Genomic DNA, 51,936 nt, shown 5'->3' with positions numbered 1-51,936 from the left:
TTAATGCTTTCTGATGAAAAAGACTGCTTACCTTACTTAACACTCTTAGGTAGAGTAAATTGCTTCTCCTATTCAAAATTAATTACATCTAGCTCATCACTAATTATGACTGGCTCATTCATATCTCAAGTTCTATCTCTTGATCATTTTCACTATCTGTGGCTCTTTTCGATGAAACTCCTGTTAGTGTTGAATTATCATACTTAATAATAACCTGTGTAGTCTTCTCATTTTTCTCAAAATTTGTTATGATTTTTTTCATAAAAAGATCATATATTTGTTTGTTAATTGGATCCCATATCCTGTAGCAAAATTTTTCATCACCATATCTTATAAATACAAATTGTGCGACTTTACTGTCAAGTTTTGACCTTTATTTTTTAGCACATGTATGAATATTTTACGCCCGAAAAATTTTCAAGTAAGAGTATGAAACGTCTTTCTTTATCTACACTCTTTCTGAAATATCAAAACTCAAAGAAACTAATGGTGATCTGTTAAGCAAATAACAAGCTGTGTTAACTGCTTCACCCAAGAATAGCTTTGGTAATTTATCATCCTCAATATACATATAACTTTTTTCACAATAGTGTGGTTCATCATTTCAGCTATACCATTATGCTGTGGTATTTCAAGTTCTATCATCTTATACCTGATCATATGCTTTGAATAGTATTCTTTAAAAGTTTTTGGATGTGTATTCTCCACCATTATCAGTCCGAATACACTTCAAAGGTAACATTGTTATTCTTTCGTCATGGCATAAAATTTTTAAAAATATTATAGTACCTGACTTTTATTTTTCAATATATACACACAAATCTTATGTGAAGTATCATTAATAAAAGTAATAAAAGTAATAAAAGTAATAAAAGTAATAAAAGTAATAAAATACATACTATCACCCAATTATTTAACCTCAATAGGACCATATACATCAGAATGAATCAATTTCAATTTATTTATTTTTTTTAGAACTCTTACAAAAAAAAACTCTACAATGCTTGTCAAATAAACAATGATCACATGAATCGAAAGACATACATTTACTCAAGGTAGTGAGAAACTACCTTGCTAAAACTGTAACCCTTTTTTGCTCATGTGTGCTAGCTTCTTATGCCACATATTTGCTACAGCATCATCCTCAATTACATTTATCTAGTTTTCATTTAATTACATTCATGTCTTATATATTATGCAGCACTGTTTTTCTCTTACAACTACTAAAAATCCTTTGAGAAGTTGTCACTGCCCATTCTTTTGTTGACTTTTATATCTTTCTTTATTAATGACATTAATAGCAAGTAAATTCATTCTCATATCTAGAATATGTCTAACATCCCTCAAAGTCAACATGTAGCATGTATTTATTTATACAATAATATTATCAATCCCAATAATCAGCGACACACTCTTGTTTCTCATCATGTTGTAACCAAAGTCTTTTACTTTATAAGTTGTAAACAACTCCCTCTTAGGAACACAATGATATGCTGCTTCTATGTCAACTATCCACTCAATGCTAAGATCACCAATATAATTACAATTATCATGTGTACAAATCAAAGTAACTAAATTACTATTTTAATTCACTGCTGCAACATTACCATCTTCTAAACTTTTGCCTTTCTCATTTTTTGGCTCTCGCTTCAAGATTTTGTAGTATCATTTTATATGACCTGTTTTACCACAATGGAAGCACTTCACTTTATCTCTAAACTTGGATCTATGTTTAGAATTACTACGACATTTTGAGTTTTGATCTTTATTGATATTTCTACCCCTGTTTTCTGTGATAAAAGCTTGATTCCCAATGCTTAAATTTTTATGCCTTGCTTTTTCATTAAGCATATTGTCCTTTATTATCTTCAAGTCACATTGTGATCAGGAGCTAAATTAAAAACATTCATAACTAAAGTATTATAACTGTTTGGTAATAAACCTAAAAAGAAATAACGCCTTCATTTTATCATCCATCTTAAGCTCTATAGTACTCATTCAATTAAATATATATTGAAAATCATTCAAGTACTTTGTAATCGATCGTCCAAACCTGCAATATAAAATTATAAGCTTTTTAACGAGCATAATTGTATTCACGCTTATTTTTCTCTCATACAATGCTATCAATTTTTCTCAAATAGTATGGACATTCGTCTCCTGCGCTGTATGATGAAATATGCTAATATCAACCTATTTTTTTATTGTAGTCAGTATCTTTCTAACTAATTTTTTTTAACTTTCATTTTTCATATCTGTTGATTTAGTTAAATCACCCAATACTGGCTCATACAAATATTTACAGTATAAATGATCTTCTATCATAAACTTTCAAATTGAATAATTTGATACTGTTAATTTTATCATGAAACTTGTATCATTCTCCATGATCTCAAACAGAATTTGCTTTTCTCTTGTGTTACTTCTATATCGATGTCTCAAAATAACCATCGCTCTGATATCACTTGTTAAGCTTGAAGCAACAAACACAATAACATAGAAATAATATATCATAATAAACCTACATCAATAGACAATAATCAACAATTAACAATATAGAAAAAATAAAGCACATCAATATTTAAGTAAAAAACTCTCTAGTATAGAGAAAAAAAATTACGGATCACCAGAAAATTTTCAACTATCAAATAATAGATATACAAAATTTTTCTTTAGCTAAACTAATGCTAATTAATAATTAGAAAGATAATTAGATAAATTTTACTAAATAGATGACTCAACAAATATATTATAGATTTGTTCTTAGAGAACTTCAAACCTATTCTTAACCTTTAAGAATGAAAATTTTCGAATCATAAACTTACTGATAAATTTTTGCTCAATCAAACTGTAAATTGACTTGTGTTTAACCAATTCTCATTTCTCTCTATTTTTTTAACTTCTTTTCTTTCTATTGGGTGCCACGTTGCTTTACCAAAAATGCAACCCTCACTTTTTATTATTTTATTTCATGATCAAAAGCAAAAGGCTTTAGGCCTTTTAATTGGTGGATATAATGGGGTTGGACCCCACACTCCTAACACATATAACAATTATCAAATTGCTTAATGTTTAATTATTGCTTGATTTAGCAATTCGGAGAACGTTTTTTAGTATTGTAATGCAATTTTAGATGATAACAAGAATGACAAGCAACACATGCATATGATGCTTAACTTAGTTAGACCAAATTACTTAAAATAGAAAATAGAATTCTTGCACTCTAATTTCTGCATAAGACAGGAAAAGAACAAAAAATAAAACATAATAAAACCTACTTTCCAATTTATTCCATTTTTATTAAAAAAAAAAAAGATGACTTATATGATTGAATTTACTAGTACAAAGACAGAGGATAAAATGGGTACTACAATTTAGCCATTTGCAATTTGTTTTGGTAAATAATTTCATGCATGGGGAATCCAACCAATTGTCAAATGTATATGATCCACTTTGTTTTTGTCATTTTCTTGAATTAAAAGTAAGATGTTAAATAGTAGAGCACATGGGGGCCATATTATTACGAGTTACGCAAAAGCTGGCTATTGAAATATAGAATATAGATTCTAGTGCATGATTTGACCCTAAACCACAAAATTAACTACCCCGAGTTAGTTGTTAATTAAGTATTTATAATAATTTTAGGTCAACAAAATTTAAATTTTATGATATTAAAAGAAGTTGGAGGTGACAAATTGAAATCTAGTCAATCCTATTCATTTCAACATTTGGATATGAATTGTGGACCATATGGTCATACTAAACTTTATTAGAACAGCTGGCTTGTAAAGAAAAGTTCGTAACCGTTAGGTTTAACGACTCTAAACCTTACCGAACGTCAACGGTAAAAAACAAAAAGAATGAGGGAAAGACCTATAAAACTTTTTATTTTTTATTTTTTTATAAATTATAATAAAGGAGCTTTTTTTATGTTCGACATTTAAAAAAAAAAAAAGAAAAAGGAAAGGATTTAAAGGGTCATTTGAAACGGCATGGCCCAAAACTGATTGGAATCGAGTGTAACGATAAGTCAAGCATGGATGTTGATTGTTTAAGGCCAAGCCCCCCAACCGCAGTCTCCGATAGAGGACCCAGCCCATTAATGAGACAGGTCCATATCTACCCTCGACAACCGAGCAAATCCAGATGCCATGTGACGTGATCCAAACTTTACTAGTAATCTTTAATTCAACAAAATAATTTATTCCTAATTGATCGAGCAACTGTGCAAAGCATAGAGTTCTGGAATTAAAGTAGTTTTTGCTTCTTTTAGACAAGATGTCATTAGTTTGAGCACATGAAACAATTAATTGAACATCCTCGATCAAATTAAATCATGTGAAATTGGTCTCTTTCAGTTCACTCTGTTTTCCAGGTGGACATGAATAAATGTTTCAAGTTTAATAAAAGAGGAGACATGTACGCCACTTCTGGAAAGTGAGTGTCGGTGGCGGGCTAGCATTATCCTTGTTTCCTTATTTGTTACTACTTTAAACGCCGTCGTTTCTGTATTTGTTTTTAGTTGAATATCATTAATGGAGAGTGAACGATGCCGTTTCTAAGATTTGAAAAGCGAAAACGCCGTGAGGTGAAAAATTTACGTTAGGATATACGGCTGCCTCCACTTTCTCTCTGTTTCCGGCCGGGAAGACTATCGGTTCGAGGAAAACAATGTTTGGAAGCGGAAAGTAAACGTTTAAACTTGGTCGTTGTCGGGATATTAATTATATATAATAGAAATGAACAAGAAAGCCTTGGCCATTTTGATGCGAGCCAGAATGAGACCTAACGATCTAAGCAAGCTCGCCCTTTCTCCTCTATCTGTAAGTTTTTTTTTTTTCAAATTATAACAACGTGAGTCCAAAATATGACTTTTCTTGTTTGATATGTTCTTGTTTGGTTGAATTGTTTGATTAATCATTTAATAAATTTGTGATTAGCGAAACTTGTTATGAATACTGAACGAGAATTTGCTGATTTTGTTTGTCTTAATTTCAAAACAGAATGAGGTTAATCAAATGGTATCAAATTCTCAAGGAAACCAATCCGGTACAAACGTGGCACGCCTTGCTACTGAGGACGGAAACGAAAATCTCTATAAACAAAGGTCTTTTATTTATTATGAAGGCATGATTCGACACAATCTTAAATGCAATTCTTTAAGTTTAAATTTGGATTTCTTTTTGCTTTTTAACTAGGTCGTTCCAGGCTGTACGAGAATCAATGCACTCAGCTATATCGATGAACAAAACTGAAGTTCTAGACTCTGTACTTAATGACTTTTCGGAGGTAAAGTATGGGTAGCTAGCAATTAGTTATTATCTTGAGTTCTCATGTTTATGTTGATGCTTGATAATGTTGTGAATTTTGATATAATACAGGGTTATTTTAGCCTTTCTTTTGAGAACCGCAGCAAATTACTGCTGACACTTGCCAAAGAGTATGATCTCAACCGGACTCAAGTTCGTGAACTCATAAAGCAATATCTTGGCCTTCAATTATCCAGTGGTGAGTTTATTGTTGGTAGTTCACCTAAATATTTTTTGAATTCTTGTTTTTGTGTTTAGCTGGGTTGAATGCTGTGGAGGTTTCTTGTTTCAGGAAATGATGCTCAATCAGGAGGAGTTGAAGATGAAGGCTTTCTTTCAACATTCTATCGCATAGAGAGAAATTTGAGACACTCCCTTAAGCCAGTGTATGAAATTCTCTTTGAGCGGCTCAACACGCACCCTGGAGGGCTGAAGTTTTTGACCATTCTTCGGGCTGATATTTTTTCTATTCTTGCGTAAGGCTATAGTCATTTTTACAAGATTCAACCTTATTTATCATGATTTGATTGTCATATTATTACTTTTATTTTATCCCAGAGGTGTAGACCTTTTACTAATAGTTGAGAACATGTTAGTTGAAAAGTATGTTAGAGAATATCCTAAACTCATGAGGTTTTTCACTTTTAATTTCTTATACAAAGTCATCAAAAAAGATCACATACTACAGTTTTATGCAACTTCCTAAGGGCATGGGTATCTTTTATCATAGTCTATCGTTTGGGATTGATCTTGTTGTAGAGTTTAGGTATTAGCTCTTATGGGATGGAGTCTCACTGTGCTTGCAGTAAAAGAAAGAATAAATATAGTATATTTTTCTTTCTTTTACTTTTTTGTTATATCTTTGGCTTTGATGGGAGGTTTAGGTGATGCTATAACTACATCATTACCCTTATTGAATTGCAGCAGTTGCTATCTTGAATAATTTACATCTTTCTATTTACAGAATCCTTTATGATGAACAGGAAATGGTTTTATAGCATTGGAATCCTTAAGGGTTGAAAAAGTACAAGAGCTAAATTGTTAAAAAAATGTTCTTTAGATGGTTTATGCTTATTATTGTTAGCTTGTTGCAGATTTAAAACTTAGTTACATATTTATTTATTGAAGAATTGAAATGTGATTACTACAAATGTATAAATGGAATTGAAATTTTATAAATTTCAGAGAAGAAAATATTGCCTCATTGCGAGCATTAGATTCCTATCTGAAAGAGAAACTTAGTACTTGGCTTAGTCCTGCTGCTTTAGAGCTCCATCAGATTACATGGAATGATCCTGCTTCTTTGCTGGAGAAAATTGTGGCTTATGAGGTTTGTTTCTCTTCTTCCTCTTGGTTGCTAATATTATAGATTTATCATCGTGCGGCCTATGTATTATCTAGCAATCATATTTTCTCCAGGCAGTGCATCCAATAAGTAATCTTATTGATCTTAAGAGAAGGCTGGGAGTTGGTCGTCGTTGTTTTGGATATTTTCATTCAGCCATACCTAGTAAGCAGTTCCTTTTACCGTTTAGGGTGGAAGGAGGGTGGGGGGTGTTATATATTGACTTGCTTGCAATCCTACCTTGCACCTTCTGTTTCTTTCTCTCTTCTGTATTTCAGGTGAACCGCTTATTTTTATTGAAGTTGCACTTTTGAAGAATATAGCACAAACAATACAGGTAAATTTTCATAACTGTACCATGCTCCTTTCTTTGTCTTCTTGTTCTTAATATTCTTGTGAATGTTAGGAAGTTTTGTGGGATAATCCTCCAATTCCTGAAAATGAGGCAACATGTGCATTATTTTACTCCATATCGTCAACTCAGGTATGAAAGTCTTTCCCCCTCTCATTTTATTTGGAAAAGATATTAACTATATGAAAAATAAAGAAAAATATCATGGCTGCTTGGTATGTGGTTTATGCAAATATTAGTGTCGTTACTTGTGCTAATGGACTATTTCTAGCAAATTTCCTTATTCTGTTTCCATGAACCTGACTGCCTACTTCTGACTTTTCCCAGCCTGGCTTGGCAGGAATCAACCTGGGAAAGTTTCTTATTAAACGTGTCATTACATTGGTTAAAAGAGATATGCCAGATATTTCTGTAAGTACTCCTTTTCCTTGATCAGATTACTTAATCAAATGAGCAGCAAGATTATTTTTTGCATGTTCAGTGGGAATTTCCTTACTGATTTCCAATAAGTTTCATTTTTGCTGCTTTATGATTGATGGTAATTGCTCTGTCTATCGGGGTAGTGGTGGCATTAATCATTTTTAATTTTTGAAAATTGAGGTTATGCTGAACTCTCTGCATTATGAGTTAGTATTTTGCCCTTGTTCATTCTTGTGCAGTGGGACCAACACAATAGGTATTTCAATAATATACTTGACATTGTACATGACATTCCCACGACCACTCTTCTTACATATTCCATGAGATCAGTGCACCATATTTGTGGCTGCAACTCAAAATTCATGTATTTTATATTTTCTTACAGTCACATATGACTCTATATCTAGCTGAAGTTTTGCTTGAGACAATGCATACTGACACTTTTTTCCTCTTACTGTAAAGGTGTTTGCTACACTTAGCCCTATCCCAGGATTCATGCAGTGGCTTCTATCCAAGTTGGCATCTCAATCAAAACTTGCCGAAGCAGAAGACATATCATGTTCATCAGCTGATAGATCTGGGTTAACTTTCTATGAGAATGTACTTGAACCAGAAGAAGAAAGAGCACTTATGGATTCATCCGGGTAAGCTTCATATAATTTTTTTGTGTCCTAAATTGGACTTTTGGATTTTCTGAAGATGAATGGTTTCCAGATCATTTTTCATGCCATCTGGAATATGGTTTTTGTTGGAAATTGAGTTATCTGCTGTTGCCAAAACATGGCCTTGTCTTGCATATAATTTTTCCTATTTGTGACTTCTGGTTCTCAAAGCTAATATAGTGACAATGATGCATTTCGAGTTATGAAAATGATATGAGCTGTTGATTGATTGCTTTCCAGAAAAGTCATGATAGTTCAACACTCAGATTATTTGTTCAAGCTGTTCTACTTAAATAGAGGGAAGATAAACTTTTAGAACTGATATGGAGGATTTTGCTCACATGTTTGTTTGATGTATCATTATTACATATTCCCTAACCCTTATCGATTCAAAGCATGTCATTGCCAAAACACTTCTGGCCAACATTTTTGTTTCTTTTCCAAGGTTGGTTCAATGTTGCATACTTATTGCTTGTCCAAGAAGTTTTCAACTGACCTATATGGATTGATACTTTCTTGATCATATTTTATTTTATTTAGGCATTCTCATTTTTCAATCTCATGCTCCTGATATCTGATTTATGGAGTCTGCTTGTTGTCATTACCTGTTACAGGGATCTTGCTGCTGGAAAAAGCGGCATGGAGATAATGTTGAACTTGCTGAAACCAACAAGCCATGAGTGGACTAATTCAGCTAAATTGCTTTCGGCATTAAAACCACCTCTAATGCGACTATGTGCTAGGTAGATTTCTCTATTGAAATTTCTGTCTATTATTATTAACCAAGTAGCAACATCTTTACTTTTTTCAATTTTTTTGCTACAAGGAACAGAAGCACAGAAACTTATTGAATTGTAAGAGTCAGATTATTGGTTCTTTAGTTAATGTATGGAGATTGTGTTTCTTTGGGTAAAATTAATTGATGCCAAATTTTCAAATTTAGGTACCTTCTGCAAGAGAAAAAGAGAGGGAAAGCTCTAGATTCTGTTGCAAACTTCCATTTGCAGAATGGAGCGGTATGTAATGCAATTGCGATCATAGATCATTTAAGCCCTTTGGGCATAACATGTCGATTAGTTTCTGGATCTTTCTCTATATTTGTTAAATAAATCTAGGAGGTTTCTTTCATGAAGGTTATCTCTTTAGGTGCAAAGATTGATTAAAGGAGTAGTATGTTATTTTTATAATTTAACAAACTGCAGAAACAATCTTGACTGCAAAATATTATCTGCACTAATGGATCAGAAAAAAAAGGAACCAAGAAGCATATTCTTGAAGATGCAAATTCCTTTCTCTCTTTCTCTCTTGTGCTTAAGTACTGATTTCCACTCTCATCTAATCACTTTTTAAGTATGGAACAGATGGTTCAAAGAATAAACTGGATGGCTGACCGATCAGAAATAGGTCTACGTCAAAGTGCAGGTATCATGGTGAACTACATCTACAGGTACTGTCACAACTAACAACTAGCCTTTATATATTAGTCTTTTTTTAAAAAGGAAATTTCACTTCATGGGTGAAGGAACTTAAAAATTCTCTCATGGAACTGAATTAATTAGGCTCAATTTGATTGCTCCCTGCTTGGAAGTCTGGAAACGTAAATTATTATTTAGACCATCTGTAAATCCGTTGCTATATTCTCCAACTTTACCAGAAGTATTTCCAAATTGGATTGATAACGAACTTTCATAGAGTCATAGCAAAATCTAGTTTCTAACTTTATTAGAAATTCTCTCCCTAATTAGCATAATTACATTAAATGATGATCTGCAGGCCAGAGAATATTGAAGAATATGCTCAGTCGTATTTCAGCACAGGACATATCCATTCTTCCTATGATGTGCAACGATACATTCAGGTATTTAAGTAGTGCATTCAAGAATATGAACTTTTGCTATTTATGAATAATCATTGATTTGTTAAAGATTTCTTATCTACATGCTCCCACATTATACCCCTGCATCTTCCGTTGACCGTTTCTTGTTTGGCTTGGGCCTAAAAGCCCAAATATGCATAGTCGTTTGGATTCAGTTTGATGTGTTTGCCTGCATCTCCCTTATTTAACATTCTTGAATTTGCTGTTGATATGGTTTCAGCCATTGACGGAAATTGAATCAAGCACAGATTAGGATGAGTGAAGGCAGAGAATGAAACTATGTTTTTAGTGCTTATTAACTTGCTTTATTCTTGCTGTTGCTACCTGTGTTTTAGTCTTAGGATTGCAATTTCCTCTTCCCTAGAAAATGTAGATATAAACGCACGCACCTTTATTGGCTGTAAATGCTCCAATGTTCATATATGGCAAATAGCTTCCATTAATAATTTGAAACCGTTGGGAATAAGATTTCGTTTGAAAGAAAGCCAGTGACCGCCGGTCACTAAATCTGCTTGTGAAATCTGTTGTTTGTGAAGTAATTAACGTTCCAAATATTTAGAGTAGTGTCAGTTTTGGATTCCTCCCTCCTCCATAACAATGCTATTGACTGAAACATGTCGTCACAAAGTTGATAAATTTGGCCTTAAAAAATATCACTGGGTATAAAGGTTCTAAACCTTTCAATAATGCTTCTATATTTTACTTTTTTTAATGTTTTCTATCTCTTCTATATATTCCAGTACAACAAGGATACACCAGTACTGGGTGCACCACAATAATTTCGTTCTGTATATGATCTATCTGATTATTACTAATCGGAACCATCCAAAAAGGCATCGGTGAGCTGGGGTTGAGAGTGGGATCACTTGCCGGTTTCTTTTTCGGTTGCACGACTAGTTTCTAAAACATATTCCCTCATGAGTTTTGTGTTGGATTCCTCCACCATCTGCACACCAGAAATAAAGACCATGAGAAAACGATGGACCATATAACCACCGGGAAAATCCATATAAACTTGTGAGGATTAACCAAGAAAAAATGGTTTCCGACCTTGAATGCTAAGCGCTTCAAATTATCCCACTCGAAATCATGTTTGCAGTATGCAGCTCGAACCTGTAATATATAACAAGATTAAGCCTATAAGCTTCTAGCAGAAAAAGTAGAACAAAAAGAAAATTTGCAGAAAACATCTCATGTACTAACCTCTAAGATGCGTAGGGCTGTCAAGGAGATGTGGTGCCATTTGCCAAAAGGAAATTCCAATGAAAGTCATCACAAATTGAATCCATTAATAAAAAATCATAGGCAGGTACCAAACTTCGGACTCATTAGCTAACAGTCAAAATTCTAAAAATATATGAAATATGGAAGATTTCTGACATGTAAGACGGCAGCATGCAGTCTCCTTGGCAAGTGATTTTTCATTTTTTTTCCAGGTTGAAAAAGGGATTGACCATCAATTAACAATTTAACGTACATACCCAGACTTTTATGCCTTGAAGATTCCCTCATCAGGCTGGCACAGAACTTGTCCCCATCATTCAATGAGTGGGTATTTAGAAATTCCATCAACTCCTTATAAGCTTCAGGGTTATAGCTCTGCTATGGGAAATTAACGGGTTACAAGGTGAAATCTTATAAATGAATATGCATGATTAACGTTAAATAACCCATATTAATCCTATACTAACTATACCGATCAATTGGATGAACCATGATTAATATGGAGAAATATGATACCGAAGAGTTTAACAGTATAGGGAGAAAGAACCTGAAGCTGTGCACTGACTATCTTAACTGCTATGTAATTGAAGAAATTGTGGAGGTTTTTGGATGATTTGGCCTCTGGTGATGCCTCTCCAAATCCTGCGAGAAAGCTCTCATCATCATTGAGTTAATGTGACGCAAAGGAAAAACTCAACGTTAGGCAAAGAGGACGGATTAAGGAAGGAATACGCACCTGGGACATACATTTTTTGGCAGTTTAAGCGGGTGGCATGGGAGCTTCTTTGCTTACATGGCCAAGAAGGAAAACCTGTGTTCCTATTAATTGGTTTTGAAGGGAAAAATGAGGGCTGAGTGAGTGGAACGACAGCAAGACTCTCCATTGATGATGGATGGATTGAACTCCGAAGAATGATTTTGGATAAGCACCTTTTTTTTAGCGGTAGAACTTAAATGAAACTTCAAAGCCTAAAGGCTCCGTTCTGAACTGAAATATCTTCTGTTCACTGCAAAAATATCTGCCCATGTATACGTGGAAAGTACAGTTCAATGTCGACCAATGTGGACCCCATCTAGACGTGGAAAGACGAATTTTTTTTTAAACAAGGCAAAATCTTAGATTTCGAAAAAAGAAAAAATACGTGATTATGGAATTTTATTGATTTAAGAAATATAACATCTATATGTAATAATATTACGTAAATATATTTTAAATTTTATATGTAATAATATTAAATAAAAAATTTTTATATTTATTTTTTTATATTTTCAATAAAAATTATGTTTTTTATTTTAAAAATTTTTTTAACAAAAATTATATTTTATCTTTAAAATATTGTTTTTATTAAATTATGAAATATATATAGTTTACATTTTCAATAAATACTGTATTTTTTTTCATAAAAACATTGTTTTCTCAATAAAAATTAGATTTTTATCTTAAAAATATCGTATTTATTAAATTTTAAAAATTATATTTTTTTCATGTTATGTACAAAAACTATTTTCTGTCTTAAAAACGTTATTTTAATTGAATTTTAAAAAATATTTATTTTTTGTATTTTTAACAAAAAATACATTTTTATCTTTAAAATATAATTTTTTCACTAAAGATTACATTTTCTATCTTAGAAATATCGTTTTTATTAAATTTTGAAAAATATTTTTTTCATGTTTACAATAAAAACTGTGTTTTGTTCTTATTTTTTCAATAAAGACAAAGGTTTTTTATCTTAAAAATATTATTTTTGTTAAATTTTAAAAATAAATTTTTATATTTTTAACAAAACCCACGTTTCTTATTTTAAAAATGTCATTTTTATTAAATTATGAAAAATAATATTTTTTATTTTTTTAATAAAAATCGTATTCTTAATCATAATTTTTATGAAGATTTCATAGCACTGTATTAAAAATATGATTTTTGTTTAAAATATATTAAAAATTATGAAAATGCTTTTTGTTTTTATTTTTTATTTTTATTTTTAAAAGTTAATTTTTATTTTTTATTTTTTGTTTTCTAAAAAATATATTTGGTAAACAAAACAAAAATTAGTTTCTAAAACTATAAAAGTAAGTAAATAAATAAAATATTTAATGATATTATTATTAATGGCATCTAATTATAAATATAATATATATTTATTAATTAATGATATTAAAAAACGTTTTAATATGGTAACTTGTAAAATATAATAAAAAAGTAATGTACATTTCTTATTTTTTAATTAAAAACATTTTTTTTATTTTCACATTTCAATTTATTTTCATTTTTATTTTTAATTATCAAACATATTTTCACTAATATTTTTTATTTTCTAAAAAAATAAAAACAAAAAATAAATATGTTTTCTAAAACTAAACAATTCCTAAAATTCTAAAAGGGAAAATTTCCCTAACCAATGTTCTCTTAGTAGGTATTTGGTTTGTAAAATCTTGGATTCTAAAGGAGAATGTGATATTGAGAAAATGTGATAATTGAGATTTTTTTTTAATTTTTAGGGTATCTCGTATTCAAATTTACTCGCTTAGTTAAGGAGAATTTATATATTTTAAATTTTGAATAATTATCATAATCTCTTTAACGTATATATCAATTTTAAAACTTGGTCTGATCCCAATCACAGTTAAGGATGTACATGAGACATTTACTTGTAAGCTATTTAGGGCTCAATTCGAAAAAAATTCAAATTCGATTTGATTGTTATTAAGCTTAGCTCGAGCTCAAGTAGTTTGAATTATTGAACGAGTCAAATTTAAATATTTTAATATTTAAATCAAGTGACTCATGAACCTAATTGAGCTTTCTATCTTTAATATATATTGTTAATATTTTATTACTAATTTACTTTTTTATCTTTAAAGATATATAAATACTTAAAGACCCTAAATTCCTAATCTTTTAACCTAACACTTATAAAACATTTGCTTTCTCCTTTTCCTCGTCCTAGTAGTGCCCCTTACATCACTCTCTCGATCCTATCCCAACACCAACAGTAAAAGATAATGAGTGGTCTGTGGAAGGATCTACTCGAAAAGATCTCTCACAAGATTTTTTGAAAATTGGATTAGTGCAACTATACTCCTCGCCCCTCTTGTCAGAATCTACATGTAATCCTTTTTTTTTTTTTAATACCTATCCTTATAAACTAGCATAATTATTTCCCCCAATTTCTTTTTTTTTTTTTAACTTAGGTTTTCCTTTATTTCTCTCAATTTCACTTAGGGTTTCATTTCACCACATCGCTATTTTTATTCAATTCTTATTATATCTAATCTCTTTGTCATAATTGCTTTTATCACTTTTATATTTTTGGATAATGGTTTATTTGGATATAATTTGAATGGAAGTTGATTGCATTATAGGTTATGCTTTCTGTTGCTTTAAACTTTGTCATTTTATCTTTCATTTGCAAATTCAATTTGGATTGTTTGTTGTATTAGATTATTTATTTATTTTTACGGTATTATTTTGAAATATATCAAATTTAATTGATACAAAACATTTGTATTGAAAAATCTCAATTTGAGCTTGAACTTGAGTGCCAATAATTGAGCTTAAAATCGAGTATGGAATCAAACTTATATTTTATTGGTAAACGACTTTAATCGAGCTAGCTCGAGTAGCTTGGTTTCGATCATAAATCGAGTTTGAATTAAGAAAATGAAACTTTATCGAGTTTGAGCCAAATATCAAGTTGCAAGTTAAAAGTTGAGCTCGAGTTTGAGTTTTTCATTGTATCGTTTCGACTCGGCTCGATTACACTTTTGTTTGTCCAAAATTTTTTGGTGTGAAACATTTGGAACTTAGAAGGGAATACTTTTTTAAGGCATTTTTCAACAAAAATACCTTAAAAAAACAACAAAAACGTCTTAAAAAAACTTTTTTTTTTTTTGCATTTATTTGGTTTTTGGTTGAAAAACTCTTTTAAGGTGTTTTTGTTGAAAAAGCTTTTTTTTCATTCATTTAGAACTTGTAAGGGAATTTTTTTAAGGTTTTTTTCAACAAAAATGTCTTAAATAATCTTGTTTTATTTTTTTAAGAAGATTATTTAAGATATTTCTTGTTAAAAAATACTTTAAATAATCTTGTTATATTTTTTAAAAGGAAATTATTTAATCTTAGTTAATATTTAAGGTGTTTTTGACAAAAAATGACTTAAATAATCTTATCTATTTTTTTAGGATCATATAAGGCGTTTCTTCAATCCAAACGCCTTAAATGATCATTATTTAAGGTATTTCTTTTCTAAAAATGCCTTAAATGCTCATCATTTAAAGGTGTTTTTTCAATTCACTATTTATTTGTATAATAGTTTATTTAAGGTATTTTTCATGTCAAATACTATTAATTATAATATAAAAAAAAATTTAGCAGCAGAAACTTATAACTGACTTGCAATTACTTTTAGATATATTTTTTAAAATGATAACGGTTATTTTATACATTATTTATTTAGGTCAATTTTGAAAATAACACAACTTTTCTTTTAGAATCCTAAAATATCACAAGAAGATGAGAATTTTTGATTCTTGAACTTTGAGTACTGTTAAAAATTTATCACTTTCTCTTAGAATCGAATTATCCTAAATTAAACATTAAAATCAAATACTAACTAATAAAATTTTGAAAAAAAATTTATAAATTTTCTCGAACCAAACGCCATTAATGTTTTTTCTGTAAATGGAAATTTGAGCTTGTATCAAGATTCAAGGGACAGTAATGGGCCTTGACTGAACAATTAAAAAGCTTATCTGTTAGGGCCGAGGTCAACCTATTAACTAAAGGCAGGCAGCCCTATTCCCTTATTGGGTTTGACTCCTGAGTCCTGACCCAAATCGTAGAAGGGGGAATGAAAAAGGAATGAGAAATGGAAAAAAGGGTAACATAACTTGGTTTGATAGTAAAAGCATTTGATTTGATTTAAGAATTCAAGTGAAACGAATCATATAGGTGAAGCACCAAGACAAAGCTGAAAATACTTAATTCCTTGTCCACATTCAAGAGCAAACAAAAAAACCAAGCTGTCATATATGTCTACATTACATTTTTGTTGATACCAGACACCAGAACACCAACGAATCACTTTAGCCTCTTGGCTTTTGCCATCTCCGATGATCTCCAAAACCCCAAGCTAATGATCTTCTCTCTCACAAAATGATCATATACTCAAAAAGGAAAGCACCAACAGAACTCTTGTTTGTGTTTCATATTCTTCTCTACTTACTCATCCATGTTCAAGCCAAGTGTAGAACTGGCTGCAGCCTTGCCTTTGCTTCTTATTATGTATGGGAAGGATCAAACCTCACGTACATTAGCACAGTCTTTAACCAGAAAATCTCTGAAATTCTTCTATATAATCCCCAAGTTTCAAGTCAAGATCAAATTGATGCCGGGACCAGAATCAACGTACCCTTTTCTTGTGACTGCTTAAATGGAGATTTTTTGGGTCACACCTTTTCTTACTTTACCCAGTTTGGTGATACTTATGACACGATTGCTAGCATCTCTTACGCTAACCTGACCACGGAGGATTGGGTGCGTAGGGTGAACGTTTATAATGCAACCAGAATACCAGATCATGAGACAATCAATGTTACAGTGAATTGTTCATGTGGTGATAGACGAGTGTCAAGAGATTACGGGTTGTTCTCGACGTACCCTCTCCGTCCGGGTGAAAATTTATCCCTCATTTCAACGGAGTCCAACGTATCAGCAGAGCTGCTAAGAAGGTACAATCCAGGGTCCAATTTCAGTGCAGGTACTGGACTAGTGTTTGTGCCGGCAACAGGTCAGTGATCACTTTTGAATGTCACGTAACGTTATATTAAATGTTGAATTGTCGATATCATTAAGGACTATTTTTGTTCCTACCATGTGAAGACCACAAAGAATAAGTCATGTGTGTTCAGAGCTGTTCATATATATATATATATATATATATATGTATCTTAAAAACAAATACAGGCTAAAATTTTACTGTCATATGGAGGATTCTGATCACATTCGCTGACTGAGGGATGCATATAGCCAGATATCAGACAAAAACATGCGACGATAATTGCAGTAGGACAGGGCATATAGGGGAGTCCAATTCGTTCCTAAACATAGAACTTAGTTGGCTACTTGGTCTTGTCAACACGGTATTCGTTGGCACTTTCTCTTGTTCTAAGTAAGGTTGAGTCTCGGCACTTTGTCTTGTTCTCTTTAGATAATTCCTAGTCAAATGAAAAAAATTAGTACTTCAGTTATTTCATATGCAAGCTGATTACTTGTAATGAAAGTTAGTCCATTATTTGTCAACGGTTGCCTTCATAGTTTGTAGGACGGTATTGAGTATTCCATATGGAAGTTGATGGGCAAACAATACACCATCAAATATCCATATACCTGGTTAGATGAGTGGTGGTTCTGTTCTTTTAAAGTGGGTTTGTGTTAAAGTTTGGTTGAGTAGAGATAGAAAAAATGAAGATTGATAATAAGATAACTGATCGGGGTTGCTTTGTCGATTTCCAATCATTAACTATTAGAGTAATTTTTAATACATTACTGTTACTGAATAAGAACAATTCCCTAACCAATCATGACATGGTCTCCTTTGTATGCTACTAATCTCTTTCAACGTGGTGGCCCATTCCTGTTTAAAGATAGTGAAATCTATGGAAAAATTACCCTGAAAAGGACTATATTAATCACAACTTGGCAACAGTATGAGAAAAAGATTAATGCTACTCTTTGAATTTTCATTCATGTTGCTCTTTCTCTGAGGATACTAAAATCTGGCCAATCAGAAGGCAGATGTTGGAAAATGCTACTGTATTGTTTATTGCCAAATTCTTATTTTTTGTACAGAGTGTGAACTCAGATGTACTAATATTGCATAGATTTTGAAACTAGCCATTAATAATGACTAGAAATATATACAACTAAAATCTTAGGCCTTAATCAAAATCTTGACTTCTTTCTTATTAAATATACAATGAGATTATCTGTTATAACATTGTAGAGTATCATTCTCATAAGTGGGTTTTCAGCTTTTAAAAGCCAGATTGATACCAATTTAATTGAACAAAAACGGATATCCTTTGCGAGAGAGTTAAAACTTTCAATAACAATATCATATTAAATTTGAATATGTTTTTTTATTTATTAGAAACTTCTGTATATAAGCCTATAGCCACAAACATTCTTCAAGCAAAAGAAGTATGAAACTGACATCATATTCATTAGTAAATTAGTGTCACATAGGAAGGATAAACTTTGTTTTTGTTTTTGTTTTTCCAATTTGTTGTGAAGAGGGGTTAACAATTATTTGTGATTCCAGGTACATCTAATCGCTAATTGCTGAAGGCAATTTTGTTTATTAAAAACGATATTGCAGCTCGAGAAGGGTTGCTCATAAGTTTTACTAACTGTTTTCATTAAGTCTGGCCTTTTTTCCTATGCAGACCAAACTGGAAAATTTCCACCATTAAAGATCAGGTAATGGATATACCATCTTCCATGTATCCTTGGACTGAATTGTAATGTTAGATAATGATTTATACAGTTGATCTAATGATTACATCCATTTTTCTGGTTTTTTCTTTCTTGCAGCACAACTGGTAAGATCATTCTCTAGATATAGCTTCAATGTTCAATGCCTCTTGCCTTGATTTTCCAAGTGTACTTGTCAAGATGGTCTTGATATTGTCTTGAGCTTGACTTGTGGCATTTGAACCAGGAATCTCCAGTAGAGTTATTGCCTGCATATCTATTGCAGGAGTTGCTGGGGCTTTGTTGTTGGGATTGTGCATATATGCTGGCCTTTACAAAAGGAAGAAGGTTGTGGAAGCATCATTACTCCTAGAAGCATCCCCAGACCACTACATTCAACACGGCCGTGGTGAATTTTCTCTCTTTAGATTTCGGTTGATATATATATATATATATATATATATATATATTCTAAGGTGTTCCTGCTTCCGTTGGGAAAAAAAGAAGGAAGCAATGCATCCTGTTAAAGCAATTTAAACGAGAGCAAAACCCAGTTTTGTTTTAATGCCTAATATGGACATGCCTTAAGACATTTCCTTTGTGTTTTTTAAGAAGCATCTTAGAACCTCTTGGACACCTACTCTCTTCTGGAATAAGTTTCTTGGCTAGTCCTCCTAACCATGACCTGATGCTAGATGGCAAAATTGTTGCTTTAATTAAGTGAAGCAACAATTTGGATACATTTGTTAATGTTCACAATAGGAATTCTCTTAGGACCTGGAACACCTGCAGGTAGCCCATCATTGATGGTGCTTATCAAATGCCAGGTTTTGATGGGCAGACAAATGTCTTCTCGAAAAACCTTTTACCATGAATATCCTTTCAATTGCATAGTTCTTGTAGTGAAAATGATTCTATATGGACAATTACATTCAAGCTTGAACTTTGCATCTATTTGTGATTAATCTTCCATATCCGTTGGTCTTGTAGTTTTAGGTTCCAAAGTTGCCCAGAAGAAAAATTCAGAAACAGCTGCTCTTTTTGCTTCTCCAGGCCTCACTGGTATCACAGTGGACAAATCTGTGGAGTTCTCATATGAAGAGCTTGCCAAGGCAACAGATGACTTTAGCATTGCTAATAAGATTGGACAAGGCGGCTTTGGATCTGTTTACCTTGCAGAACTAAGAGGCGAGGTACCTTGTCCTAATTAATGTTATTTTCCTTGTTTAGTCCATTTTAGAGAATCGTAGTAGTTATTTATGAGGATTATTGTAGGGTGCATCACGTTTAAACCTGACCTGCTAATTTAATATGATCCCAACTCAGACTCTAAATGAATCCAATTTTTTGTCCTGTCTTGCAGAAAGCTGCAATCAAGAAGATGGATATGCAAGCATCAAAGGAATTTCTTGCTGAATTGAAGGTTTTAACACATGTTCATCACTTGAATCTGGTATTGTGCCTTCCATATGGTATCCCATATCTTAAATTATCCCAGAAAAAAAGAAAGATATGCCTCGGCTTATATCTTATCAGGAACATTAGTTTGCTTAATATAATTAAGCTTATTACTATTTGGATAACTGGGCTGAGCCGCTGAAGTGTTACATTTTTGCCAACAAGATTAAAGCAAATTGTTTATATCAATGGCAATGGCAATGGCAATGGCAGAGCTAGCATTTACTTTTGGAAGGGAGAAAAACAATCTAGGGCTCTGGCACTATTAACATATCATTTAGAATCACTTAACTGAGCAAAGCAATTTGGTGTATATTTCAATATTCGCTCTTCTTTGATCGCTTGGAGTTATTTGTTTCTACTCATATGATAATCGAAGCAGTCTTTAATCATCTGATCATGAACATATATCTGAATGTATATTAAAATTTCATGCAGGTGCGTTTGATAGGATATTGTGTTGAAGGTTCCTTATTCTTAGTCTATGACTTCATTGAGAATGGTAATTTAAGTCAACATTTGCGCCTGCGAGGTGAGAAACAAGCATTTATGAGTTTATGCACAATAAGCATCTTATATTACTGGAGAAAAATGGATTTTATTGGTGAAATATTGTGTTTCTTTTTTCAGATAGAGATCCATTGCCGTGGTCAGCAAGGGTGCAAATTGCTTTAGATTCAGCCAGAGGGCTTGAATACATACATGAGCACACTGTTCCTGTCTACATTCATCGTGATATTAAATCAGCAAATATTTTAATAGACAAGAACTTTCGTGCTAAGGTTATTGAATCTTTCAATATGATCTAGCAAAAACAAACATGAATTTTAATTAGTCTATATAATTGGATGTATGCATTGGTGCTCAGGTCGCTGATTTTGGGCTGACAAAACTTACTGAATTCGGAAACACTTCGTTGCAAACACGTCTCGTGGGTACATTTGGATACATGTCACCAGAGTAAGAATGTTTCCCCTAAACGTATTGCTGTCAATCTGTGTGTTGTACACAATAAAGGGCAGAGTTTATTCCCACTAAAATTGTTCTTCGAGTATTGACGTTAGCTTCCAGCCTTCCAGAGTAGTGATTTCTACCAGAGCATATATATCTATATATGAATCCATGCATATATCAATTTATCAAGTCTTGGGTTTCATGCTTTTCGAACGAGAAACTAGTTTGCCTCAATGTGGCATTGTCTGTAGGTATGCTCAATATGGTGATGTTTCCCCCAAGGTTGATGTATATGCTTTTGGAGTTGTTCTCTATGAACTAATATCTGCCAGGGAAGCTGTCGTGAAGACCAATGAAGAAGTAACTGAATCAATGGGACTTGTTGCTTTGGTATGAATGAATTATCACTTGTCTTGCCTTACTTTTGTTACTACAAGTGAATTCCTGTTCTCCATGATTATGTTTCAATGAATTCGTTTTGATATACGCAGTTTGAAGATGTTCTTAATCAGCCTAATCCAAGAGAAGATCTGCAAAAACTTGTTGACCCCAGGCTAGGCGATGACTACTCCTTTGACGCGGTCTGCAAGGTGAATTCTGATCCCAGTAAGCAAATGTAAGTATGGACTCGTTTTATCTCAATTCTGACAGACTTTCATGAATGTTTTTGATAGCAGATGGCACGTCTTGCCAGAGCTTGCACACAAGAAAATCCTCAGCTGAGGCCCAGCATGAGATCCATCGTTGTTGCACTTATGACACTGTCATCTTCAACTGAGGATTGGGATGTTGGCTCCTTGTATGAAAATAAAGCTCTAACCAATCTGATGTCAGGAAGGTAGCTTAGCCACTGCAATGTTAACTATTGATACCTTATAGTTGAAAGTGCCTCGAGAAAATAAAACCCCTTATCTCGTCTGGATTCATCTTTGACATACGTGAAAACTTGAATGCAAGTGCTGTACAGTTCCTTTATTCTGTATCGCTTTTTCCTTACGAAATTTTTGGGTTAATGATGGCTGGGAAGGATAAAAAAAAAAAAAAAGGTAGCAGTTGGAGATGACTAATGAGAGACAGCATATATTGAATAATTATGGGTATATATTACACACACATTATGTTTTTTTTTTTTTTTTTTGTATTATTTAAAGATTTTACCAGGCGCTGCCATCTATTATGAGTAGATCCCACCACATGCATGATTCTGAAGCTGGCAAAACAACTACTACTCCATAAATAAGCCAATAAAAAGGAAAAGAAAGAAAAACTAATGAATCAACACTTAGTCTAATTGATTCATATAATTATCTTGACATTAGTAGATTTGAAATTTAAATTTTAACACATACAACCTATTCTCTTATCCTTAAATTATAGTTTCTTCTTAGATAAATAAATTAATTGCTTCTCTCATTCTAAGGTTTATTTGAAAGGAACTGTGAGGAGATTAAAAACAACAATAAAAATTATTGTAATTGCGATTGAAAAAAAAAAACTGTAATTACAATTAAAAAAAATTTTAATAAAAAATTTATATTAAATAAATCTCACTAAAATTAATATTTAGATTTAACTAATAATGAGATAAATTCAATCGTACCTCACCGAAAATGTGGTTGAATCCTGACGGGCTGAAATCACTTAATAAAAAGCTAAAACCAAAACAGAAATTAAGAACAGTTCTTCATGAATTATGAAGCCTTTCTTGTCAATGACTCCATGCCTTGACCCTTAATTTTGCACCGTGGGCTTTAAGGCCATAATGCGCCCTAATGAGTAAAGAGTTATAGCGTTGTAGATATAATTGAGAGAGGAAAATAGCCTGTATCGAACTTTAGGACTTCCTTACCTTACAACATGCATATAATCCAAGTGCACCCACAGGCTCTTGCCTCTGTCTTTCAGAATCACTCTTTTTTTGTTGTACTAATAACGTCAAAATCAGTTGGCATATATTTGCAGCATGGGCAGCCTTATAAACTATCGTTTAAGAGGACTTTTTCGGGATGGCATTTTTTTTGAAGGGTAAACATGCTTATATTGATAGAGAAAGGATATAGTTTATGGGATAAAATAACCAGGAGCAAAGGAATTAAAAACAAAGATGAGAAGTAGAGAAATATTGTGATCCTTGAGCTCCAGAAGTCCAGATTTAACCAATCCGTCAGCAATGGAGTTTTGTTCTCTTGGAATGTGAGAGATGACAGCGAATTTGACTTTGGATTTGAGTTGCTGAATATGGGTGGAGAAAATTCTTCATGCGCCAAGGATCGTTTGATGCATCTTCAGTCCATAGAACAACATTTTTGCAATCACTTTATTATCAGGATAGTTAGAATGGTAGTTGATCACTCTATAAGTAAAATTGTAGTGTATATATATATATATATATATATATATATATATATTTCTAGTTCTTCTGTCTGTTCATTATTAATTCATTTTGTTCAATACGAAATGATGTTTAACTACGTGTTATATTGAAATTCTCAAGAAAAAAAAAAGAAAAGGAAACAGCTTAAGCTAATTATGCATGTTGGCATCATCACGTGTGATTTGCAGAAGTGGGACACTTCGACACTATTTGTAATGAATTAGTGATGCACATTTTCACATATATATTGATAATTTGTTTGTGAGCGGATAGAAATGGAAACCAAGCATTGTCTTTATGTTAGGATATATTATTTTTATTCAAGTGATGTCAAATTAATGCATTGCTGCACCTCACGTCTTCATCCTTTTTTATCATTTTCAACCACTCAATGCCAATCCAATCACATGATGATCATTCAAACAGATAAGGTACAAAATCCACCTTCCAAATTTAGTGTAAAAATTTTCAATCCATCAATTATTCTATTTAACAAAAACATTCAATTTTACAAATTTCAAATACCAAAAAATAATAATAAAATTGCCCGAGGAAATGGAAAGTGAAGAAAAGGATAAACAAGGCATCACGATTTGCAAACTAGTCCATTATTTTGGTACCGGCCTTCATGACTTTATTATTCCATTAAGACATAATGGCAAACCAAATAAAATAATTACATCTATACATAGTTGCCGAATACCATAACGTAAGCTTCACGTAATGCATTGTCACCCATCCACTATGTCTTCATGTTCAGCTCAATTATGATTTTATGTTCCGTCATACTACACATGGTTGAGAACTTTGAATCCTTCAAATATTATAATTTAAAAATTCAATTGTATTCAAAGGAGTCGCCACGGTTTGAGTGTTTGTAATTTGACTTCATTAGCATAGATATCTCATCAAGAGCTATGATTGCCTAGAATAGGAGATTTACTAAAAAAAGAATGGTGAGCTAGAAGGTTCAATCTGACGACCAAATTTACTTACTGTTCAGTGTTTGATTATCAAAACTGGAAAAGATGATGCTTCTTTTTCATTTTTGTTGAATGCGACAATTCAATATTGACAATATATATATATATTTCTTAATTCCATATATAGATACTAGTTATATCAATTTTTTTGACTTTTACTTCTTTATCGCAGTATATTTTGCGGCCATCACCTAACTTTTTTTTTTTTTTTTTGACTTGGAAGATGTCTATTTAATTAGTTAACTGACCGCTTTTCATTTCTGAATGTGAGGCAATAGCCTTTTCAAGAGTTTTGAGCTAAGTCACGGATTAAACTCTGCATCCACCGCACGGCACACAGGGCCGCATCAGTTACTCTTTCTGTGCCTAGTACCAACTGCTTTTCCGTGACAATCCCATTCTTCGCATTAATGCCACATTCCAATTCATTGGGCATTACATGAAAAAAGAAAATTCCAATTTTTTGTCTCACCCGGTGTAGCCGTAATTAAGAAGAGAGCTATCTTCAAGCTTTCTAGTTCATATCAAAGACAATATGAATTTCAGTAAAACTACAATTTCAAGATAATTGAATTAAGAAAATAAAAAAAAAGTGAAGGTTTTCATTTCATTATTTTGCTCCTAATGGTCTTTTCTAAAAAAATTTAAATGACAGGAAAATATCTTATTTTAAGATGAGTGTATGCTGTAACTCTTAACATGAACTTATATTAAACTAATATATAGCTTAAAAATTAAATTTAAATTTTACAAGTGGGATATTTGATTTTTATAAATTTAATCAACATCATTCACTCTTAGTGGTTTATTTCAAGGCTTTGAAATCAAACTTTGTTTTACTCATGAAAGATGACATAAGGAGATAATGGGTTGCCATTTATTGGACCATCTCAAAAAAAAAAAAAAAATTCTTTTAGTAAAAAAATGTTTGGTATGCATTGATTTTTATAGAATTTTAAAAAAAATTTTGATTTAACGTATTTAATATTAAAATTTAAATTTTTTATAAAATCAAAATTTCATAATTTTTAATGTTAAAAATTAAAAAAATCATAAAAATAATTTAAAATATAAAAATAAATATTTTAAATATTTAAAAAAATAAAATATAATTTTAAGAGGAGATAAAGGGAATACAAATAATGATAGTTTGTAGCAGATACTACTTGCAATAATTTTAGAAGGCAAAAGATACTGTTTCAAGGATAATTCACTATAGTATTTTGTTAATATGGAAATGGGAGTGAATGGTTACTTAGAATCTACGTGTCAACTCCTAATACGACTGTGATGGGGGCCAATATATAAGACAGCAATTTTTAGAATTTTACCCAAATTTGTTTTATTTTTATTCAAGAAAAAAAACTCAACCACCTATATCTTTGTTGTCTCCTGCTCTTCCCAGTTCTAACAGCCACCCCACACCACGCAGCTTACGCTATATCCACGCGGCCACATCGCCAAATCACAATACAACGCTCCTAAAACATTAATCGCTTTCTCCATTGTCGATTCTCTTCAATCAAATTCGTCCGTGGTCCACGCTCCTATGCCGCGACTCAGACCAAAAGCCCATCCTAACAAAAGTAGCCGTTGCTAGACCCACGTGGCAGTTTGCCGACATCGAAGGCTACCATATACTCTTCCCATATAATTATACTTAAAAGAAATTAAAGCAATTAAAAATATAAAAAATATCAAATCGTCGATTTGGGAGACGACATCGAAAGAAGGAGACCCTACCAAAACGTAACATCAAGCCAACCAGAACAAAACCAACACTCTATAGTTACCATTTGCAAATCTCTTTTTCATCCCAACAAAATCTGTGTAAGAAATTAAAAATCTTTGTTTGTTTGGCTTCTACCGAATTTCGGTTTCTAGCTTTAGGTGATTTTGCCTCTTATCTAGAAGAAAAGAATGATTTTTTATGGTTGTCGGTTGCGTGCATTACACTTTCCCTGGCTTAGTAATGGAGGAATGTTCTTGCTTTGATTGAGTTCTGAAGCGATCCAAACACTCTCTAATTCAACTTCTAATCTGCAGCAGCCAAAAGAAAAAGAAAAAGAATCTCTTTGACTTTGGCTTTTTAGATATCCAGAAATTGTTCGTTTTTCACTTGAAGAATAAAAAACAGAAACAAGTAAGATTTTTTTTTTATTCTACTGGAATGTTTCCTTTGTTTTCCTTTCCTGCTGATTTGTGTTGATTGTGATTGAATTTATTCATATTAAAGGAGAAGACATGAAAAGAATTGTTCCTTCTTTAATGGTTACAATAGTAGTATTATGTAACTGAATTCCATCTTTAGTTTGGAAATAATAGTTTTAATTAGTGACAAATACTACCCTTTTTTATGCTTATATTGGAAAGGCAGTGATCTTTCCGTGAGGTTTCTGTTTATAGCAGGAATTTATGGCAACCTTGACAGTTTAATTGTTTTAATTATGGTGGATTTCCTGATTTGGAATTATCTTTGTTTATGCAGGGGAGGTTTTATATAGATGGCGACACTAGGAGATATAGGGGTTGCAGCAGCCATTAATCTGCTAAGTGCTTTTCTATTCTTTCTAGCTTTTGCCATATTGAGGCTTCAACCTTTCAATGATAGGGTTTATTTCCCAAAATGGTATCTCAAGGGTTTAAGAAGCAGTCCTTCGGGGTCTGGAGCATTTGTGAGGAAATTTGTCAATTTGGATTTTCGTTCCTACTTGAGGTTCTTGAATTGGATGCCAGAGGCACTCAAAATGCCAGAACTCGAGCTTATTGATCACGCTGGATTGGATTCAGCTGTTTATTTGCGCATTTACTTGATAGGGTACGCTTCATGCCATCTCGATTTCTTAACTGTTCATGTTTTGTTTTGCTTCATTTTATTGCTTTATTGCTTTTGCAATGGAAATCTTACTGTTGCCGTATATGCTTTCTTTTACCAATTTAACTGATCTTTTTGTTCTGATCTTATCTTAGTAAGTTTGTGGGTTTTTTTTCTTCTTTTCTTGGTTAAGATGAGGAAATTTTTTTGAAATGTGTTAGCTAATGTTAGGGTAATATATAACCTTTTTAGTTCTCTGCAGGTCAAGTTTGTTTATATGCTGTGAAGACTGAAGACATTTAATCACCTTACCATTTTTCATTTCATCTGTTGTCTTGTTCTTATTGTTCTCTTGATATTTTGCATGCAGACTAAAGATTTTTGTCCCTATTGCGTTGCTTGCATGGGCAGTCCTAGTGCCAGTTAATTTCACAAATGAAACATTGGAATTGCAGCTGAAGAATGTAACTTCAAGTGACATTGATAAGCTCTCTATCTCAAACATTCCACTTAATTCAGATAGGTAGGAGAACTTCTATCATTGCCAACTTGTTTTTGTCATCATCTGGCATTCTGATTAAAAACTCATTCTAGTTATGGAGCATCTGTTTTTTCTATCTTTCCTTTTTAAATAACTGAATATTACAGTGGAATAATATTTAATCCTGTGTTGTAGGTTTTGGACTCATATTGTAATGGCATATGCTTTTACCTTTTGGACATGCTATGTGTTGCTAAAGGAGTATGAGACAGTTGCGACTATGAGGTTGCAATTTCTTGCATCAGAAAAACGCCGGCCAGATCAATTTACTGTAAGATCTATTCTTTGCATTATTATAAAAATTAAATTAGATTTATAGTTTTAATTTTATGTAGTGTTATCATGTTATCTTTGTTCCTTATCATAAATTCAAGGAGATATAAAATTTCTTGTTGATTGGTTATTCATTTAGGAAATTCTTTATTTAACATTTTAAGTTTGTTAGCATCAACTTGAACATCATAAGTGAAGTTCTTAAGAGAATTGGGAACAACACGTCACTTATTGTATTTTAGTAGGCCTTAATATGTGGTTCATCTATGTAGAATTTTCAAGTTGCTGTATATGTAGAAGAACTTGTGGATTTCCTTTATATTATATTTGTTTTATTTGAGTGTGGACACATTTTTTTTGGAAAGTGAATTTTATCATATTTTGAGTATTTTTATGCATTGCTAATGATTTATACTGATCTTGAGAGGTTGCTGCTTTGAGATAAATGCCTAGATCATATAGCCCATGATGTAACTTACTCAATTATCTGACTCACACCATGGTATATGAATTATGAAATTGATTGACATCATTTGTTGGATATTCTGTTTCTGATTCTCTATGATATATTAATCCTTGAGGTTTAGTTGAATTACTGCCGTTAAACAAATATAACTGTATTCTACTATTGAAAATTAATCGAATTACAAGTCTTTGAGGGGCCATACTGCCTTTACTCTTAAAGAAGATTTGAGACATTAATGAAAATTTCCTAGATCTAGTGCCACAACATTAAGCACTATTATTGGATTGAAATTTTTGTTTGTCTAAAATGCTTCTGAATGGAATTTGATTGTTGTAGGTGCTTGTTAGGAATGTACCACCAGATCCAGATGAATCTGTTAGCGAATCTGTTGAGCATTTTTTCCTGGTCAATCACCCGAATAACTATCTTACACATCGGGTGAGTTCCTCTTGCATTTGTTTTAATAATAATGATAATATCTTCTTCTACTTTTTTACTATTCTACTACCTACTTCCCACCAAAGATTTAAATAGCGGTTGGATAGCGGTATAGTGGCCGCTATTCCGCGGTCGTGCCACTATCCAGCACCGCTATTGAAGAAAAACCGAGGGAGAATTTGAATTTCATTTATAGCGGATGTATCGTGGCCGTGAATTGCGGCGTAACGTTGAATAGCGGCAATAATAGTCCGCTATTGTCCGCTATTCTGTTTTTCATTCAAAAATTTAAGAAAAAAATTTTCATTTGATTTTGTTTAAAAACTTAAAATAAAAACAGTAAGAAAGAAAATAAATATCAATTTACAAATTCAGAAAAAAAAAAAAAAAACCCACAAAACTTAAACTTTGAAAAATATCAATTCTTTCATATTCAACTTCAATTAAGATCAAGTATATGCAGTGCCTGCCATACTGCTCGGTGAGTTAAGTAATTAATTCAGCACTCAAATTACTTTTTTTTTAATTTTCAAATTTGCCGTGATTTTGTGTGTTTGGGATTGGATTGGTCTATGTTACATTGGTAGAAGGGGGCAGGAGTTGCTGGGACTTAAAATGAGAGACAAGAGATGAGAGTGAGACTTGAGGTTGACGGAGACGAGCAGATAACATACACTAGAAAAAAAAGAACTAAGAGATGGGGATGAGGATGAAGGTTTGGAGAAAAAAATTATTGAATACAAGGTGAGGGGATGAGAAGTTGTGTGGGTTTGTGTAATTTAGTCAAGAGGTAGAGGAAGTAGACTTGAGGCTATTGTTGTTGAAGGTTGCCCACAGCATGGAGGCTGCTAAGTTTGATTTACTATAAGCCCATAAAAAGCAATTCTCTTGGCCCATAAATAGTAATGCTCTTACTTAATTTATGGATATCTAATCGCTTATTGTTTGATTTATGCATAATATAGTTCAGTAATAATTTGATGTGTACGGTAATTAAATAATTAAATATATCATTCATTATGATTATTTATTTTTTTATATATTTATTTATCTCTTGTTATTTTCTAACTGTCATATGAATAATTTTTTAAATATGAATATTTTATTATAAATTTTTTTCTTAAATAAATAAAACACATGATATGATATAAATTACTTTAAAAATCATAAAATAGGAGGTTTTATGATTAATAATTAAAATTATTATATTTTATAGTAAGTTGAACAAAATTTAAAAAAATTCACGACCGTGATAGTCGAAATGACTGCGAAGGTCTCCATTATATCTGCAACCGTGACAAACACGATGCGACCGAAAACATGACTGCTACCGCAATTTAAATCCCTACTTCCCACCCAAAGATGTCTATGATAGTAGTCATTTTACAATGTTCTAAGATTATCATAGAATTCAGTTTATGATCTAGTTCTCCTTAAAAATATATGCAGGTGGTCTGCAATGCAAACAAACTTGCTAAGTTGGTGGAGAAGAGGAAAAGTAAGCAGAATTGGCTTGACTATTACCAACTGAAGTATTCCAGAAATAATGCGAAAAGGCCTTTTATGAAGGTACCTTACTGCAGTCTGTCATGGCTTTAAGAGCTGGTTTCTTGCCAATGTTCAGCTTTGCTTTATATTTCTTATTTCTTCATAAGCATATTCTCTCTCTACCAGACTGGTTTTCTAGGGCTCTGTGGTGAAAAAGTGGATGCTATTGATTATCGAATGTCTGAAATTGAGAAGCTATCCAAGGAAGTAAGTATTTTTTTTTCAACTTGCACATTCTTTTGAGATTGTTTGATTTACTTTTTATTCAATTCAAAATATTCAAGCCTGTTCTCATATGCTGCCTCCAAGCCTCAGTCATTTTCTAGATTGACTTAATTTATTGAGCCTAAGCTTTTAAAATTATGTAGCAGCTTAGTTTAAGTATTGCTACAACAAAAAAATGCCAAAAGATGTTCTTGTTTCATATCTGACTCAATAGCTGTCTTTGTTGTATTAAATAATCCTACATTGAATATGAGTTGCTCTGCATTATTGCATTTTTCATCCTCCACTTAGTGTCTGTCAACTTGTGATGATGTGGTTGCTTATTTTCATATTCAGATAGCTGAAGAGAGAGAAAGGGTCACTAAAGATCCAAAATCCATAATGCCAGCAGCATTTGTTTCCTTTAAATCTCGATGGGGTGCAGCTGTGTGTGCTCAAACCCAACAATCCAGGAATCCTACTTTGTGGCTAACAGAGTGGGCACCCGAACCACGGGATGTATATTGGCAAAACCTGGCAATTCCATACGTCTCACTAGCAGTTAGGAGGCTGATCATGGCTGTAGCATTCTTCTTCCTGACTTTCTTTTTCATGATCCCAATAGCATCTGTACAAGCTCTGGCCAGCATTGAGGGCCTTGAGAAAGCAGCACCATTCCTGAAGCCCCTAATTGAAATGTGAATTCCTTTTTAATTTCAAAATATTGGTCATTATTTAGATCACGTTACCATAACCATTGATTTTGCCTTCCTTTTTCTGCAGAAAATTTATTAAATCAGTTATCCAAGGTTTTCTACCGGGTATTGTATTGAAGCTCTTTCTCATTTTTCTGCCTACAATACTGATGATTATGTCCAAGTTTGAAGGATTCACATCAATATCATCTTTAGAGAGGAGATCAGCTACCAGATACTATCTTTTCAATTTAGTGAATGTTTTCCTTGGCAGCATCATTGCTGGCAGTGCACTGGAACAGCTAGACACATTTATTAAGCAATCAGCAAATGAGTATGTATTCCTTGCATTTTCTTCTTTTTTTATCTGCTTTAACTGATGCAATTGCTGTTTATGCATTGGTGTCCTTGCATGCTTAGTTTCAGCTAATTGTGCTTTTGGTATAGACTTCCTTGACGGGTTCTAAAGGTATATAGTTTGATTTCTCCATCAAATTGGATGGATATGTTTACAAGTAAAAACATTTTCTAGTCAGACAGCTATCTCCGTTACAATTTAAGAGGGTAATTACATTATATGCATAAAATTGGGTTTCTAAATTGCAGGTGGTATGTAATTCCAGTTGATTAGAAGAAACCTTTGCTAGATTTCCAAAAATTTAATTGGTACAAGTGAAGATTTGTATCTTATGAAATCATTAGGGATTTTTCTTTTATGGACCTATATCTTGGACTAACTTTTAAGTTTACAATTGTTTCTACCATGTCTTTCAAAGGTTGGAACAATCTTATTTGTGGAGTTCTATATATATAGCTGCATAAGTGAGGAAACTACTAAATTTGGATTGCATTTATTGTTCTGCATTTGGTGTCAAAATTTACCTTCATTAGTAATAAACTGTTTTTTAATCTTCTTTCCTTCTTTGCAGAATTCCTAAAACAATTGGTGTAGCTGTACCAATGAGAGCAACTTTTTTCATTACTTATATCATGGTTGATGGATGGGCTGGAATAGCAGCAGAGATTTTGATGCTGAAACCACTTATAATTTACCACTTGAAGAATTTTTTCTTGGTGAAAACCGAAAAGGATAGGGAGGAGGCAATGGATCCAGGAAGTTTGGGCTTCAACACTGGAGAACCTCAAATACAACTCTATTTTCTACTTGGCCTGGTTTATGCTACTGTGACACCTGCTCTACTTCCTTTCATTATAGTTTTCTTTGCGCTAGCTTATGTTGTCTTTCGTCATCAGGTAAAGTACTTAGATATGTAATATTAAGTACAATGGTAAATGAATCTTGGTTTAGTTGTGTCTGATTTTTTTTACCTTTGAAATGTAGATCATTAATGTTTACAATCAAGAGTATGAGAGTTCTGCAGCATTCTGGCCTGATGTCCATGGACGCATTATAATTGCATTGCTTATCTCGCAAATCGCTCTCATTGGATTATTAAGTACAAAGAATGCTTCTGAGTCAACACCATTTCTCATTGCTCTTGTTGTCCTCACAATTTGGTTTTACAGATACTGCAAAGCCCGCTATGAACCCGCTTTTGTTAGAGACCCTTTACAGGTTTGTTGGTGTTTGCATATTAAAGTGATGGTTTCTTCACTGTTTTGAAGGATTCAATTCATAACAAGCTTTCTATCGCTGACCTTACTGTGTGATCCATTAATTTCTTTGTGCAATATCGTAATCTGCTATTCTCGTAACAATCAATATCATACCTTCAGGAAGCAATGAGGAAAGACACTTTGGAACGCGCAAGGGAGCCAAACCTCAATTTGAAACCTTATCTTCACAATGCATATGTCCATCCGGTTTTCAAAGAGGAGGAGGATGAAGAGGAATTTAACTACAAGTTAGAAAATGAGAGTGTGTTAGTACCCACGAAACGCCAATCTCGAAGGAACACACCAGTGCCTAGCAAAATTAGTGGTGCATCCTCACCATCGTTGCCAGAGGTGGTTCCTGAACTTTCGGAGACCTAACTTAGGTAACAACTGTGATTTGATGTTGTCAATATACTGTATATTTGACGCTGCAGTGTAAAGAGGGTAGCACTGTAAATTAAATGAACAAAATAGTGGAAGATGAGGCATCCAAGAGAATTGGTCTTTGAGACTCTCAGGAGAGAACAAGTTAGTGAATTTTGTGGCTATCAATGGAAAAAACTCCAATGTTAAGGCTTATTAGAGGATGATGGAGTAAATATTTTCAGAGTATTTGTTTGAGATTTCTTGTGATTTATTTCTAAAAGCAGACTAATTAATTTACTGTTGCGCAGTTAAAGGAATTTTTTTTTTTTGGGCCAAAAGGAATTATTTCCATGGAGGTTTTTGACTAAACAAAAAGTAGTTAAAAAAAAAAAATCGGTGGTACGAATTTCCAATTTATCTTCAATTTAAGCACACCTTAAATCAATGTTTCTCACTGTTATGACAGCAGACTCCTTTCCCTAGCTAGTAAACAGGAAAGTAAAACAGATTAGTATAACAAATTATGTAAAGGAAGCAGATCATGGTTTGAAAATCCTGCATCAAAGTCCAACAATGTTGAGGAGGGTTTTGCATTGAAGGCCAAAGCTGAGGCTGAGGCTCGTGCATCCAAGTACTCCAATGGTGAGGCTGAGACTGAAGTGAAAATAGATTCTGCTGCTATCGTGAAAGACGTCCCCATGTCTTCCATTGCATAGTTGTTTCCAAATCTAACCATGCTTTGCTGCTGCATACTTCTTTTTCTTAACTCTTGAGCATTGATGATATGAGCATTGGTGGCCCGACCCGTTTCATTCAAAATTTGGACTTGTCTAGCCTCTTCATCAAAATTTTCAGAAGTCGTTTCTTCTTCAGAATCTTCAACCACGTTAGCAAACAATGCATTCTCAAAACGCAATGCCGGCAATGTTACTTCAATAAAATTATTTGAATTTGCAGCATAGCTCAATGCTTCAATATCTGATGCTAATACTGGTGTAGCTCCTTCAACTAAAGAATTCAGCTCTTTTTCAGGTGAACTGCTGAACCTCGTCTTTTTTTGTCGTTGCTGATTATCAACTACAACAATTGCATGTTTATTTCTTATTGTACATAGAACATAATCACTCTACAAGATAAAAAAAGAAAAAGTTAAAGTAATTAGTACTGTCAAAATTACATAATATTCTCGTGATGATGAAAATAAAATCAGTAATTAAAATATATAGCAATCAATGGTGTTAATATTGACAAAAAGCTAAACATGCAAAAAATAACAATACAAAAATTATTGATAAAAAATGAGTATGTACATAAACAAATCGAGATTTAAAAGAATCCCAAATTGCGAATAAATCACAAGCTAACCTTCAACAAAAAGCGCTTGGAAGAAGAAAGTCGATAAAAAGAAAAAAATAACCCAGCAAAAGTCTACTCTACTCCTGACCCTCCAACCGGAAAACCCAATCTAAAAACGCATAAACATCTACAAAAACTCAAAGGATAGATTGATATCTCCTCAAACAGCCAAACAGAAGATATGTTAAAAAAAAAAAAAAAAGAGAGAGAGAGAGAGACACAGAGACAGAGAGAGAATAAAAGTAAAACCATTACCTTGCACATAAGAGCCCCAAATCGGTGAACCAAGCTGTTTCAATTTAAGAAAAACAGAAGTGCTAAAAAAAAACCAACCAACCAAAGGAATTTGGAGACAAATAACAAAATCTCAGCATTGACACACAAAGCACTTGCAAGTTGTAATGCGTAGGTTTATCTTTTTATTACAGTATCCATAAATCAGTAGTCTTCTTTCTTTATCCATATATATATATATATATATATATATATATATATATATTGAACTGATTATCTTCTAAACCCTAACAACGAAAGAAAGCAAATATGGACACAAAACATTTGAACAAAAAAAGAAAACATCGTAACGAACAAGGTTAAAGGACTGGGAGAACATACTCGATCATTAAGAAGGGAAAACTCGTTCATCAGCCAATGCCCGTTGTTGGCATTCTTGGAACCAGAAGTACTTTTAACTTCAAAGACAAAGAGTTTCTTGAAACCCACTTGATTGTTCTGAGAATCCTTAACAGGGTCGGTTCTCTGACCTTTCCAAGTCCCACAACCAGCTTTTCGTTCTATCCTTCTTCCCTTACCCTTCTTCTTCAGCTTGGTGAAGACATAGAACTTTTCAGATGAGGACTCACCAAAAATCTTCCATGGTTCCTTATCATTATCGCCGTAGATTTCCATGTCAATGACAGCCTCGGAAGATAATGGTTCACCTCTCACCTTCTTCAGGAGGTACTTTAGAACGAGCTCTTCGTCGGTCGGTAGAAAACGATAACCATCTGGAATTATCGTCATTGTTTGATAGGTTTCTTTGGAAACCATAATGGGGCTTCTCTCCAACAATTAATGGTTAATTTTTTTCTCTGATCTTCTGCTAGAACTTATAAAATAATTAAGAAACCAAAGTTAACCTAAGAAACTCATCTATATATATGTAGCCTCCCATGTCCCAGCTGAGGCGGTTTATAAAAGATTAATGCCCCCATACCCTCATTTGCTTATGCCTTGTTTGCCTACGACTCGTTACATATAATAATAATAAATATTTTTTGAGTAGATTCATAATTAGTAATTTAATTTAGGGGCATAATATTGAACTTACATTAGTGACAATTATTACTGTATATATTATATTATATATTAAAAATAACTTACATATATAATAAATGATTTTTTTTATCTCATGGCTTAATTTAACTTAGAGTAATGCCCGCATTTAGAAAAAATTTCGCAAAATCGATCTGTTAATTAAAAATATTGAAAATAAAAAAAGGAAATATTAAATCCTTATAATTGGATTGTACGAGATGTTTTACTTAATTTTGAAAAATTTTGAATAAACCCAAGTTTCATAATATTTAATATCAAAAAATAAAAAAATCATAAAAATTAATTTTAATATATAAAAAATAAAAGTTTTAAATATTAAAAAAAACATAATTTAAAACATCTACAAATTAAAAAAAAAATGAGACGAAAATAATAATTTATTTACTTCTAAGTTCGGATTACTATAATAACAAGTTGGCATAGCAAAATTAAAGCCCAATGTAACTAATATTTTACTATCAAACTTATATTCTTGGCAGTTAACTACAAAAAAATTCATGACATCTCTTTCAAAAAAAAAAATTCATAACATCAAAAATTGATTAGACATGTCCATGATATCTAAATGAGTGTGGTAATATATAAGTTAGTGTAGATCATGAATCAATTATTGCCACAAATTATGAGTTTGATATAGTATTTGAAATATAATAAATATATATTCTTTTTTAAATGAATTTCAATAAAAAAAATTTTTTTAGCCTACGAGGAGAATGTCAAAGCAACCTCTACATCACTACCACGTCTTCATTAATTATACCCAATACCACCTCATGAGCTTGCTCAAACTGATTAATTACCAATATTAGTTATTGTTAATTTATTCATCACTACCACATCTTCATTAATTAAGTTGGAATGGCCGTCAAACAAAAATCATAATAAATAAAATTTTGAAATATTGATAGATAAATTACATATTAATTATATATAAATATATTATTTGTAAAATTAAATTAAGATATTAAATAATAACTTTACTAATGTAATACATACATATATATAAATATAAAGTGAAATAAATAATTTCAAAAATAATTTTTATATATTCGATGCAAGACTAAAGAAACTAAATTCGTCTCTAACCCAACTCCGATTTGAAAAGATGAAAAAAACCTCTATTAGATCTCGCTTTTTTAAAACCCCGCATATATTGGATTAGATCGAATTAAAACCCGCAAGATATGAGTGATTTTTTAATTCATACATTGACTCATTTTCTTATAAAAATTTTCTAACTAAAACAAGTTAAAATTTTTTTTTAATAAAAATAAAGGAAATGGTAAAAAAAGAAAAGAAAAGGAAGCAAAATGGAGATAGTACATGGATTTATTAAATTAAAGTATTAAATAATAATTTTATTAATATAATACATATATAAATATAAAATTAAATAATATATATATATATATATATATATATATAGGATATGACAAATGACTTTAAACTCTCATTTGACTTCGACCCCAATTTTTGAAAAACTTTGATGCAATCCAAATTAAAAAAACTTATTAGATCCAGACAAATTAAATCGATACGAGTTATTATTGTCGATGCCTTAATTGATTGTTTTCAAAAATTTATTTATTGGTTTATTTTGATGCTAAATTTATTTAATTTAAAAATAAAAAAACAAAAAAAAAAGAAAAGAAAAACGAAATAGGATACTACTTATACACATTTCATTGACTTTTTTTTGTTTAAAAAATGATTTAATTTAAAAAAAAAAAAAAGAAAGGAAGAACAAAATACAAAAAAAATAAAATAGAAAATAAAGATGAAAAAAAATTGAGTTGCTAGGTGACATTAATAATGATGAATTTTTTTACAAAATTTATATCATGAACTTTTAAAAAACAAAATCCATAAAAAATCGAATTTGGATGCAATATGAATCCCTTTATTAATATCATTTTTTAAAAAAATTATCGAATAAAAAAATAAAAAAAAATATTTTTAATCAACAATATGAAACGGAACTCATATAAAAAAATAAAATATACATTAAATATAAAAAAGAATAAATAAATAAATAAGAGAAAAGAGAAAGAAAAGAAAAAAAATAATTTGAAATGTGGCATATCTTTGATATTAAATGTGTTTAACAGAAAAAATTAAATCTAAAATTTTTTTATTAAATATATATAAAAAAAAAATGCAGTATACCTTCGAAATTAAGTGCATACCACACAAATTAAAATTGAAATAAAGATTTAGTAAACATTTTTTTAAAAAAATAAAAAATAAGTAGAAAAAATGACATTAAGTAGGTCTTACAAGCAAAAAATTAAAATAAAAATATTTATTAAATATAAAATTTATTAAATAAAAAAAAAAGATAATGTTACTTGACCCCTTAGCTATACATTACCAAAATTTTACCCAAATTTATTTTTTAGATTTTGTTATATTGGTTAAAAAGGTATTAATATTTGGATTTTTATTTAGTATGTTGTTCAATTTCTTTACAACCTCCTGTATTGACTCTTGTGCTTTTTCATTGGCTTAGCGGCGTCCACGTGGTATCTAATGCGAGCTACGTGGAAGCCACGTACTTGCATGTGTTCTTTTCTTTTTAAGAGTTTTATTCTAAGTAGAAATATGAATTGACACGTGTGCCTCAATCTTTCATTGCAGTTATATGTGGTGGGCCCACGATATATGACCGTTTTCGTAATCGCGAGATTTTCTTGATTTATTATTTATTGCTTTTAATATTTGTTGACTTGTATACTTGACCTATCTATTCAAATCATCCTTATTTCAAAAAAAAAAAAAATCAAAGAAAATCATACATTAAAGAAGAATAATAATAAAGAAAAAAATGAAGTCTGACGTGTCAAATGTTTCACCAAATCGAAAGTAATTAGAAATTTCCTGAGGCAAATTAAGTTAAGTCTTTTTTTTATTAATTATTATTATTAAAAAGGGCCGAGGAATTTCCATTCCAACACAAACAAGAAGTCAGCGGAGATCCAAACTCTTAGTCCGGACCTAGAGTCCGAGGCCCAGCAAAGCAAAACCGACCTTTTGGTTTGACTCCCCGCTCCTCCTCCATGTATAAACACGTACATCTAACGCACCTTCGGAATACTCGCTTAGCTGATCGCCTTTTCTTTCTTACGATTCCGATTTCTCATTCTTTTTGTTTTAAATTGCATCTCTTTCAAAGAGATTTTTGGCTATATATTATAAATAAAATTAATCAATTCTACTCCCAAGAATTTACTTAAATCCCAGTCCGCGCATGTTTTTCTTTTCTTTTTATTCCAGCGATCGGGTTAGTCTCGGACTCTTCACTCTTGATTCGTATTTTCCATTTAAACAATCTCAATTCTTCTTTATTTTGCCATATTGTTATCGGCTTTTTGAAGTTTTCTTTTTGTTTGTAATGATTTGCGGCCTGAAGAAGATTCGCAGTGAATTTGTTTATGTTCGAATTCATATTAATTTTCTGTATTTTGATGAAAATCGTAGTTCATGTGGATATTTCTTGTTAATTATATCTTGGGTGTGTTGAGAATAATTCAGTTGAGTTGACTTGAGTCAATGCAGGTGGTTCCAGTATCTGCTTTTGTTTTATTTCAAAGGCTCATAGATTGATTTGAGCTTTTTTTTTTTTATATAAATTTAATTCTCCATACAATGTATAGCTATATAATGCAGGAATTTTGGCTTAATAATCACAATGAATCCATGACTAAGTTTGTTAAGTTTATATAGTAAGAAGGTCTTTGCTGGATTCTGATAAAGTATAATCTAGACTTTGTTATCTGAGTGAGGATCTTTCTCATTTTTGCAGCGAAAATGGCGGAGGTAATTGCTAAGCTCGAGCGGTGTCATACTGGTCAAAGCATGCAGAGAGCCTTAAGTTCATGGCATGTGACAAAGAAAAGAAATCCCATGATAGTGCAATGTGAAAATAAAAGGAAGGGCAATGCAGGGCAATTGTCAACAAATCCATCAAAGAAACGGAAGCTAAGTAAAGAAATTGAGTTCTTAGAGGATGAGAAAATTCCTAAGAGGCATTGGAATGGAATAGACAAGAAGATAACTACTTCTTCAGTGGAAGATATATTAGATGAATGGGACGAGGAAGCTGTTGCGTTTATGAACATTAAATCACGGAGCAAAAGCAGAAATTTGCACAGTGTGATGATAAAAGGAAGCCCTAAGGAGACTAAGAAGAAAAACTGTGATCCCATTGATACCTCATTGTGTTCTTCATCATCTTTGTTATCATCATCTTCAGGCTCACCAATTTCACATTTGAAAAGTGATAGTAGCGGCACTGATAGATGCACAATGAAAAATGTTAAGGTATTTTACTTCTTTTTAACTCTACAACTGAAATTTCTCTTTTCTTGGGTTTTATTACCCCTCAAATGCAAGGATTATTGAATTTCATCTTTATTTTTCTTACTAACAATTATGAGAAATCTTTCTTTAATCAGGCCAAAAGAAAAAATTTCAAGTGTCATCAGTGTATGACTGAAAGGAGAACCGTTGTCCCATGCATGAAATGTAAAGACAAAGTGTACTGTATCCATTGTGTCAGAAAATGGTGACATTCTCAACCTAATGGGCTTCAATTTTTTTATTTTTAATAAAAATCTTTCTCATTTTTTTTCTACCGTGATGCGTATAGGTATCCCAATATACCAGAAGAAGAAATTGCAAAACAGTGCCCGTTTTGTTGTAGGAATTGCAACTGCAGCATCTGTTTGCACTCAAGTGGGTTAATTAAGGTCTGTTTTTTCTTTAAGTAACCAGATTTAAATTATGTAATGCCCTCAGGTTTATTCTTTTGGATAAACTGTCTATTTAATTGGTATGGTAAACAGCTGTTGGCGCAGAATACTAGTGTTCCGGCATAGAATGCATAGAAAGGATATTGATCTTTTGGTACAGATTTCATTAGGGTGGTGCTTAGCATGAAATTTAATGTCTTTGCTTCTGAGGTTGTTAATTTTGATTAAATTTTTCATTAGCATGGGGCCATGCAAATACCAATAAAATTGTCACCTAATAATTATCTTTCTGCCTAATCTACAGACATCAAAGAGGGATATCACTGATCAAGAAAAGATTAAGCATCTGGAACACTTGATTGAGTCAATGCTTCCCTTTCTGAAACAAATTTGCAGAATACAAAAGCAGGAGACAGAGGTTGAGGCTGACATTCGAGGTATTCTTTTTCTCAAACATTGGCTGCTAGCTCTCTGTGAATATTCAATTATTTCCTGACAAAAGGTTCTCTGTTTAGGGTTGCTACCTTCTGCACTTGAAATACCAGAGACTCTTTGTTGTAATGACGAGCGTGTCTATTGGTAAACGTTTCTCTCTATGTAAGCATACAGTTTATCATGTTCTTGTATCTGTTATTCACAAGTTCTCATTGACCATCTCTCTGCTCCCGATTTGTTGTCTCTTTGGAACAGTAACCACTGTGCAACTTCAATCTTTGACCTTCATCGTAGCTGCCCAAAATGTTCATATGAACTTTGTCTTAGTTGTTGTCAAGAAATTCGGGAGGGAAGCCTTTCTAGCCGTGATGACGTTGCACATCAATACAGGAACAGGGGTTACGATTATATTCATGGTGGAGACCCTTTACCAGAATCTTATCTTCATGAAACAGCTAAGGATCGGGCTAAGCAATCAATTCAGTGGAAGGCCAATAATGATGGAAATGTTACTTGTCCTCCAAAAGAAATGGGTGGTTGTGGTGATTGTATATTGGAGCTTAAACGAATCCTTCCAATGGGCTGGATTTCAAATTTAGAAGCAAAGGCTGGGGAAATGTTGAGCACCTGCAGAGCTAGGCAAGGACTATTGAAGCATGAACGTGCTGTACCAGGAAGAGAGACGTTACAGAGGGTGGCTTCTAGAGAAGGGTCTAATGACAATTTCTTATATTCTCCAACTTCAAATGACAATCAAGAGGAAGATATTTGTCACTTTCAAATGCACTGGGCTAAAGGTGAACCAGTTATAGTTCGGAATACTCTTGCAAGTTCAACTGGTTTAAGTTGGGAACCAATGGTAATGTGGCGTGCTTTATGTGAAAATGGGGATTCAAAAATTAGTTTGGAGATGTCTGAAGTTAAGGCTATTGATTGTCTTGCTGGCTGTGAGGTTAGTTCTGTTCCCCCATTTTAGATTTTAGACCACTTTCCTTTTCTTTCTTCAATCATTCTTTTCATGTTACATTATGTTTGAAGTCTGATTTTGTCATGATATACAGGTGGAGATAAATACTCACCAATTTTTCAAAGGTTATATTGAAGGGAGAAGATATGATAACTTCTGGCCCGAGATGCTAAAGTTAAAGGACTGGCCCCCATCTAATAAGTTTGAGGATCTTTTGCCTCGGCATTGTGATGAGTTTATAAGTGCATTGCCTTTTCAAGAATACAGTGATCCTAGGTCTGGTATCATCAACCTTGCTGTGAAGTTGCCACCAGGTGTCCTGAATGTAGATTTGGGCCCAAAAACATATATTGCTTATGGGATTGCAGAGGAGCTTGGAAGAGGGGACTCCGTGACTAAGCTTCATTGTGATCTTTCAGATGCGGTATGCCTTAATAGCCAAAAGATCTAGCAGCCTAAGATTATATTCACTATTTTTTGTTTTATCATGCACATATATTTACACGGTAATCATAAGAATTCAGTCAGCTTCCTTTGTGATGTAATTCCTTTCCCTGTTATCGAAATTAATGGTCTAGCTTTTAATCCATCCAAAATGACTTGCTGAGTCAGTATATGATGAAAGAAGCTTGCCTCAGTGTCATTTGGAGTTTGGATGTGTTGGAAACAATTTGAATTTCCTTCTTTTGATTAAATTTCAAACATCCATTGTTGGTTTATATACAATGTTTAAACGAAGTAGTATGAGGGTGCAAAATGTTGGGATTGTTCAGATATAGGACTATGCAGCTTGATGGTTTTCTAAGAACTTCACATACTGAGTCATCTATTACATCTCTTCGTACACTGCCTTGTTTTCTATATCATGCGACTACTTGTTATAATCCACTGACCTTTTTTTTATTGTCAATTGGTGTAGGTAAACATTTTGACTCATACTGCAGATGTAGCCTTAAGTGAGGAGCAGCTTACTGCAATGGAAAAGTTGAAAATGAAGCATAAGGCACAGGATGAAAAGGAACATTTAGAGAGAGAGAGAGTCCATCTAATTAAAGAAGGCCTTGATGGAGAAAGGAGTGATCCAAAAAATAAGATGGATGTTGTGGAAATCACTGACCAGAAAGATAACTACTCGGATAATGTACTTGATGTTTCCAGAGATGAGCTTGGAGCTAGAAGTCCTGGCCCATCCACCGGGGGAAAGGAGACAGGTGGTGCCCTGTGGGATATTTTTAGGAGGGAGGATGTTCCGAAACTGGAAGCTTATCTTAGGAAGCACTCTAAAGAATTCAGGCATACCTATTGCTCCCCAGTTGAAGAGGTAATTCCATAAGCATTGAACGTTTCCTTTTGTTCACAGTTGTTACCCTTAAGAGGGTTGAGATCTCCTTTTAACCCTTCCTTAAATGCATTGAAAGAAACACTTTTGAGTTAAATTTGCTCTAACATTCTTGATGGTTGCATTTTGATCAGGTAATCCATCCAATTCATGACCAATCATTTTACCTAACTGTGGAGCACAAAAGGAGACTAAAGGAGGAATTTGGTTAGTACAAGGAATGCGCCTCAATGTTTAATACAAAAACTTCAAGGTTCCTCATGTAAGCGTTTTGTGCTGTCTAGGAGTTGAACCGTGGACGTTTGAGCAAAACCTTGGAGAGGCTGTTTTTATTCCTGCTGGATGTCCACACCAAGTTAGAAATCTGAAGGTATTAATACATTCATCCTCATTATATGCTCTTTATACAACTCTATTTGTGGTCTCTCATCATTGTGTTTCTGCAGTCATGCACCAAAGTTGCCGTGGACTTCGTGTCTCCTGAGAATATCAAGGAGTGTCTCCGATTAACTGAGGAGTTCCGCCAACTACCTAAGAACCATAGAGCCAGAGAAGACAAACTTGAGGTAACATCCTCTCATTGATGTTTTGACAATTTGTTGTCTTTGTTTTTTCATTTCTTGCCAAACCTTATTTCCACACTGACTCGTGTAAACAGATCAAGAAAATGATAATTTATGGAATAGAACGAGCTCTTAAAGAATTAGCAGAACTGATATCAACTTCAAATTGAGCCCTTTGAAAGCTTCTCCAACTGCAACAATAGAACCGGCCTTTGTGTAGTTCGAGTAACAAAGACTATCTGGGTTGGCTACTAGCTTTTGTAAATTCATGGATACGAGCAAGTATCTTTGTTTTGCCTCGGGGTTTAACTTTTGGAATATTCAAGCCTCGAGGCAGCCTCAGTTCTGACACTTTTCAATAAATACTATCAATTCTCTCTTTTCCATCCTTACTACTATAACTATTTATTTACTGTTTCATCATTATGTAGCCTGATCTCTCTTGCGCAATTTCTACAATTGCAAAGCATTGTAACTTATCAAATCAATAGAAATTGAATCTGTCCAAAATATAAACGGATAGAAATCGAATCTGTACACAAATTGTTCATCGAATACTTTATTAATTAGTTTTTCCCAAACAAATCGAATATGAATATAAACGAATTAAATATAAATAATTTTTTTTTATATTCGTGATTTATTCATTTAATTTACGAATTTTAAAATATTATTTATAATTATTTGTTAAGTTTAATAAATAAATATAAATGAATAAAATTGAACACATTATAAATTATTTGTTAAACGTTTTGTTTGTTACATCGTTACCTGAAACTTCAAAATAACAGCTGAAATAGCAAGCAAAGATTTATGGTGTCATAAATTGTTAACTATCTAAAACAACTTTTTAATCTATTAACTATTAATGTCTATTATTTATAGTGAAAATTTTTTATCTTCACATATGAATTTATAGGATTATTTAAGAATTATGATTGAATTTTTTAAAATAATTTGTTTATAAAATTTAAAAACTCACTCTTTTATCCTATTAAAAATGATATAATAACATTATGAAAGAATATTAGAAACAAAGGAATTTTTTTCTAAAAAGGAAAATACTATGGCATTGTTGAATCAAACATCAAACAAAGTATGTATATAAAAAAAACCAATGGAGCCATCCATCATTTTATTTTCTTTTTGGTTTTATTTTTTAGCTTTTATGCAAAAAAAAAAAAAAATTGCAATAACATGATGAGGAAACAAGCAAGTGCTTAAAAATGAATAGTCTTGATTTTCACAAAGCGATTAAATCATAAAATTTGTTTTTGATAGAATTACATTTATATGTACCAATAAAAATTAAAATTATAATCAAATAATTTTTAATATATATAAAAAATAAATCAACAAACAAATCAAATCAATAAATTATTAAATAATTAAATAAAACTCACACTTGATGAGAGTTAAACTCAAATTTAAAAATTTAAACATATAATACAAATATGACATGATATAAACACAATGACACAATAATTTTTAAAAAATAATAATATGAATATAGGAAGACATAATAATAAAAATATATATTTTAAATTATTATAATCAATTAAAAATATATGGTAGACGTTGAGCTCATTTTTAAAAGGTAATTTTTTTTGTAAAGAAAAGTTGATAAACATGTCAATAAAAGAACAAAGAGTGCCATTGCTCGCATAAAATTTTTTTTTTTTATTGTATCCAATTAAATTTGATATTATTTCGATACGTCAAAAGTATCAAAATATCAAACACATAGAAGTTGGGTACATGAAGAGATCAGACATGTCTTCATAGCTAAAAATTCCAATACCTCTTCTTAACAAAGAGTAAAAAATTTAATGTTCTACCTTTCCTTAATTAAGGATATCTAATTATATTTTTAATCTAAAAATTACAAATTCCTCACATCTTTTCATGATTCATCATAAAAATTTATAATCTAAAAATAAGTTGGAAAGAAATCAAAATCATGAAAACAATATAAAAAATACAAACCATGCAAGTAAAATTTTTTTAAGAGGGCAATCAGATGGAACTTTCCTTGCAACATTTTCAACAAGAATTACGTAAAGCACTCCAGGCAATGACAATACTATTATCTATTGCCTCCTCAACTCCCCATGAAAAAAGATCTAAGATCTATATTCCCAGTCTCCAACCCCTCTTCTAGGCTTTAACGTACAAAATAATAGGTTGTGAAGGGCTTTTTATATGCTAATTAATTAGGGTTTTATGGTTGAGATGATAAAATTATCCTTCCTCTAGAATCCTAACAAGAATAGATTTGTTTACTAAAAATAAAGAATAGATTTGTTTGAATTAGTCCTTGAATAAGAGTGTGATGCAAGTACTTGATATTTATTAAAAAGAAAACATACCCATATCATTAATGAGTCAATAAATTTTTTTGGTAAAATTCCTTTTTTATTATTTAAAAAATAATAAAAGTTTTTATTGTTTATTCAATAATGATGATGCATTTTCAATCAATTTTAAAATTAAAATTTGTTCAAATTATTTTTTTATTAATTTTTTTGTTACAAAGAAATGTTAGTGCCCTTACAAAAGAGGAGGGGAGATGACAAGATAAAACTCACGTCTACGTGACTATCAACCAACCTCTTAACTATTAAGCTAAGAAAAAAGTTTTTTTTAATTAATTTTTATTTATTTTCAAACTCATTCTAAAGTTATTAAAATTTCTTATAAATTTAATTAAAATGTACTATTCTCTTCCTTTGCAAGTGTATACATAGTTCCTACCACTTTTTCTGTTACCAAAGTTTGTAACAACTAAGATGCTAATCCTAGTTGGTCAACCATAACTTTCAAAAGAAAAATCATTCAAAGTTACATTGACGAGATTTCTATAAACAATTAGTTTTAAACTCGTGGGATGCATAAAAATATATTTATATATTAATAAATTTTATATAAATATAAAATTTTTAAAATGATAATATAAACTATGAAGTTTATGAACAGCTCGTAATTTATATAATCATTTTTATTTAAATTTATATATTTTAATAAAATAAAATAAATTAATTACATATTGAATATACTTATGAAATTATCATCAGTTCTAAAGTGAATTTAAACTATAATTTATTAAATCCACATAATCTCCAAATAAAAGATAATAATGTTTTCGATTTCAAGAAATTAAAAATTCCATTCTTAAAATCAATATTGCAAACAAATTTTTTTTATGAGAAGTTCTTCCATAAGTTGTTGTTGAAGCAAAGATGCAATAATTGTTTCTCTAGTATTTCTTGCTATCTTTGAAGTAGATGTCATTTTATTTTATGAGCCAATAGATTTCATAGATAGAGGTGAAGAGATAGATAAAACAACAATCTATAATTTAACAACAGTTGAGTTATAATATAGACTATATAACTTTATAATAAACATAATCATTATAATAAGTTTATATTTATCTCTTTCAATAATTTTTGACATTCAAGCTTAGGATTATAATCATACACATTATTTACTGTAAGTTTGGTACTAGTCTCAATATTATACTTGATTGTTCTCGTCTCGAATACATAAATTTTATTTAAAAAATCTTCAAATATCTCTTGGATTTTATAATCTCCATTTTCTTAAATCATAAGTATGAATATATCATTCAATTAATTTGAATATTAAATAATATTAAAATAATTTTTAACTCAATACCTTAATAGATATTTCATAAAGATCGTTAATATCTCTATTAATTAAATCCTTAATTTCTGTATTGAACTGTATGAACATCGCACTTCCAAAATCATCATATGCCTTAATATTCAAATTATATTTATAAAAAATACAAAATTCTACAATTATAAATATAACATAATAATTTAACTTAAGATGTAACATTCCAATAATTTGGTAGGATAAAATATAAAATACTTTATTAACAATTATTTTTTATGAAAATTAATTTATGAAATTCTCCGATAGTTTAGTAAAACTCATAAAAAATTAAATTCATGAAAGAACCTCTAATAGTTTGGTAAGACTCATAAATTCGTTTTTAGAAATATTTTTTACTTTTTATTTTTATTTTTAAAAATTTATTATTATTATTTTTTTAAAAAAAATTATAAAAGTATTTAAAATAAATCATTTAATTTAAAACAATTAAAATAAAAAATCTAAAAAATAAAATGAAATAGAGAATAAAGAAAAATATATAAAAATAAAATAAATAAAAATGTAAATTGAAAAATGAAATTAAAAAAAAAAAAAACCTGTGATCGGGTTGAGTCAAACGTGTGGGTCATGCGTGAGTCAACGAGTTGACGTGAGGATTCTAGACTGGCTGAAACGGTGTCATTTGGCACTAGTATAAAAACCAAACTTCCTTGTTTATCCTTATAAGCCTTATGTCTTCTTTCTCTCTAGCTAGAGTTTGCTGTATCCTCTCTCTAAAAAATCCAAAAACAAGTTTATGGAAACTAGGTAATTGGTCGATTTCTGAAAAATATCGTCGAAATTTGGTCAAAAAATTTAAACTCCACAAAAAAATCCAACCGAAAAATTTAAACATTTAACTCAACACCTAGTTTTTTCAATTTTTCTTAGATTTTTTTAGATTTTTCCAAAAATTCAGCCTAAACCCAAAAACTTCAAATTCTCAAACTTTTAACCTAGAATCTGTAAACCCAGAAATTCAAAACCTAAAGATTCTAAACCCAGAAACTTTAAACCAGAGTCTTTTCTCCAAAAATCAACTCCTCCATTTTTTATGTGATCTTGTGTCTAATTTATAGTCAATCTTAGCACCAATTTTAGGATTTGAACATAACCATTCCAGGTTTAAATCCTGGGATTGGATTCTATCCAATGAGATTTAAGTCTAGGTTTTTGCAAATTTGTCTAATTGATTTGATTTTGACTTGTGAATCCTTTCATTTGATTGCATGTAGATTTGAATCCCTTTGATCATGTGACTTTGATAAGTCAAAAAAGGAAATAATAATAATAATAATAATAATAATAATAATAATAATAAATAAATAAATAAATAAATAAATAAATAGTTGACCTAGACATAGATGGGTGTCTATAATTTAAAATATTTGTATTATCATCATGGAATAATAATTTTTTTATGTATCAAATATAAAAATATAAATACAAACTACCATGGAGTTGGATTAGGGACATCAACCTTGCAAGAATAATATTGAAATTTCGCATCAATTGCAAATAGTTTCTTCTTACACCCACATGACTTATAGTACCAACCAAAAGTGATATCAACTTTTATGATAGTGACTCTACTGGTTAAAGACTTTCCCCACATATACTCAATTATCTTTAAATTAATCATCAACAAAAAAAATAAAAAAAGAAAGTTAATATCTTAGTTAAAGAAATATAAAATATAAGTATAAAAAGAGAATAACATTTAAGCAACACAGAAGCAAGAAAGGATGCAAAATGAAAATTAGAGAGAAAATTGAAGAAAAATTGAGTAGTGATCAAAATATATAAAATTAGTGAAAAGTAATTAAAAATGCATTATGCTTAACCTAAAACTACTTATACAAAAGGTCTGTTGTAGGTTAATTAATAAGATAATTTTAAATTATGAAAGTTAATATTGAAATAATAAAAATTGTAATTGAATAATGGTCTAACAATGGCAAGCTAATTGATATTGAACTATTTTATTTTGTCATTAATATTTAGAGATTTCTTAATTTAAAACAATAAAATAAATTAAATTTATTGTATCTGATAATGGCAATAAAAAATTAAATTTTAATTAAATCAACGTGCATTAATATCTATATTTTAAAATTATAAAACGTTACAAATGAAATCAAATGAAATCCAAGTGCATTCATATTTTATCAAATGAAGTCAAACGTGCATTAGTATTTTAACAACTGAAATCATATTTAATGAAATATAAATCTATCAATCAAATATAAATTAATAAAATATTTTATTCCATCAATTTAATTATGGAGAATTAATTTGATATATTTGCTTTCTATATTTACACGTGAAATACATCAATTACTCAAATGGACATTATATTTAATCAAATACAAATGTATCAAATAATTGATTAGAGAATCAATTATTTTATAATTGTAATTGTAGTATTTATTAAATTATTAATTAATTATATATTGATTGATTTAATTTATCAAATTAAGAAAAATTTAAAATTTTAATACTTTTAAATGAATTGAATTGAGAGTGATTTAAAGTAAATAATAAAATATAAATATAGTTAATTAATAAGATGATTTTAAATTATTAAAATTAATATTGAAATAATAAAAATTGTGAGTGAATAATGGTCTATCAATGGTAAGTTGATTGATATTGAAATATTTTATTCTATTATTAACATTTAGAGATTCCTTAATTTAGAAAAATAAAACAAATTAAATTTATTGTATTTAATAATGACAATAAAACAAATTAAATTTTAATTAAATCAACATGTATTAATATTAAATAATAAAATTATAAAATATTACAAATGAAAACAAATGAAATCAACATGGATTAATATTTTATCAAATGAAATTATTTTTAATGAAATATAAATGCATCAATAAAATATAAATTCATAAAATATTTTATTCCATTAATTTAATTATGGAGAATTAATTTGATATATTCGCTTTATATATTTACATACATCATGAAATACACCAATTACTCAAATGGATGCTATATTTAATCAAATATAAATGTATAAAATAATTAATTAGAGAATTAACTATTTTATAATTCTAATTATAGTATTTATTAATTTATTAATTATATATTGATTGATTTAATTTGTCAAATTAAGAAAATTTTAAAATTTTAATACTTTTAATATGAATTGAATTGAGAGTGATTTAAAATCAATAATAAAAACATAAATATAATCAATTTAGTTTTTTGAGTTATATTTACTTTATATATTTATACATGAAATACATCAATTACTGAATACTATATTTAATCAAATATAAATGTATCAAATAATTGATTAAAGAATCAACTATTTTATAATTGTAATTGTAGTATTTATTAATTTATTAATTATATATTGATTGATTTAATTTGTCAAATTAAAAAAATTTTAAAATTTTAATACTTTTAATATGAATTGAATTGAGAGTAATTTAAGGTTAACAATAAAAATAAAAATATAATTAATTTAGTTTTTTAAATTATTTTTAAATTAAAATGTATAAAACAAAATAAAATACATTTATTAGATGTCATGTGATTTTTAAGACCGTCCACATATGATTTTTTTCATCTTTGTCAAAAGTTTTAGCTTTTATATATTTATATAAGAATACTATCTATTATCTTTAATAGAAAAGAATTCATGGAAGCATTCGGCAAAGAACTTTTGGAGATATTAGGAGTGTAATCGATTGAATTTGAGTTGATGCAACATTAAATTTGAGTTTGAGTTCGATTATAAATTCGAGATTCGAAATTCGGCTCGAACTTGATTAAGTTTTTTTGTTTAGCTCAAACTCGACTCGAGATAGAAATCGAACTATTCAAATTCATTCGATTAGACTTAATTAACATATAAAAATAAGTTTTATTCTTATACTAAACAAAAACTCGATTATTTGTATTTAAACTTGAATTCGAGATATTTTATTAATTAAAATAATTAAAATATAAAAACTCGATTCGGTTCATAAAATTACTCGAATTGAGTATAATAATACTTGAACTTTGCTCAATCGATAAATTAAATTATTCGAGCTAAAGTTCAACTTAATAATAATTGAATTAAATTCGAATTTTTTTTGAATCGA

The 51,936-nt window shown here is 30.9% G+C and overlaps 6 protein-coding genes across 10 annotated transcripts; 4 read left to right on the top strand and 2 right to left on the bottom strand.

Annotated features, from left to right (window-relative positions):
* Window positions 1-4,316: 4,316 nt before the first annotated feature.
* Window positions 4,317-10,430, top strand: LOC111275223 (malonyl-CoA decarboxylase family protein). 3 transcript variants are annotated; one of them, XR_016334124.1, is made up of 17 exons: window positions 4,538-4,823; window positions 5,004-5,107; window positions 5,199-5,289; window positions 5,382-5,508; window positions 5,602-5,785; window positions 6,495-6,639; window positions 6,729-6,819; window positions 6,933-6,991; window positions 7,061-7,138; window positions 7,334-7,417; window positions 7,889-8,070; window positions 8,703-8,831; window positions 8,915-8,942; window positions 9,032-9,104; window positions 9,450-9,535; window positions 9,862-9,946; window positions 10,185-10,430. XR_016334124.1 is itself a non-coding variant. In XM_022860411.2 (16 exons), exons 1-16 carry the CDS (start codon window positions 4,740-4,742, stop codon window positions 10,215-10,217), a joined length of 1,635 nt encoding a protein of 544 aa, XP_022716146.2. In that variant the 5' UTR covers window positions 4,317-4,739; the 3' UTR covers window positions 10,218-10,430. The 3 variants fall into 3 exon arrangements, 1 of the variants encoding a protein (XP_022716146.2); XM_022860411.2 differs by lacking the exon at window positions 8,915-8,942 and having other exon boundaries at window positions 4,317-4,823; XR_016334123.1 differs by lacking the exon at window positions 8,915-8,942 and having other exon boundaries at window positions 9,440-9,535.
* A 224-nt stretch (window positions 10,431-10,654) lies between these two features.
* RBCX1 (Chaperonin-like RbcX protein) lies at window positions 10,655-12,189 on the bottom strand. The gene is made up of 6 exons (XM_022860413.2): window positions 11,925-12,189; window positions 11,736-11,830; window positions 11,446-11,563; window positions 11,168-11,184; window positions 11,015-11,077; window positions 10,655-10,910 (listed from the first exon to the last, which is right to left on the bottom strand). The coding sequence occupies exons 1-6, from the start codon at window positions 12,070-12,072 to the stop codon at window positions 10,827-10,829; spliced, it is 525 nt and encodes a 174-aa protein (XP_022716148.2). The 5' UTR covers window positions 12,073-12,189; the 3' UTR covers window positions 10,655-10,826.
* A 3,977-nt stretch (window positions 12,190-16,166) lies between these two features.
* On the top strand, window positions 16,167-22,044 carry LOC111275222 (lysM domain receptor-like kinase 3). Of its 2 annotated transcripts, XM_089755437.1 has the most exons (11): window positions 16,167-16,980; window positions 18,638-18,671; window positions 18,923-19,074; window positions 19,662-19,858; window positions 20,029-20,118; window positions 20,562-20,655; window positions 20,754-20,905; window positions 20,992-21,083; window positions 21,329-21,467; window positions 21,569-21,667; window positions 21,755-22,044. In XM_089755437.1, the coding sequence occupies exons 1-11, from the start codon at window positions 16,347-16,349 to the stop codon at window positions 21,917-21,919; spliced, it is 1,848 nt and encodes a 615-aa protein (XP_089611563.1). In that variant the 5' UTR covers window positions 16,167-16,346; the 3' UTR covers window positions 21,920-22,044. The 2 variants fall into 2 exon arrangements, with proteins under 2 accessions (XP_089611563.1, XP_089611564.1); XM_089755438.1 differs by lacking the exon at window positions 18,638-18,671 and having other exon boundaries at window positions 18,913-19,074; window positions 19,656-19,858.
* A 4,326-nt stretch (window positions 22,045-26,370) lies between these two features.
* Window positions 26,371-33,652, top strand: LOC111275221 (ERD (early-responsive to dehydration stress) family protein). Of its 2 annotated transcripts, XM_089755564.1 has the most exons (12): window positions 26,371-26,577; window positions 26,923-27,252; window positions 27,620-27,772; window positions 27,926-28,061; window positions 28,866-28,967; window positions 30,417-30,536; window positions 30,642-30,722; window positions 31,077-31,417; window positions 31,503-31,748; window positions 32,344-32,668; window positions 32,757-32,990; window positions 33,152-33,652. In XM_089755564.1, the coding sequence occupies exons 2-12, from the start codon at window positions 26,939-26,941 to the stop codon at window positions 33,407-33,409; spliced, it is 2,310 nt and encodes a 769-aa protein (XP_089611690.1). In that variant the 5' UTR covers window positions 26,371-26,577; window positions 26,923-26,938; the 3' UTR covers window positions 33,410-33,652. The 2 variants fall into 2 exon arrangements, with proteins under 2 accessions (XP_089611690.1, XP_089611691.1); XM_089755565.1 differs by lacking the exon at window positions 28,866-28,967.
* A 1,178-nt stretch (window positions 33,653-34,830) lies between these two features.
* Window positions 34,831-35,776, bottom strand: LOC111274279 (NAC domain-containing protein 55-like). Its single transcript, XM_089755158.1, has 3 exons — window positions 35,369-35,776; window positions 35,009-35,042; window positions 34,831-34,862 (listed from the first exon to the last, which is right to left on the bottom strand). The coding sequence occupies exons 1-3, from the start codon at window positions 35,774-35,776 to the stop codon at window positions 34,831-34,833; spliced, it is 474 nt and encodes a 157-aa protein (XP_089611284.1).
* Window positions 35,777-39,076: 3,300 nt separating this feature from the next.
* Window positions 39,077-44,532, top strand: LOC111275220 (lysine-specific demethylase JMJ26-like). The gene is made up of 13 exons (XM_022860405.2): window positions 39,077-39,371; window positions 39,894-40,411; window positions 40,546-40,655; window positions 40,740-40,839; window positions 41,147-41,279; window positions 41,358-41,421; window positions 41,533-42,229; window positions 42,339-42,668; window positions 43,164-43,565; window positions 43,718-43,790; window positions 43,868-43,953; window positions 44,030-44,149; window positions 44,242-44,532. Exons 2-13 carry the CDS (start codon window positions 39,899-39,901, stop codon window positions 44,314-44,316), a joined length of 2,703 nt encoding a protein of 900 aa, XP_022716140.2. The 5' UTR covers window positions 39,077-39,371; window positions 39,894-39,898; the 3' UTR covers window positions 44,317-44,532.
* Window positions 44,533-51,936: the final 7,404 nt, after the last annotated feature.

The sequence above is a fragment of the Durio zibethinus genome, chromosome 26 (genome assembly GCF_047325235.1).
Source record: "Durio zibethinus cultivar Kanyao isolate XHJ-2024 chromosome 26, ASM4732523v1, whole genome shotgun sequence".
NCBI lineage: Eukaryota > Viridiplantae > Streptophyta > Magnoliopsida > Malvales > Malvaceae > Durio > Durio zibethinus.
Note: the sequence above shows the minus strand (reverse complement) of the source record. Positions and strands in the feature narration are given on the sequence as shown.

Coding starts and splice junctions, on each gene's coding strand:
- LOC111275223 (XM_022860411.2), top strand. CDS start 4,740: ATGAACAAGAAAGCCTTGGCCATTTTGATGCGAGCCAGAATGAGACCT. Junction 8,071..8,702: donor GCACTTATGGATTCATCCGG/GTAAGCTTCATA, acceptor TACCTGTTACAG/GGATCTTGCTGCTGGAAAAA. Junction 8,832..9,031: donor CTAATGCGACTATGTGCTAG/GTAGATTTCTCT, acceptor TTTCAAATTTAG/GTACCTTCTGCAAGAGAAAA.
- RBCX1 (XM_022860413.2), bottom strand. CDS start 12,072: ATGGAGAGTCTTGCTGTCGTTCCACTCACTCAGCCCTCATTTTTCCCT. Junction 11,831..11,924: donor CCAAAAAATGTATGTCCCAG/GTGCGTATTCCT, acceptor GCTTTCTCGCAG/GATTTGGAGAGGCATCACCA. Junction 11,564..11,735: donor TAGTCAGTGCACAGCTTCAG/GTTCTTTCTCCC, acceptor TTCCCATAGCAG/AGCTATAACCCTGAAGCTTA.
- LOC111275222 (XM_089755437.1), top strand. CDS start 16,347: ATGATCATATACTCAAAAAGGAAAGCACCAACAGAACTCTTGTTTGTG. Junction 19,075..19,661: donor CTACATTCAACACGGCCGTG/GTGAATTTTCTC, acceptor TTGTAGTTTTAG/GTTCCAAAGTTGCCCAGAAG. Junction 21,084..21,328: donor TTTGGATACATGTCACCAGA/GTAAGAATGTTT, acceptor CATTGTCTGTAG/GTATGCTCAATATGGTGATG.
- LOC111275221 (XM_089755564.1), top strand. CDS start 26,939: ATGGCGACACTAGGAGATATAGGGGTTGCAGCAGCCATTAATCTGCTA. Junction 30,723..31,076: donor TTGAGAAGCTATCCAAGGAA/GTAAGTATTTTT, acceptor TTTCATATTCAG/ATAGCTGAAGAGAGAGAAAG. Junction 32,991..33,151: donor TTGTTAGAGACCCTTTACAG/GTTTGTTGGTGT, acceptor TCATACCTTCAG/GAAGCAATGAGGAAAGACAC.
- LOC111274279 (XM_089755158.1), bottom strand. CDS start 35,776: ATGACGATAATTCCAGATGGTTATCGTTTTCTACCGACCGACGAAGAG. Junction 35,043..35,368: donor TTTCCCTTCTTAATGATCGA/GTATGTTCTCCC, acceptor AAATTGAAACAG/CTTGGTTCACCGATTTGGGG. Junction 34,863..35,008: donor TTGGGGCTCTTATGTGCAAG/GTAATGGTTTTA, acceptor ATGCGTTTTTAG/ATTGGGTTTTCCGGTTGGAG.
- LOC111275220 (XM_022860405.2), top strand. CDS start 39,899: ATGGCGGAGGTAATTGCTAAGCTCGAGCGGTGTCATACTGGTCAAAGC. Junction 42,230..42,338: donor ATTGTCTTGCTGGCTGTGAG/GTTAGTTCTGTT, acceptor CATGATATACAG/GTGGAGATAAATACTCACCA. Junction 43,566..43,717: donor ATTGCTCCCCAGTTGAAGAG/GTAATTCCATAA, acceptor CATTTTGATCAG/GTAATCCATCCAATTCATGA.